The 72089-nt window shown below is 41.7% G+C and overlaps 2 protein-coding genes and 1 long non-coding RNA gene across 11 annotated transcripts; 2 read left to right on the top strand and 1 right to left on the bottom strand.

Moving 5' to 3' along the window:
- Window positions 1–21072: 21072 nt before the first annotated feature.
- On the top strand, window positions 21073–25951 carry LOC119310984. 6 transcript variants are annotated; one of them, XR_005150828.1, is made up of 6 exons: window positions 21073–22137; window positions 22295–22451; window positions 23095–23280; window positions 23857–23958; window positions 24091–24925; window positions 25671–25951. It is a non-coding gene; the product is annotated as an uncharacterized LOC119310984 (long non-coding RNA). The 6 variants fall into 6 exon arrangements; XR_005150830.1 differs by having other exon boundaries at window positions 24091–24354; XR_005150829.1 differs by having other exon boundaries at window positions 24091–24319.
- Window positions 25952–32538: 6587 nt separating this feature from the next.
- LOC119310987 lies at window positions 32539–40121 on the bottom strand. The gene is made up of 4 exons (XM_037586616.1): window positions 39829–40121; window positions 39401–39500; window positions 33189–33399; window positions 32539–33088 (listed from the first exon to the last, which is right to left on the bottom strand). Exons 1-3 carry the CDS (start codon window positions 40093–40095, stop codon window positions 33251–33253), a joined length of 516 nt encoding a protein of 171 aa, XP_037442513.1. The 5' UTR covers window positions 40096–40121; the 3' UTR covers window positions 32539–33088; window positions 33189–33250.
- On the top strand, window positions 33410–40233 carry LOC119310985. Of its 4 annotated transcripts, none has more exons than XR_005150834.1 (7): window positions 33410–34341; window positions 34773–34829; window positions 35506–36037; window positions 36129–36209; window positions 36293–36355; window positions 38594–38733; window positions 39832–40233. XR_005150834.1 is itself a non-coding variant. In XM_037586615.1 (2 exons), the coding sequence occupies exons 1-2, from the start codon at window positions 33869–33871 to the stop codon at window positions 34870–34872; spliced, it is 573 nt and encodes a 190-aa protein (XP_037442512.1). In that variant the 5' UTR covers window positions 33410–33868; the 3' UTR covers window positions 34873–35140. The 4 variants fall into 4 exon arrangements, 1 of the variants encoding a protein (XP_037442512.1); XR_005150833.1 differs by having other exon boundaries at window positions 36129–36199; XR_005150835.1 differs by having other exon boundaries at window positions 36129–36199; window positions 39837–40233.
- Window positions 40234–72089: the final 31856 nt, after the last annotated feature.

The following is a 72089-nucleotide window of genomic DNA, read 5'->3' on the forward strand; positions in this document are numbered from 1 at the left end:
GTGACACACAGCGGTACTACCGCGTGTACTTGCGGTACTACCGCAAGCACAGCAGTAGTTGTCAGATTTCCGCACGACCAAGATAACAAAGGGAAGCTCCAAAAAGAAGGGAAAGGAGGAACAAGTGTACGTGTTGATTCCACCCAAACATTTCCGACGCGGACCCCCTCTTAATAGTACGGCTCTCCTACGACTCAAATCCACCAAAGAGAAACGTAGAACAACGCCGACTTCAATAGTCTCCGAGGGGCACCGAATCGTCTCGTGCCTAGATATGAATAACCTGAGAAACTCAAGGCACACGATTAGTCCGCAAATGCATTGTCATCAATCACCAAAACACCTAAGGGATAAATATGCCCTGACACCTCCGGTGATCAACTTGATGTATGTCTTGATAGATTGAGTCTTTTATGAGAACACTTGATGTATGTCTTGGTGATCAACTTGCGGGTTTCGTGACATTGGGAACCTATGCATAGGGGTTGGCACACGTTCTTGACTCTCCGGTAGTAGCTTTGGGGCACTCTTTGAAGTACTTTTATGTTGGTTGGATGAATCTAAGATTGTGTTATGCATATCGTATAATCATGCCCACGGATACTTGAGGTGACAATGGCGTATCTAGGTGACATTAGGGTTTTGGTTGATTTGTATCTTAAGGTGTTATTCTAGTACGAACTCTTCTATAGATCGATCCGAAAGAATAACTTTGAGGTGGTTTCGTACCCTACCATAATCTCTATGTTTGTTCTCCGCTATTAGTGTCTTTGGAGTGACTCTTTGTTGCATGTTGAGGGCTTGTTATATGATCTATCTATGTTATTATTGTTGAGAGAACTTGCACTAGTGAAAGTATGAACCCTAGGCCTTGTTTCCTATCATTGCAATACCGTTTACGCTCACTTTTACCACTTGTTACCTTGCTGTTTTTATAATTTCAGATTACAAAAACCTTTATCTACCCTCCATATTGCACTTGTATCACCATCTCTTCACCGATCTAGTGCACCTATACAATTTACCATTGTATTGGGTGTGTTGGGGACACAAGAGACTCTTTGTTATTTGGTTGCAGGGTTGTTTGAGAGAGACCATCTTCATCCTACGCCTCCTACGGATTGATAAACCTTAGGTCATCCACTTGAGGGAAATTTGCTACTGTCCTACAAACATGTGCACTTGCAGGCCCAACAACGTCTACAAGAAGAAGGTTGTGTAGTAGACATCACGCCACATTCGCCCAGCCCATGCTGCCGCCAGCGAATTGACCCGATGGACGGCCGCGCTGGCACCCCCTCACCCCTTCCTACACCCACGAGCCCTCCGCCGCCGCTGCCGCCGCCACAAACCCTAGCACGGGAAGCTTTGGCTTCGCCTCCGCTGGTGCTCCTCCTAGCACCGGTATCACGCGTGGCCTTTTCGGGCTGCCACAGACGACCTGGCGGCGGGTGGCGTCGCGTCGGCGCCCGCCGTGAAGCCACGTTCCCCCTCGAAGCTCCCAAATGCGGCATGGGCAAAGAAGGGAAAGGTATCCGCGAAGAAGAACAAGGCGGCGGATGGCTCCTCTAGGCCGTCGAGGAAGAAGCTTGCAGGGCGTGCGACGGATGCGGCGGCTACCGAAGCACCGGCGAGCTCACTTGTTGAGCCGGCTGCCGACATGCACAAGGTGTTCGATGAAATGCCCCCAAGGTAAAATTTCGCCAACTTTTTGTTGTTGTTGTTGTTTGAATGCATACATATGGATAGCTTATTTGCTTTGTTGTACATACTTTGTAGTTTCAATGACAAGGCATATATGTCAACAATTGGTGTTGACTCCAATAATTCTAATTGGTCTCAAACCAATGAGATGCATTTCTATGATCATGAGTTTGAGGTAGCCGAGGATGGTGAGGGCATCGTCGATGCACCGAAAGGAAGAGGGGGCAACTATGCCATGGATGAAGACATCTTGCTATGCAATACTTGGTTGCAAGTGTCGAGGGATCCCTCCGTTGGAGGTGATCAAAGTAGAGATGCATATTGGCTCCGGATGAAGGAACACTTTGATGTACACAACAAAAGTGGAATTGACCGCTCCAAAAGATCTCTTCGCTCCCGGTGGTCGACAATCAACCAAGATTGTCAAAGGTGGGCGGCCGCACTTAAGGCGGTTGACAAGTTGAACCCAAGTTGCACTAATGATATAGATAGGGTAAGTGCCATTTCTTTCGTCATGATTCGTCCATGTTCATCATGCTTCTTCTTGGTGTTTCTAGTGCTAACTTGTTTTTTTGTATGTAGCTCAATATTGCACAAAACTTGTTCAAAGGAGAGGAGAAGAAGACCAAGAAAGGGAAGATCAAGAAAGGGGGGACCATTTACCTCGCCTCATTGCTATGAAGAATTGAAGGATGATGAGAAATGGAAGACACGTGATGCTATTGATGATGATGATGATGTGAGAGCAACAAACGCAAGCGAACTATTGATTTGGATGATGAGGAGGAGGAGGCATCAAGTGATGACGACAAGAGAAGCCCTACACCAAACTAGGCTTCATACTCCAAGCCAAAAAAAATGGATGGATGCAAAAAAGACGCAAAAGAAAAGAAGAGGAAAGGAGATGACGAGTTCAAAAATGATATGGAAGCTATTATGAAGGCAAGAAAGGAAGCGAACAAGGTGAGGAAGATGGCAAGGAACCAAGATGCCGCGGCCGAGGAGAGGAGGTTGGCGGCCGAGGAAAGGAGGGTGGCGGCCGATGTTGTGGGCATGAATTTGAACTTTTATGTCATGAACTTGTTTGGTTGGATGATGTTGTGGGCATGAATTTGAACTTTTATGTCATGAACTTGTTTGGGTGATTTTAAACTATGCCATGTCTTTGTTTTCATGTTTCAAATATCATCATTGTCTCCAAAATGTAACATATGGCGAGCGCCGGCTGCTTGCGCGCGCTACAGTTTAGTGCGTCTGTTGGAGCGGCTCGCGCGCGCTAAACTTTGTAGCAGACACTGGAGCAAGCGCTCTGCACCGCACAAAAACTCACGAGCAGCGCGCTGCAAACGCTTTTTTAGCACGCCGCATGTTGCACGGCTGTTGGAGATGCTCTTAATTCAGCCATCGGTAGTCAGAGCTCCACACCCACCTCGTCTTTACTCCCTCCTCACCGCTCTCTTGCCTTCCCAATCCCCATCACCATCTTCCAACCAGATCTCCACCGCCGCCACCCACCGCGACCTTGCCGCCACAATCGCATGTCCGTCGCCGATACATCTACGCAACCATGTGTACCTCATCGTCTTCATCCCAATCCCTCGCGTTGTTCATCCAGGAGCTCGCACCTCTCCCGCTCTTCACCTGCCCCTACTGCAAGAAGGGAGATGTCGAATGGTGGGTTTCCCGCACCAAAACGAACCCCGATAGGCATTTCTACAAGTGCGAGAATCATTGGGTGAGTACTTCATCTTTCCATATTCATTTTCACATATTCTATGTTTATCCCTGTTCTAAACTTTCCCCGTCTCAAATCTAGAAAGGGAAATGTTCTTTATGGAAGTGGGAAGATGAATACATCGACGTTCTTTGAGCCAAGTGGCCCAAGCTATTCATTCCCCTGGCAATCCAGCCCAATAACAACGACTCTGCTACGATGTTCATCCTCATCGTCGGTATCCTCAACCTGCTTGATGTTCTTCACCTTTGCATCAAGAATCACTAAAGCTAGAGATGCTCCGACGGAGATGCGGTGCCACAAGACTGAATCAATGTTAACTACCTAGTTAATTAACTATCATTATGTGTGCCCTGTCTTAGGTTTCTCTGAAATCAAGTGTAGTCTGAATTTTAGTTCAATGTGTGTTATGAATCATATGTTGATATCTCCTTTAGTTTATCTTCAGTACACCTCCGACAGGGGGTTAGATTTGAAGGAAATATGCCCTAGAGGCAATAATAAAGTTGTTATTTATATTTCCTTATATCATGATAAATGTTTATTATTCATGCTAGAATTGTATTAACCGGAAACTTAGTACATGTGTGAATACATAGACAAATAGAGTGTCACTACTATGCCTCTACTTGACTAGCTCGCTAATCAAAGATGGTTAAGATTCCTAGCCATAGACATGAGTTGTCATTTGATTAACGGGATCACATCATTAGAGAATGATGTGATTGACAAGACCCATCTGTTAGCTTAGCACGATGATCGTTTAGTTTGTTGCTATTGCTTTCTTCATGACTTATACATGTTCCTATGACTATGAGATTATGCAACTCCCGAATATCGGAGGAACACTTAGTGTGCTATCAAACGTCACAACATAACTGGGTGATTATAAAGATGCTCTACAGGTGTCTCTCATGGTATTTGTTGAGTTGGCATAGATCGAGATTAGGATTTGTCACTCCGATTGTCGGAGAGGTATCTTTGGGCCCTCTTGGTAATGCACATCACTATAAGCCTTACAAGCAATGTGACTAATGAGTTAGTTACGGGATGATGCATTACGGAACGAGTAAAGAGACTTGCCGGTAACGAGATTGAACTAGGTATTGAGATACCGACGATTGAATCTCGGGAAAGTAACATACCGATGACAGGAACAACGTATGTTGTTATGCGGTTTGACTGATAAAGATCTTCGTAGAATATGTGGGAGCCAATATGAGAATCCAGTTTCCACTATTGGTTATTGACCAGAGATGAGTCTCGGTCATGTCTACATAGTTCTCGAACTCGTAGGGTCCGCGCGCTGAACGTTCGATGACGATCGGCATTATGAGTTTATGTGTTTTCATGTACTGAAGGTTGTTCGGAGTTCCGGATGTGTAAGTGCATCTAGTGCCCCTTAGTGATTTTGGTGTATTGAAGACTTATAGGTTAAGGGACTAATGCGTTTGTGAGTGTACACAGGTCTATAAGTCTATGAGGAGTTTGATATTTACAGGGAAAGTCGACCCCTAAAAATGAATATCTTCGACTGAAGATTTTGGTATTTCTGAAGACTTTCATGAAGACCTTGAAAGTGAATAAATTGGTGTTACCGTGAAGACTTGATAATCATGCGAGGAATATGAAGCTTGAAGACTTCGTTTTCATAGTTTTGTTTTTCTCGTTCTTGAGTCATAGGAAACACCGTACTGTTAAAGGGGGTCGAGGAAATACTAAGGAAAAATTTCCATGTGATGCTCAACTCAAAATCCTACACCTACCAAACCCTTCGAGTGAAGCCTTTGGAAATCTCATACAGTTCAGTCAATTTCTTCAGTGACAGAGATGAAGTTCTTCTGGTCGCTGAGGAATTTGTTCTGACTGAGGAGTTAGGAATTCGCCAGTGCGGATTGCCTACACAGTGAGGATCATGATAGCCCTGAGGAATTTGATAGTCAAATTTCCGACAGTTGCTGTGCTATGCGCCAGCTGTCCCAAAATATCTTATCCACCTAACGGTCATATCAGACAAGGGCATTTATGTCTTATCATATCGGGCTGCTCTCTAGGCTATAAATAGCCACCCCCTACAACCACTAGCTGGTTGGCTGCTCCGAGAGAAACTGACACTTGTCATTTGAGAGCAACCCATCCTCCGAGGACTTTGAGCGAAAATCATCGAGTGAGGAAAATCCCAAACCCAAACACCTACAAACCCCAAAGTGATTGAGCATCACTAAAGAGATTGATCCTGCGTGGATCCGACGCTTGTTACCTTTGAAGACTGTGCTTCTTCCAGACGGTTAGGCGTCATGGTCTAGAGCATCCAAGAGGAATTGTGGATTGCCGAGTGACCGAGTCTGTGAAGGTTTGGAAGTCGCCTGAAGACTTACCACGAGTGATTGGCTGAGATCTGTGTGATCTTAGTTCAAGGAGAATACGGTGAGGACTTGGTGTCCTGAGCTGCGTGCTCAGCGACTGGGTGTCCGGGACTGCGTGTCCTCGAGTTTAAATACTCAGCCGCTCCAACCAGACGTACAACTGAGACAACAGTTGGAACTGGTCTAACAAATCATTGTCTTCACCAACCTTACTGGTTCTATTTCCTCAACTCTTTCATTTCCTCATTACTGTGTTGAGTGATTGTTCATATCTGTGTTTGAAGACTTTGACTGAAGACTTTCTCAATTTCCTCAGTTCAATTTCTTCAGTCTGTTTGTCTTCATCTTGTGTTATCCTGTGTTTACGCTTTCTTTACTCTGTGCTTGTGTTCAATTCATCATGATGACTATGTCTGTATCCTGTTATGCTTACTTCTGAGTACTTATTCCACTGCTAGTAGTTCTTTGCTAAGGAATTTCCTCACCGGCAAATTCCTCAGTGAAGAATTCATAAAAATCACCTATTCACCCCCCCTCTAGTTGATATAACGCACTTTCAATTGGTATCAGAGCAAGGTACTCCCTTGTTCTGTGTGATTTTGGTTTAACCACCTGGAGTTTTAGTTATGTCGACTGCAGGATTGAGGAACATTTCCTGCCCCGTCTTTGACGGTCATGAGTATCCTCGGTGGAAAGCCATGATGAAGAAGCGACTCATGGCTATGAACAGCGAACTATGGACCGTCACCGAGATCGGCCTTACCGATCTATGCAGGATGGCTGAAGCTGATGACATTCGCAAGTACACTCTCCTCAACCTCACAGCGAAGGATGTCATCTGCACAAGTCTGTCCCCAAATCAATTCAGGAACGTCATGCATCTCAATCACGCGAAGCTAATCTGGGACCATCTCTCTGAGGTCTATGATGGACATCTAAATCGTAATGATCCCTGGCTTGATGATTACAAGGAATCTCTCAAAGATATGACATTGGAACCAGAATCATCATCGTCCAACCCCTGCCTCATGGCAAAAAGTGCTAAGGTAAACGAATGCTACCTATCCGAGTCCAGTGATGATGAATCTGGCGATGAATTTGGACCTAGCTATGATAAACTTGCTTCCCTTGCCACTAAACAACAAAGAGCTTTGGAAAAAGTTCATTACATGCTAAATAAGAGCAATGATATGTTGGGTGAAGAAATGGATCAATCAAAAGCCTTGGCTGAAAGTCTTCAGGGACTCCATTCCAAGTTTGAGGATCTTCAAGGTCATCATAACGCTCTCTTATCTGATCACAAGAAACTTTCTCTTGAACTTCTTCAAAGAAAGCAAGATCTTGAGAAGCTAAGAGTGAGTCATGAAGATCTTCTGAAGGATTGCGATTCATTACTTGCTCAACAAATCAGCGCTACTCAAGAAGAATTTGTTCCTCCATGCTTAAAGTGCATTGAACGTGAATCTGCTAATTCTTCACCTGAATGTTCCAATGCTTCAACTGTTACAAATTCTTCACCTGCCTCTGTTATCACTAATTCCTCATCTGAGGACATTGCTAGTATCACTAATGATGCAGGGCTGAAGGAATTGTACACGACAGGCATGTACAAAAGCCTTAAAGGGCATCAGATTCTTTGTGATGTGCTCAAAAAGCAGATCCTCAACAGAAACCCTAGGAAAGAGGGTATTGCCTTTGAGAGGAAACTCAATGCTGATGGAACATATTGGAAGCCTGAGCAGTACCCCAAAACCTCATGGGTTGTTGCAAAGGGACCTCCAGTTGATCCATCTAACTTATCTGGCTTTACATGTGAATCTTCTCATTCTTCTGATGAGTCATTTGACTCCAACTATAAACTGTTCAAAAATCAGAATGGTGAAGTATTTGCTAGATATGTTGGCACTAACTGCAGGAAAGGTTCCCATATGAAGAAAATCTGGGTTCCCAAAAGGTATGTTGAAAGTCTTCAGGTGAATGTCCTCATGACACCACCTGTGAAGAACAGGAACCCCAGATCCAATTCTTCATATGGATCAAATTCCTTACATGGATCAAATTCCTCACATGGATCAAAGTCCTCATATGATCATCATTGTGCTAACCCCTCTGTTTCGCATGGTAGAGCTAAGGGCTATGAATATGCGCATTATTCTTCAAATCATTATGTTCATAAGTCCTCGAAGAATTTCTCTGCGTATTCATATGCTTACCCTAACCCCTCTTATGTGAAACGAAATGGATTGGCCTCAATGCCACCTTTCTCATATGGTGCTCACAGAGTGATGAACTCTTTGCCACCCCTTCAGATGTGGGTGGTGAAGAAAAAGAACTAATCTTTTATGCAGGGTCAGGTCTCCAGACGTGTTTTAAACGTCTGAAGAATTTGTTGGAGGCCTGACAAAAATGCCTGAAAGGACGCAGGCGAATCATGATGAAATGAACTTTCATTTCACACGTCCTCATACTGAAATATCTGTTTTACTGATTGATGAAATTCATCTGATGAACTTGATATCATATTCTTCACTGATGAAGTATATGAGATCGTAAGTTGCACTAAATCATCTACAGGATGATCAGCCCAAAGCCAACGAGTGGGTTCTAGATAGTGGATGTACAAATCACATGACGGGTGACAAGAGTCTATTGATGGATGCTCCTTTATCACCATCACATCTGAAGCATATCATCTTCGCTGACAAAGGCAAAAGTCAGGTATTGGGTCTAGGTAAGGTTGCGATCTCAAAGGATCGACACATGGACAAAGTCATGCTTGTCGAGTCCTTAGGATACAACCTCATGTCTGTCTCAATGCCTTGTGATCTTGATATGGTTGTTGTGTTTGGAAGATATCGATGTGTTGTGATCATGGAAGCTGACTATTCCAAAGTCTTTGAAAGCTTTAGAAGAGGAGATCTGTATATTGTTGATTTCTCTACAGGACCACAACCAGCAATGTGCTTGCTTGCAAAAGCTTCAGAAGGCTGGCTATGGCATCGACGACTTGGTCATGCTAGCATGAGGAATCTGAACACACTTGCAAAGAAGAAGCATGTAATTGGCATTGAGAATGTCAAATTCCTCAAGGATCACTTATGCGGAGCTTGTGAAGCTGGAAAGATGACAAAGGCCAAGCATCCAGCAAAGACTATCATGACCACTACTCGTCCATTTGAATTGCTTCACATGGATCTTTTTGGTCCTAATCATTATTCTGCTGTTTCAAATGATGCATCTCTATATGGCTTTGTTACTGTTGATGACTATTCTTGTTACACATGGGTACACATTGTCACCTACAAACATGAAGTGCAGGAAATCTTCAAACGATTTTCCTCGAGGGCTTCAACCAACTTTGGTGTGAAGATCAAGCACATCAAAACTGACAATGGAACCGAGTTCAAGAATTCTGGTCTTGATGGCTATCTTGATGAACTTGGTATTACTCATGAGTTATCTACTCCTTATACTCCTCAACAGAATGGCGTCGTGGAGCACAAGAACAGAACCCTCGCTGAAATGGCTCGCACTATGCTTGATGAATACAAAACGCCTCATATTTTTGGATTAATGCAATTGATACTGAGTGCCACATCATCAATCAGGTATATCTTCACAAATTCTTCAAGAAGACTGCCTATGAACTCCTCACTGACAAGAAACCCAATGTGAGTTATTTCAAAGTCTTCGGTGCTAAATGTTGGATTAGAGATCCTCATCACAATGCTAAATTTGCACCGAAAGCACATGAAGGTTTTATGCTTGGTTACGGAAAGGACTCGCACACCTACAGAGTCTTCAACAACGTTCTTCACAAGGTTGTTGAAACTGTAGATGTGCGGTTTGATGAAACTAATGGCTCGCAAAGAGAGCACCTACCTTCTGTGATAGATAAACCAGAACCTGAGGATTCTATCAAGTTCAAGGCTACTGAGGATGTTATTCCCACCGAAGAATCTGCTGAAGAATTCATTCCGAAACGTGAAGAAAACCGAGCTGGTGCACCTGATGAAAATGCCGAAGAAAATGGTGCTGAAGAAAATGCTGACCAAATTCCTCAATGACAACCAGCTCATCCTCGCATTGCAAAAGAAGTGCAAGTGGAAAAGACCATCGATGACATTCGAGCGCCAGGTCCTCTCACGCGCTCAAAAGCTTCACATTTATCTAACTTTTGTGGGCACTATGCTTTTGTCTCTATTACAGAGCCCACTAAGGTAGATGAAGCATTTCTGGAGCCTGAGTGGATTCAGGCCATGCAAGAAGAATTACATCAGTTCGAGCTCAACAATGTATGGGAACTGGTCAAACATCCAGATCCTCGCAAGCATAATATCATCAGCACAAAGTGGATCTACCGCAACAAGCAAGATGAAAATGGCCTTGTGGTGAGGAATAAGGTACAATTTGTAGCTCAAGGCTACACACAGGTTGAAGGAATTGATTTCGATGAAACTTTTGCACCTGTTGCTAGACTTGAGGCTATTCGCATATTACTTTCTTATGCTAACCATCATAATATTATCTTACAACAAATGGATGTGAAAAGTGCATTCCTCAATGGTAAGCTTGAGGAAGAAGTATATGTTGCTCAACCCCCAGGTTTTGAAGATCCAAAGAATCCTGACAAAGTCTTCAGACTCAACAAGGCTCTATATGGCCTCAAACAAGCCCCTCGGGCGTGGTATGACACTTTGAAGGAATTCTTCATGAAGAATGGCTTCACACCCGGTTCACTCGACCCTACTCTCTTTACTAAATCTTATGATGGTGAACTATTTGTGTGCCAAATATACGTTGATGATATTATCTTTGGCTGTACTGACCAACGTTATAGTGATGAATTTGCTTATATGATGAGTGAAGAATATCAAATGTCTATGATGGGAGAGTTGAAATTCTTTTTAGGTCTTCAAATTCGTCAACAGCACAATGGTATATTCATATCTCAGGAGAAATACCTCAAGGAAGTTCTAAGGAAATTCGGCATGCAAGACTGCAAAGACATCAAAATTCCTATGCCCACGAATGGCCATCTATGCACTGATGAAAATGGTATTGACTTCGATCACAAGGTATACCACTCCATGATTGGTTCATTATTGTACTTATGTGCATCTAGGCTGTGAAGCATATTCTTCGATATCTAGCTCACACACCAACACTAGGATTATGGTACCCCAAGGGCTCTACTTTTGATCTCATTGGATATTCTGACTCTGACTATGCTGGTGATCGTGTGGACCGCAAGTCAACATCCGGTACTTGTCATTTCCTCGGACGATCTTTGGTCTGTTGGTCCTCGAAGAAACAGACCAAAGATCGTCCGAGGAAATGACAAGTATCACTGTCTACTGCAGAGGCTGAGTACATTGCTGCTGGTTCGTGCTGTGCTCAACTACTATGGATGAAGCAAACCCTCAAGGACTACGGCATCAACGTGAAGAATCTGCCTCTCCTCTGTGACAATGAGAGTGCAATCAAGATTGCTCACAACCCAGTTCAGCACTCGAAGACAAAGCACATTCAGATTCTTCATCATTTTCTTCGTGATCATGTGTTGAAGGGCGATATCTCCATCGAGCACGTGAAGACTGAAGAACAGCTAGCCGATATCTTCACAAAGCCCTTGGATGAGAAGAGATTTAGCAAGTTGCGGTGTGAGCTAAATATCTTAGAATCTTCGAATGTTCTCTGAAAAGGACACACATCCTGACACTTATGCAAAATTGATGACTTAGATGTGCAACACATGAAGAAACGTTTTTCTTCAATCAATGAAGAATAACACTCTAAGTGTGAAGAAATTAATGAAGAATTTGATTCTCAGAACCCTACGATAATTGTACGCGGTGTCTGAAATCATCATTCTTATACGGTGGGTCACGCCACCACCAAAGTTGAAAATCTTCATTTTTGAAATTCCTCAGTTTTTGAAATTCTTCAGTTTTTCAAATTCTTCAACTTTGCAAAATCTTCATTGTTCCGTCGTTTTTCTTCATTGGCGATATATATATATATATATATGAGTTTAAGTCCTATACATCATTCACTTATGGCTAATTCTTCAAGTTGCATTTTTCTGCTAAGTGAATGTGATCGGACCCTTCCCCCTCTATGCTATACTCAACCAAGTCTATTCACAAATTCTTCATGTGCGTTCTATTTGAAACTCGTTCAAAATCTTCACTGTGTCTTTGACAGCTGAAGAATTTGCGAACGGAACTTTAAAACTAATCTTATCCAAATTTTCGGTTTTTACCGCTCAAACCGTTCCGAATCCCACGATAGACTTATCTATTCACCCACGATCTAACACGATCTCCACTCCTCAGTACGTGGGTGAAACATGTCAAGCGAAGGAGAAGGGTTAGGGGCAGGTTTGTCCTAAATTTTTGGGCGAACAGTTTTTCACTGCGACTATAAATACCCCCTCATCCCTTCCTCACTTCCTTTTCTCCGCTCGACCGCTCTCTCTCTCTCTCGCTCGAGCTCCTCAAACCCTAGCACCGCCGCTACTCCATCGTCGCCAGTGAGGAAGAGCTTCACTGCCTCGACCTCGTCACCGTCGTACTCACGCCGACCGCGAAAATCTTCACTCCGCCGCCGCCGTAGCTGTCTTCCTCCGCCAAGTTAGGGCGTGGAAGATCTACACTGACGAGCTTCACTGTTCTGCTTCTCAGTTCGTCGTGTCCTTCATCCAGGGTAAATTAAAAGTTACTTTTACTACCCTTTTGATTCGAAATTTCACAACAAAATCTTCAAAAGTGTTTTGTTCTTCAAATCCTCACACACAAAACACCTCACTAGTCATCTGTTCTTGACTCGTTTCTCTAAGCATCGTTTTTCTTCAAGATTCCTCAACTGTGCGGATCCGCGATCTATACAACTCTGGAACCTAAGACAAAGAACGCTTAGTGAAATTCTTCAAGGCTAATCTGGTCAAATTCCTCAAACTTGTTCGTTTTGAAAAACCTTCTGAGAACGCATATGACCTCTCCAAATTCCTCGCAACTATACTATGTTCACAGGTACTCATGTCCGCTGTTGAATCACTAGGTTCTCATCAACTTAACTCATTTGCAGTGTTCCTTGAAGAAAAGTTGCATACTTCTTCAGAAAATTGGATTGTTCAAATTCCTCATCTGAAGAATATGGCTGATGGTAAGAAGCCGCAGAAGGGAGGAAAGAAACCTGAGGTCATGACTGCATTTGAAATACCTGAGGAAATTTATGCTGATTACTGCACACCTGATGAGGCTAAGTTTGGAAAAGAAAATAAATATCAGCGCAAGGTGCGCATTCAGAAAATTGAACAGAGATGGGCAAGAGAATGGAGGGAGTACAGATATGTGATTCCAAAGTATATGAAGAAATTCGCACTTAATCCTCCATGCCCAAGAGCTCCGTTTGCACCTGGCCAAGTGGCTGACCCCACCAGCATCAAGCGTGGTGAGGACTTTCCTGAAGAATGGGCCAAACGCCAAGCTAAGTTGGCAAGACAAGCCAAAGAAGCAGTGAGGAAATTCAATGAAGACTCTGCTGCTGCTACTGCCACTGAGGCCTCTGTCAAGCCAAGAAAATCAATGGCAAAGAAGCCTGCTCACAAGCCAAGTGCTTCACCAACTATGCCCTCACGACCAAGTTCCTCAGCAATGCCCTCACGGCCAGAATCTTCAAAGCCCTCACGGCCAGAATCTTCAAAGCCCTCACGGCCAGTACCAACTACTGCTCCTCCTCCAAAGTCCTCAGCTGCTCCGGCAAAGTCCTCAACACCTGTACATCTGGCCACATGCCAAAGGACAATAGGCATCTCTATTGCCTCTGGTGCCTCAACAAGTTCCTCAGCTGCACCAAAAACTTCATCAGGCCCCACTCTGTTGAAGACTAAGGCAACGGCTGGTCGAGGTCCTCGGCCAAGTCCGAAGAAGAAATAGGTTGCCTTCCACATGCCATCTGACGATGAAGCTGATGATGATGAACTTGCAGAAATCATCAGAGACCAACAAAAAAGGGCCGCTAGAGCCAAAAGGCACAAATGTTCCACTGCTTTTGGATCCAAGGGCGATCCTTGATTACATTGATCTCTGGCACAAGGATCCAAATACTCCAATACCTGATTTCAAGTTGACTCCTGGTCAAAGTCACATGCCGACCCATTTCATCACTGAAGAGAAATGGAAGTTTGAGAAGGCCAGGCAGATCAAGAAAACTCAATTCAGAAAAGCGAAGTTCCCGAAGAACAACGTTGTCAATATGACACCTGATGAACTCCTCAAGATTCAAGCTGAAATCAAAGCCCTCAGCGATGATTTCAATGCTTACTATGCTGATTGGCAAGGAGCCAAAGTCAGGTTTGTGAAACTGACTGAGAAATTCACAAATGTTGCAGCCCCATCGCAACAAGAAATTCCTCAAGCTGCAGCATCTGCTCAGCCGACTGAAGAACATGCCAGCACCGCTGATGACATTCAGGCTGCTGAAGAAAATGCTAGTTCCAGGGCTGATGACTCCATTCCAGCCGCTGAAGAAATTGTCAGGGCATCCACTAGTGGTGCACCTGAAGAAACTGAAGGAGTCAGGGCAACTGCATCAGTTGCGCCTAAGGAAATTCAACCAGAAACCTCAGTTCCATCTGTGCCTACCCCAACTCCAATTCTTCCATGTGCATTCGATGTGAAGAAGACCAAGGCTGCAGAGCGAGCTGCAGTGAAGAAAAGGAAAGCATCCAGTGCTTTAGAATCTTCCGCTCCAAAGAAGATGAAGCCTCTGACAAGCTCTATTGAAAATCCAATTGATGTTGTTCCAATTTCCACCCTGTCATCAAAGGACCTTGTTCCTTTTGGTGAGGAATATGTGATCCCAAGCGGATCCGATGAAGAACCTCAATCTGCTGCTTCGTCAGAGCAGGTTGATGAAGAAATTGAAGTGGATGCCATCCCTTCAACACATGTTGCTTCCTCGCCAATGCCTCAGTTCACAGCTGAAGAGGCTGGCATTGAAGAAATTGAAGATGAAGATGTGGACATTGGCTGCACAAAGCTAGTGATGAATGATGACTTTTGGGAAAGTCAGCACCCCAATACTCCACTCTTCACCCCACTTCAACAGATACCTCAGTCCCCTGCACCAACAGTTCAAATGGGCTCTGAAGAAACTCATCCCACCTCGTTTATGCATGAAGACATTCCAGCCACTAGTGCTGAAGAAGCTACTGTTGTTGAACCCTTGAACACGCAGCCTGCTACTGAAGAAGAACCAGAAATTCCTCAGCCTGAAGAACCTGATATTGCGATTCCTGAGGTTGTGATGCAACTCACTGACACTCCTGTGCCCAAGCCAACGGATCCATTCTCAAAGAAGCAAAAGTTCAAGGCTGAAGATTTCTTCAGCGAGCATGTGTTCTTCACTGACTATAACCCCTATGACTCTACTCGCATAAGGAAGAGACGCTTTTGGACTGCTAGTCAAGCAAACTTCTATTCCTCAGTACTGTTCAACAAAGATAAAGTCTTCGATCATGAGCATATTCCTCATGTAGACATGGAGTCTCTACCGTGCTTCGAGCCAGTCCTCAGTGTTCTTCACGATGCTGGACTGTTAAATTTTCTGCACTGACATCTGTGACTGGAATGAAGAACTTATTCTTCAATTCTATGCAACGCTGCACATCACAGGAAACTCTGAAGATGTGAATTCATGGGTGCTGGACTGGATGTCTGAAAATACTCACTACAAGGCACCAGCAATTGAATTGCTTCGTGCCCTTCCACTCAGTCCTCCCCTTGACGGTGCTCGTTGTGTCTACAATGAACCTGAACTTTCAAATCATTTTCATGCAAGTGCTGATGAAGCCTTTGAAGCCAGGGCAGGCTCCTCGAACCAAATTCCTCGTCAAGGAATTACTATATGTGCCCCGGACTGTCTGTCGCATTCTGTGGAAGACCATGAGTCCTATCAAAGGCCACGACTCAAATGATGAAGAGGTCGTTGGCATCATGAAGAACATGCTTTTCAATATCATTCATGGCGTTCCCGTCAACTTCCATGATTTCTTCATGAGGACTCTGGCGAATATTGCTATGTCACCTTTTGAACTGAAGCCTTATGCACCATGGATTATGAGGTTCATCAGGACAAGGGCTTCACTAAATTACAAAGCTGACACTTTGAACCATGGCAACTACTTGCCCCCGATTGAAGTCCTCAAACGGACATATTCCTCAGTTGATGACAAAGGCAAGGCAACTGCTGTGATAGATGAAGGCATTCGTCCATTGGATGGTCAATTTCGCAAAGCTGCATCCTACTCCACCAATGATGACTCTGCCACACATGACTCTGCCGCCAAGCAAAATCCTCAAGCCACAGCTCCCAGGGTGATGACTGATCGTGAGTTACTCCTCAGTCTTCATCAAAAGGTTGATCGCAATCATAAATGGGTCAAGCGTCAGTTTGGTTCAATTCTTCACAACATGACCTCAACACACAATGCAGTGAAGAAAAACCAATACTACCTCCATGAAACCTTCAACCGTACCTGGGCTGTTCTATCTCATGTCTACAGCGCTGCAGATCTGAAGAATATGGGTCTCAAGGAAGAATTTGACTGGTCTGCACCTCCACCGAAGAAATTCAAGAAGGTCAAAGTTCCTTCCTTGGTGGCCAGCTCCTATTCTTAATCACGCGAGACTGATGAAAATGAAGACTTGGGCGACACTGCGGCAAGCCCTACTACAACAACCGACCGCAACAACGCTGGCGCTCCTCCATCAACTTGATATTCTTCAGGGGCGTTAGTCCTCAGTTTTGATCCTTTTGGTCATTCGATGACAAAGGGGGAGAAATTTGAGTTAGTCTTCAAGCGGGTCTATTATATGGGCATTTTTTTGCTAAGTTACAACTCTCGTTCTTCTGAAACTTTATTGGATCGAGTTGTAATCTTAAACCCGATGGTGCCCTGATACTTTTGATGCACTGTGCTTTGATACTCTCGATATGTTATTCTGCATGCTTATTACTCATTAATATTATTGCACGCATGTTGAATTTCATCAGGCACCATATTTCATCATGCATTTCAAATTCTTCATATTCTATGTCAAATGCGTGTATGAATTACAAGATATAGGGGGAGATCTCCATGATTCAACTCTTCAAGTGTGCATTGCTTCAAAAGCAAATTCCTCACTATGCACATCTTCGGGGGGGTTCTTCTATATCTTGCAATCAAATTCCTCAATATCAGTACTTACACTTCATATGTTTATCCCCGTTGAAAACTTAACCTATATTGTCATCAATCACCAAAAAGGGGGAGATTGTAAGTGCATCTAGTGCCCCTTAGTGATTTTGGTGTATTGAAGACTTATAGGTTAAGGGACTAATGCGTTTGTGAGTGTACACAGGTCTATAAGTCTATGAGGAGTTTGATATTTACAGGGAAAGTCGACCCCTAAAAATGAATATCTTCGACTGAAGATTTTGGTATTTCTGAAGACTTTCATGAAGACTTTGAAAGTGAAGAAATTGGTGTTACCGTGAAGACTTGATAATCATGCGAGGAATATGAAGCTTGAAGACTTCATTTTCCTAGTTTTGTTTTTCTCGTTCTTGAGTCATAGGAAACACCGTACTGTTAAAGGGGGTCGAGGAAATACTAAGAAAAAATTTCCATGTGATGCTCAGCTCAAAATCCTACACCTACCAAACCCTTCGAGTGAAGCCTTTGGAAATCTCATACAGTTCAGTCAATTTCTTCAGTGACAGAGATGAAGTTCTTCTGGTCGCTGAGGAATTTGTTCTGACTGAGGAGTTAGGAATTCGCCAGTGCGGATTGCCTACACAGTGAGGATCATGATAGCCCTGAGGAATTTGATAGTCAAATTTCCGACCGTTGCTGTGTTATGCGCCAGCTGTCCCAGAATATCTTATCCACCTAACGGTCATATCAGACAAGGGCATTTATGTCTTATCATGTCGGGCTGCTCCCTAGGCTATAAATAGCCACCCCCTACAACCACTAGCTGGTTGGCTGCTCCGAGAGAAACTGACACTTGTCATTTGAGAGCAACCCATCCTCCGAGGACTTTGAGCAAAAATCATCGAGTGAGGAAAATCCCAAACCCAAACACCTACAAACCCCAAAGTGATTGAGCATCACTGAAGAGATTGATCCTGCATGGATCCGACGCTTGTTACCTTTGAAGATTGTGCCTCTTCCAGACGGTTAGGCGTCATGGTCTAGAGCATCCAAGAGGAATTGTGGATTGCCGAGTGACCGAGTCTGTGAAGGTTTGGAAGTCGCCTGAAGACTTACCACGAGTGATTGGACGAGATCTGTGTGATCTTAGTTCAAGGAGAATACGGTGAGGACATGGTGTCCTGAGTTGTGTGCTCAGCGACTGGGTGTCCGGGACTGCGTGTCCTCGAGTTTAAATACTCAGCCGCTCCAACCAGACGTACAACTGAGACAGCAGTTGGAACTGGTCTAACAAATCATTGTCTTCACCAATCTTACTGGTTCTATTTCCTCAACTCTTTCATTTCCTCATTACTGTGTTGAGTGATTGTTCATATCTGTGTTTGAAGACTTTGACTGAAGACTTTCTCAATTTCCTCAGTTCAATTTCTTCAGTCTGTTTGTCTTCATCTTGTGTTATCCTGTGTTTACGCTTTCTTTACTCTGTGCTTGTCTTCAATTCATCATGATGACTATGTCTGTATCCTGTTATGCTTACTTCTGAGTACTTATTCCGCTGCTAGTAGTTCTTCGCTAAGGAATTTCCTCACCGACAAATTCCTCAGTGAAGAATTCATAAAAATCACCTATTCACCCCCCTCTAGTCGATATAATGCACTTTCAGGATGTGATCACGAACACAACGAGGAGTCTCGAAATGGTCGATACATAAAGATAGATATACTGGAAGGCTATGTTTGGACACCGGAATGATTCTAGATGAGTTCGGGCATTTTCCGGAGTACCGGGAGGTTACGGAACCCCCCCTGGGAGTCAATGGGCCTTATTGGGCCTTAGTGGGAGAGAGGAGGAGGCGGCCAGGTGGAGGGCGTGCCCCCCAAGCCCGATCCGAATTGGGGTGGGGGGCGGCCCCCCCTTTCCTTCTCTCCTTCTCCCTCTTCCTTCTTCTCCTACTCCAACTAGGGAAAGGGGGAAACCTACTCCTACTGGGAGTAGGACTCCCCCTTGGGTGCGCCATAGAGAGGGCCGGCCCTCCCCTCCTCCCCTCCTTTATATACGGGGGAGGGGGCACCCCATAGACACACAAGTTGACAGTTGTCTTAGCCGTGTGTGGTGCCCCCCTCCACATATTTCCACCTCGGTCATATCGTTGTAGTCCTTAGGCGAAGTCCTGCGTTGGTAACTTCATCATCACCGTCATCACACCGTCGTGCTGACGAAACTTTCCCTCGGCCTCAGCTGGATCAAGAGTACGAGGGACTTCGCCGAGCTGAACGTGTGCAAATCGCGGAGGTGTCGTGCGTTCGGTACTTGATCGGTTGGATCGCGAAGACGTTCAACTATATCAACCGCGTTACTTAACGCTTCCGCTTTCGGCCTACGAGGGTACATGGACACACTCTCCCGCTCGTTGCTATGCATCACCTAGATGGATCTTGCGTGTGCGTAGATTTTTTTTTGAAATTACTGCGTTCTCCAACAAGATTTTCAGGTAACACTAAAGTACTGATATGTGTTGTAAGCCTGTAACCCCAATATATATATAAGTGTTCCCCTGTTGTGATTTGTGAGATATTGTTTTTTAACACATGAATGTTATCTTATCTCCAAGCATTATCGCCTACTGTCATCTGTGTTACCTTATTTTTTATTGGTTCATGAATGCTTACTGTGCTAAAGATTTGTCTTATGTTCCTTTTCTGGTTCTGCATTTTCAGTTAAATTTAATAGTGAGCACATGGTGCCCAATTCCAGGGAGGCCACTCCCCGGTGCATCTGCCATCTGCACGCCGCACTCACTGTTATTTACTACACCGTGCTCCTCCTCCTCATTTCAGTTCACCCCATCTCCTTCATCTTACCATATGCAAGCAGCTCTAGACGAAAGAGATCTCCTTGCAACTACAACAACATTTTAACAAATGTAAGTTTCTTTCTACAAGCTACAATCTTCATTTGATTTGCACCCCTTGCCTTCATTTGAATGTCCTGTTCGAGCAAGAAATTCAGCCTTCACTTTCGGGGGAAGAAAAAGAACTCTGTGGGCACCCAAAGGCATACAAGGAGTGGTCTACAAAAGAAATTCAGCCAGGTGAACTAAATGCCATGTTCGAGCAATTACTGAAAGTACATCCATCATTAAATAACGGACCCCTCTCCACGCGTATAGAAGGTTTGTATTCAGCTCGTATATGAGAATAGAAATGCTTCATTTCTATTAATGTCTTGATCTGATGAGAGTAACGCATGACGATAATTTCAGGGGGGACATCACCTCAGAACCACAAATCCTCGTCCATTGATCTTGGTGGGAACCTTGAGCGGTCCCCGTTAAGTTCGAGAAGGATGAGGAGATAAGGCTAGTAGGTAGGTGGGCCCGCAACAAGACGTGTGGCGTTCGCAGCGCGCGGTTGACACGACCAGAAAATCACCTGGTTAAAGTAGATCGTTTTCCTATCTTGAGATGCTGTAAAGAGCAAGTACGACAAGGTGACATAAGCAGGCTATAAGAAGTAGAATGTTATATCTTTGCTTAGTTGAAGAAGAGAGAAGAGAAGAGAGAGGACAAGCGGGCTCTTAGTAGCCAGCTCTAGCACGAGACCCAATACGCTTTGTGAGGTTGTAAGGTGGGTCAACTAATAAAAAATAATACACATATACGTATAATACTACATGTCAGCTACAAGGTTGGCTATAAATGACGTGACAACTCCTTATAGCCCATTGTTGACTGTATTACGATATTTTTTTTGAACATCAGTACAGACACAAGTGCTCATATACACGCGCATACACTCACCCCTATAAACGCACACACGCACACCCTACCCCTATGAGCACCTCCGAAAGACTGCGCCGGCATATCCTCTTGAGATTTACGAAGTCACCGTAAGCGCCTCGTCGTCGACGGGAACGTCTCCTCCCACTGAATGCGAGCACCAGAATTTGAACCCTGGTGGGCTGGGGATACCACAGTTCCTCTAACCATCCAATCACAGGTTGGTTTGCCTCTGTATTACAGTATTAACCATGCTCTAAACGCTCTAAACGCTGCAGCCCCCAGCTGCCTTTCCGCCGCCCGCGTCATCACCCAGCAGCCACTCTCTTCCTCGCTCGCTCGCTCTCCCGACGCCTCCTCCTCTCCCCTCAAATCGCCGCCGCCTTGCTCTCCCCCACGCCATCGCTGCCTTGCTCCCCTCGCGCCTCCATTCCCGGTGCCTTCCTTCCTCTGTTATACTTCCGGCGCCGCCGCCTCAGCTGGTTACACCCGCCGCTACAAGCGCAGCGTGGACTTCTTCGGTTCAAGGTCTGATTTTTCTGGCCAAGAAACCAGCGGTGCTAGCCTGGACGCCAAGATCTGCGAGCTTAGGTGCTGGATCTGCTCAAGAGAGGCCTGCTGTTCGAGTGTGCGACGCGGGAGGAGAAATGGTGATCTCCGCGAGCCAAACCCAACCGGAGTCCGTCGACGCGGGCAGTGAGGTGCGGCACTGGAGCGCGGAGGTCAACGACGTCTCCCTCCACGTCGCGGGGCAGGGCTCCGCCGCCGGCCTGGTGGTCCTCCTCCTCCACGGCTTCTCGGAGATGTGGCTCTCATGGAGCCACCAGATGGCCGCCCTCGCCCCCGACCTCCGCGGCCGTCGTGCTCCTCGACCACCTCTGCCTCCCCAAAATGCAGCCCCTTTTCTCTACTGTCTATGCTTCTTGCCATGATTGCCTACTCTGTCTTGTGATTTACTCCATCATCTGTGATCCAGTGTCTGTGATTGCCTCCCCAAGGAGTGCAGTAGTTTCAACTCCAATCTTCTGTTGAAAATTACAGTGTATGGGTTGTGTGAAATGGAAATTGTAGACTTTGGTTACATAGAAATTGAAGAAAATGTGCTTGTAAATTGCATTTTTTACAATAGGGTGTGGCCACATCCAGGTGTATATTCTGAAAGCTATTTTCCTACAAATCGTTCATTAAAATTTGACTTGTTGCACTGACTCGAATCATAACATGCAGATTATGGATACAAATCCCCAATTATACTTCCATCTGCAGCAGCAGAAACTAATAGAGTTGATTCGTGTGGGAAGAATAAATGAAGCTTTGGAATTTGCTCAAGAAAAACTTGCACCAAGAGGTAAAGAAAATGCGAGTTCTTGTGAAATTATCTCTTTCACTTCAGTTGGGACTAAGGGTTCAAACCTTTATCAATCAAAAATCCCATTATATCTCTTGGTAATACCACTGATTTTTAAGACCATGCCGCGCTATGTGAAATATTGGCAATTTTGCAGTAAGCCTTTCTCGAGGAAATAGAGAAAACTGTAGCCCTTCTGGTTTTTTAAGATGTAAAAAACTGTCCATATGATGAACTGTTGGATGTTTCTCAACGCTTAAAGGCGGCAAGTGAAGTTAATGCTGTCATTCTTACAAGCCAAAGTCACAAGAAAGGTGAGTAGCCGAGGAGTATCTGTTTATCTATTTTGTAATTTAGTGTCACTGAGGCATACCTGCATCCATTTGACATATGTACTGAACTTACATCAAACATCTTATTTTATTTTGGAATAATCTACCTTTTGGTAAAAGAATTTGAAACTGACAAGTGGACACCCAATCAAGAACAATGCATAAACTGACAAGTGGAGTATGTATTTATTCTCATTTTATACCTCACAGCAAATTAAGACTGAATGTTATCAAAAGGTTACATAACTACACATAAATATAATAATGTATGGCCATGCTGAAAACAGCAAACACTTGAGCTGATCATGCATGACTGGCGATGAAAGTAGGAAAACGTGTTTCTGACGTGCCATTGGAATTTTGTCAATTACAGTGCATGGGTAGCTAGCTGAACACTTGAGTTGATTTAGTTTCAGCATCCAATCTTCTATTTAAAATTACAGTGCATGGGTAGCTAGCTCAACTTGCCTGTTACTCTTGCTCATGTCTTGCCTGAAGTAAAATTACAGTGCATGAGTAGGAGGTCTATCTGTTCACAGGCTAAATATGTGAACACCTCTATGTTTTGTTTGGTTTGATTTTCTTAAATACTCCAAACTGAACTGTCTGAGATTATCATTTGCAGTGTGTTGAGCATGTGGTTGATTTCACAACAGGAACAAATGATAAAGATTTCACAGGCATGTCAATGGTTGACAATCATGAAATCGATGGTCGTGATTGTTTTTGTTCCCACTCAATGTTTTAAGAGATTCTTTCCGGGTGTTTCTTCGTGGCAACAAGAAGCTGTGGCATCATGTCGCCAAAAAGGGTGAGCATGGTTTTCAGTAGAATTTCTGCTCATAGTATTATGATACATGTCCTCTTTGTTGATGCTAGTTCAGAATTGTTCATTAGGTCAATAAAAATAATATTACTTGAAACATGTCTATTAAGCAACTTACAAGGGAAATTAAGAATGGTCCATGATAAGTCCGGTTGATGTCTTAGATATAACTTCAAAGGTTCCTGCGAAGTCATCTGATCCTGCACGTTCTTATGTGAAACCCTTTCCATACATATATTGCACCACACTGTTTTGTATGACTACACAAGGCACTGTAATGGGCTCAACATGCCACCAGAATGATCTGGCTTTCTTTACCATCTTATTAGCAATTCAAGTTACTCCATTAGATTGGTCCATTCAATTACTCAACTTGTGTATGCATGCTTCTAAGCATATGTTGCTGTCAATTTTACTAACATGCCTACAGGGTTGTTACTCCCCTTTTTTCTCAATTAGTTGTGCACGATAAATACAAACTACCTTTTGTTCATACCAGTTGTTGTTTAGGTCAATATTTCATCTCAGCTCTTATTCAACTTGAACTCTTACTTACTCCAGGTGAGCTTATCAATCCTTAGACGGACAAAATTGTACCTGCAGCAACACCGCCTGCATCTTGACCGATGCTCCCATCATGATGGTCAAAATGGCCTCCTACAGGTATGTTTCCGTCCTCTTCTTCGGGTGGAGTACAGTTGAGGTCCGGGAGTACCATACTGATGATTGAGATGAGATAGACCCCGAATTCTTTGCAGATGCGGAGCTGATGCGGTGGGTCACCAATTGTTGCAGGGCCGGAGGAGAAGAGCGGGATCACAGCGAGGCGCAGGTTCTTGGCAGGAGATCATGGAGAGGTGATTGGCCAGAGGAGATCACGGCGAGGTGCCGGCTAGGTGCTTGGCCGGAGTACATCAGGGCAACTGATTGGCCAGAGGAGATCGGGGCGGAGGTGCTGTCTGGGAGTGGAGGTGCTGGCTGGGGGCGGAGGTGCTGGTTGGGGAAGGAGGAACTGGCTGGGAAGGTGGAGCTGCATGAACTTTTTATCCTATATGAATGGTATTCTAATGGTGGTGTCCATCGCTTTGGCTGTCTTGATCTGTTTGGTAGCCACTTTCTTCTTATCTTCTACCTCCGATCCATAATAAGTACTCCCTCCATTCCCTTATACAAGGCCACTATGAAAAATACATTTTACATCTATAAAAGGCCACTAACTGTAATCGAGGCAACATTTATTGATGTTTTCTCGTAGTAGCAACTTGTTTAAACTTGCATGCATGTAGTCATAATGACATTGTGCTACTCTCTTCTCATTTCTCCCTTGCATGCATGCGGGCATATTAATAATCCCGGTCAACGAGAAGAAAAGTTGACTTACAAAGTAGTCATTAAATTTTGCCTTGGTACCTGTATTTTGAGTTTGTGGCCTTGTATAAGGGAATGGAGGGAGTATCACAGTTTTGAACAGTTGCCTGATCGCTTATTTTGGATCGGAGGGAGTTCATATTTGCAGATATACTACTGCTTTGTGGTTACTTTCTGCTCACTTTCTTCTTACGGTGCATAAATATTTAGTGGACCTTGACTACATATAGTACTATGGTGCCCATGTTTTCCTGGTGTCTTGGTAAGTTGAGCAACTTGGTCACTGCTGGCTGTCATCTCCCTTTCCCTAATCAAGTCGGGATTAGTTTTATACTAACACACTAAAATGAGTATATACATCCGATTCAGAAAACAGTTGGAACATCTTATAATAGTGAACGGAGGGAGTATTTGCCATGTGTGATAGTTGAGCAATAAAAGATATATTTATTATTATGAACCTATCATCGAAGACGGGATCTGAATTAACAGTGTCATAAGTAATTTGGAAGTGATAGTTTAGTACTTTTCAGTTCTTTGTCCTCATTACAAAATAAATAGTTGAGCGGTCTTATGTTTCCTATGGGGTAACTATTTTAGCACCAATTATAGCCATTGTTGAGATAGCATCCATATTTTTACACTGTTGTTTTTACTTCTGTTTATTGTATATATAGACGCGTTTTAGTGTGTTTGTTCGCTAATTCCAGGCCTTATATAGTCCATATTGAAATATCCAAAACTTCTTATAATTCGGAACAGAGGTGATACCTACCTATATAGTAGGTTAATAAGGCAATTGGCTATTTATATTACCATTCTTACAAGATGCATGCTAATTTAATATTCATGTTTGTCACGTATTAATTGCCAAAATTCAGTCCCACTTGATATTGTGTATACTTTTGTTAGGTGCATAATTCACTTGTGGCCAGATGATCGATTGTGTTCAGTGGCAACATCTTAACTAACCCTCAACTAACAATTTGATGTATATCTTTTTACAGGAGAACATTGTTACCATGCTGACAAGGAGAAAGAATGATGCTGCGCTTTGGCTCAATCCACTATCAGCCACAAGATCAACTGGTTTCCGTTTGGTCATTATGTTGTCTATTTGGCGAACCTTGCAATGACAAGATATTGCTATGTGTTAGAACCGCGATGAATTTGCGTATATCACCTGATTAGCAGATGATGTAGTACTACTTATCTTATGATGTATTACTTGCTGCTATGTCTTTGAGAAATCCAAATTCTGGATCAATAATTTCTATGTTTACTTTTATCTCTCTGTTGCCTTTATACCTTTTGTATCATGTGGACCTGTCTAATTACTACCGGGTGGGGACGTATTACTACCCATACGTAGTAGACATAATTTCTACTGGATCAGAGATAACACTAAACGCTGAACCTTCGCCGGAAGATATCGGTACATATCGGTCGGGTGCCGAGTAGGGATATATAGGCAATTTTTTCAGTTAATTGGCTATTTGGTGACCCATCGAGTAGAGATTAACTGATCGAGATGCTGATTAACTGGCTGATCTTTGGAACAATGTTATTTTCCTAGCACAAGCATCAGCCAAGGCACGAGTGAAGTCCAGGTGAAACATCCCCTCAGCCAGGCAAGGACGGAGACGGCGAGGTGGCTGCTTTTCTCCACTACTATTAAACAATTAAACAAGAACTTTCTTATGTGTACCCCATAAAATGTACACGGATTCATTATGACCGCATGATTAAGCCCACTAAACTTAATCTAGCGGCTAGCCTTAACCTAATCCATTCTCTGTGTGCACTTAACAATTTACATTGACTGACCGTGCTTCACCATATGAAACTCCACGTCCGATCAATTAGGAAACTATAATCATGATCGCGTCTTCTTAGGAAACTAATCACGATCACATCTTTTTAAGAAACTAATCACGATCATGTTTTATTAGGAAACTAATCATGATCGTGTTTTATTAGGAAGCTGATCACGATCGCATTTTATTAGGAAACTAATCGGGTATTCGCACACATTGACACGCCCATCACCTCGACCTCCTAGATCACGATCCTATCTCTCCCAAGAAAAAACACCACAACCGGCCTCCACTTGGCATGGCGACAAGGAGCCGAGGACCAACAACTCCTTCTCAGGGGACGCCGCCGGAGTGCCGGTAATTCATGAACCGCCGAGGGTGCCGCACCGGTCGCCCCTTCTTAGGGGATGCCGCTGGAGTGCCGGTAATTTATGTTGCTTGTAAGACAACTGTCCAGCCATCATTTATGGTTTCTTGCGAACTTACACGGCGTGCCTGTCCTGACTTGTATACTTCAAAATAAGGTTTCTATGCATTACTAACCAGAGTGTGCTATCTTTATATCTTCGGTGTTTCTTAGCAGATATCGTTTACATGTGTCATCAACACATTATTTGTTTTTTCTTAATTTGTAACACTTGTACTGCTGGAGTTGGTTTATTTTAAGTTGTTACATTTGGAACTCCTTTCACTTCATAAAGGGGCTGGATGGTCTAAATTGCAAGATGTGATTTTTTTTCTCACATGAACCATCTATAAATAAATATATATTTTTACTATTCTTCTACGTATAAATACTTTGAGGTCCTTTCGCTGTTCATTCGGTTAGTGGTTAGGAACTAATGACCATCAAATTATTTTTTATTGTTTGATAGTATTACACACAAGTGGGTGTAAACAAAAACTATCAAAAATGGTCATGACTTGCATTTTTTTTCTTATTTTCTACAACTGGTGCTTCTCCGTATGTCTCCATTGTGTTCCGGGATGTTATTTTGTACTATTGTTTTCCTATGTCTACCCTTGTATTTATTCAGTGCATTGTTCTTTTCGCATTTTGGCATGAAAGCTTGCTGGCTTGGAGCAGGATGAATACATATGAAAGAGGGGAAACATTGTAGAATTGTGTATGTTGCTTGCCAAGTTTAGCTTTGGATTTTTAGTGCTTTGACACTTCGTGCAGAATGAACTAAACATTTACATGTCAAGAGCATCTTGATGCATATAAAGAGTAAACGGAGGCATGAAATAACGAGTTGTATGGGTTGATTTATACTCTCCAGTTTTATGTATGTTTGTGACTGTGTGTACCAGACATGAACATTCATCGTTTCATGCGTTGTCAAGCTTTCCTATACGCCATGAGACGCAAAGCAACCTTTTATCTATCACATGTTGGCATCTACTTGAAATGCAACCAATAATTATACGTGCGTTGCATGTGCACACTTACTAGTCTATACTACTATTAAATAATCAAACAAAAACTTTTTTAAGCACACCCCACAAAGCGTACACAGATCCAATACCACCGCACGATTAGACCCACTAAAATCAATCTATCGGTTAGCCTTAACCTAAATCATTTTCTGTGTGCACTTAGCAATTTACATTGACTGACTGTACTCCACCGTGGACGAAAATATGAAACTCCACGCCTGCGCAATTAGGAAACTAATAATCACGGGTGCGTCCTATTCTAGGAAACTAAATCAGAGTGCATCCATCCTATAAGGAAACTAATCTCAGACAAATCCATCCTATTAAAAAACTTATCTCGGACGCATCCATCCTATTAGGAAGCTAATCGCGAGCCGCCTGCCGCCATCATGCACGCTAGCCACGATGGGGGAAGCGCGAGGAGCTTCGTCTTTCTCCGGGAACACACGTGCTATCGCCGCCATCGTCTTCTGTTTGGAGGCCAGGCACTCTTCTGCCGCTACTGCGACGACTCCATCCACGTCCAGGGCATGCTCTCCGGCAACCATCGACATCCGCGTTGACTTCAGCTCCGTTCACAGCACCCATGCCGACAAAGTGTCTGTTCAGTGGGTGCACGTGCATTACATATTAAATAAGAATCGTGGGCCTTCAAGCAATCTAGAATTATAGATTTGGGATTATCTTAGGTTGCCGATTGCTGTACTGAAAATGTGTAATTATATATGACACGTACATAAGAATGCAGCAATCTTGTCTTACAAAGTAGGATCAAGAGGGATACTGAAGAAGTCAAGATGCAGAGTCTATTTCCCATGATTACTTCTCATGTTCATGTCGGCTTCCTTGGGCTTTATTTCGTACCACCATATGCATTAAACTGGACTGTATCAAGAGGTAACACCATCCCCTTGATTATAATTGCCTTATTTGTGCTATTTGATCAGTGTGTGTTTTACGTATGACGTTGCTTTACCTGGAATTAAGGTGGGTTGCACTTGGCTAGGCACTATCTCTAGGGATAGGTTGGAAATCAGAATATATGATTCATTCTTAGAGAAAACTTTACACGCGTCACTTTAACATAATTGCACAGCAATCCAGTAAATTATGTAAGATTCAGTAGGAGGCAAGATATTGAAGATGTACTACTATTTCAGTTACATGATTCTATACATCTAAAACGGGTCACATGACTCCGTAACTATTATTAGAGAATATCTCTTGCTGTTCTGTAAAGGTATGCAATCTCTACTGCGTTTCAATAAAGAGAATTTTACCATACAGAAGGATCCAATGAAGAAACTAATCCGGCTGAGTTCCAATAAATAGATCCTTCAAAGGATCTGTCCTAATACAGCTGTCGTATATTGGTACAGAGAAATCATATAAACTGTACTCAGTCAGATTTTTTGTTTCATGACAAAGAAACCAAATAACTTTCGCTATTTTGGCATATATATTTATTCTTATATATTTGTGCAGTTTCGAATGATTCAACATATCTGCAGTCATCAAACTTGAAGACATGATGTTTAAGGCCTTATTTGCACCGCCTCTCTTTCTTTGTCTGTGCGCCTCTTTCCTCCAATAATAATAATGAACAACTTTTTTCAGATCAGGTATTACACTGTTACAAATGTATGCTGAAGCTACTCCTTACGACAAGAAAAAAGAGGATGAATGCTTTCTATCTTCACCAGTTTTGTAGCATGTTCCAAATTGTTGGCTCTTTCTTATTTGAGGATTCATCATTTTTTTGTAATTTAGAAGCTGACCTGAAAGCTTGATAAGGTTAAGCTTGACAAATACTCTAGAATACTTTTCCTTCCATCTTTATTTTTCTTCATAACTCATTTCAGTTTCTATACGTACAAAGCATCTTACATCATTGTAAGTTAGTATGGTTGCCAACACATAAACACATACAAAATCGGATAAATATTTTCTATCATGATAATTATTGGATTTCTTCTAGCCCTTTTACATTTCAATTAGTTCTTGTAAATCATCTTTATTTCATATAGAAGTCGTTGTAGTCACATATCATCTTCTATTTCCTATTATCCATAGTAGGTAGCTATATAATTTTGGCAGTCCACACAACCAAAAAATATATATAATTTGATCCAAATTAGTACAAATATATATTTTGCTATGCAGATTAGTAGAATAAAATAAGATTCAAGAATTAAGCATCTTAAACAATATAATTGCACCGTAAGGCAGTTTATACTTTTTTTCCTGGCTACACTCAAAGAGAAGACTATACTACATGCATATATTACTGCATTAATAAATAATTACTGATTTTATTTAAATGAGAATATTTTCCTGCTATTACTCTATGCAGCAACATAACCACTATTGTGTCTCGCTTTTCAAAATACAATTTGAGCGACATCAAACATTGTGTATCCATTTAATTTATATTTTTTAAAATGTTTATTTTTTATATTATGTGAATTCACCTGTTTTACGTTTGAGACGTGCGTTGCACGTGCATGCTTAGAGGGTGCTTGGATACGTTTTAGTCCCATGACTAAAAGTAGTGGGACTAAAACTTGCTAGCCTCACCCATGCTTGGATACGTTTGCGTCGCTTGATTTGCGCTGTTCTTCCCTCTGTTCCTGATTCGCGAGCCTATCATGCTTGTTTTGATTTCCATGAGCCCTAATTTTATCTAAGTTTCATTTTGCTTTCTGCAAGATTTGTCTATGGATGGTGGTATTTTAGACAAATCATTGTTTGATGTCTATGTGAATCATGGTTATCAGTTATTTTTCTCTTCAATGCTCACTCATGTTTTTGTTTCATTTCGTGTGAGTTCTTGCGTGTTTCTCCTTTTTGGTCTGCAGAAAGTTAAATGTTTGAAACAGAAGCTAACTTTTGCTGGAGAGTGTATGTGGCTATGGCAGTCTACTCTTTGTGAATAGCAAGCCCAAAGAGCAGGAGCACTTTAGTTTGCCTTTTCAATGGAAACCAAACTGCTGTGGTTTACAGTTTTCTTTGTGTAGAATTTACTGTACATTTAACCTTTTGGCTCAACTTTATCCTAGTTTTGCCGAAGGAGCAACCCCTTTTTTCACTTTAAATTGGTCCAAATACGCAGAATTTCTGACTTTTCGCGGAGGACTTTTGTAATTTCAGTTGCCTGCCACTGTATGTTTAGTGTAAACCCAAGTGCTGCAGTTTATAGTTTGCTTTGTATAGGATTTACTGCATAACTAGCTTGTAGTTTCTGTTGTTAGTTAATGCAACTTTAGTTTAAACCTAATTGTTGTAATACTTCTACTCTTGTTTTTATACAGGTTTCAGTGTCAAGTAAACCTGGTTTTTTCTGTTTTTTGTCACTAGTGAATGCTACTGCAAGGGTGCATTCTAGTTCATCCTTTCTAGAGTTGTTTATGATATACTGATCTATGATGTACAGGTCCTATGATTTACAGATTGTGTCCACATCACTTCTCTACCTCCGCCTTTTAGTTTATTCTTGATTTTAAGGTGTAGTGCTCTGTAATTTTTTTTACTGAAACCCAACGTTGTAGTGTTTATTAAGGTTTGTAACTTGTATTTTCGGTTATTTTTTCTTTAGTGCCTATGCTAGTTCTTTCGATAAACTGATCTATGATTTACAAAGTGACTGTATATCATTTTCGTCATAGTTTCTCTGTAATTTATGTTTTTTAGTTCTGTATTGTTCGTGTGATTACACTGTAACTTACAGTGGAACCTTGACTTGTAGATGGAGCAGATAGAAATTGATCAGTGTCTATAAAACATGACGGAAGACGTAGATGGTTATGAAAATTTAGATGGAAAAGAAAGAATCGTTTACAGTCATTTATTACTCTAGATTAGCCTTTTCGATAATCACATAGAGGCCTTTGTTGGCTCAGTGTATGCGTTCTTCAGTCAAGGTCTTCAGCCATTTTTTTGTTTTTGTTTTCTCATGTCCAGTCAAACTCTTTTCATGGTGATATTGGTCCAGGCCAGTGCAACCCGTTATGATACTTTATGGCCGGTGGACACTGGTCTGCACCAAACTCTTTTCATGGTAAATTTGTTACTGAATTTTGACACTGGTCTGCACCAAACTCTGGTAGATACTGGTCTGGAGTCGCCGAACGTTTTTGTTATTGAATTTTGACATCGGTCTGACAGATACTGTAATCTGTTAATCTAGTATTAATCTGAATTTTGTTACTGATGATGACAGTAAATTTTTGCCCTGTAATTTGTTATTCTGGACAGCTCAGTAGTTAATGGATTCAGTTAACCAAAGTTTAGTTCTTGTTGGTGCAAGTGCAAAAATTACTGTCAAGAAGCAAGCATTTTTCTTATTGGTGCAAAAATTACTGCGAAGATGCATATCCTGTTGCTCCTCAAAATAAGCTGCTCTGTTCTTAACTCAGTCCATTTTCACAAGCATGCAGAAAAGATATACATAGACGGGAAAAGACTAGCTTGTACTTTGGCTTTCTAGTTTGTATAAATAGAAGTCTTGAGTCCAACTTCTACTGTTTATGATCCAACTTCTACTGAATTTTCCTCACAATTATTCAAAACTCATAGTAAGCTACTGTACTCCATATAAATCAGTATCTTCTTTGCCAAATAATTGAATTTTCCTCACAATTATTCAAAACTCATAGTAAGCTACTGTACTCCATATAAATCAGTATCTTCTTTGCCAAATAATTACATGCAGAGAAGATAGTACTTTGCCAAAAAATTATAATCGCAGTTTCTACTGTACTCCAGAATAATTCTGTATCTTCATACGCTAGCAGATTTACAACCATGGATCAAGTGTTCAGTATGAAGGCTGTGAACTTGATCAACAATGGATCAAGTGTTCAGTATGGAGTACAAATGCTTTCTGCCTTTCCAGATCAATTTTAAACACACTATTGCTGATCCACACTATTGTTAATCAACTGCTCGATTTCACAGGAGGAGTAAAGAACTGAATGATTTCACTGATCCACACTATTACTTTCTCCCTTTTGCCTTTCACTGCTGATCCACACTATTGTTTCTGCCTTCCTCTGTTTCTTCCTCAACTGAAAGTAATTTCACAGGAGGAGTACCAGCAGAGGCAGCAGCGGAGGTGGGAGTCGGCGCTGGTCTTGCGAGCTACGCAGGTGGGCGGGGGCGCTGGTAGCCTGCAACCAAAATTCCACCAAAATTAGGCACGGAGAACAGCTCAAGCAAAGAGCATTGGCGGCGCTGGGGAATCGATAGAGGAGATTGAGGGATCATGACCAGAGGAAGCGCAGCGGTGGTGGTATGCCAATGTGGCGGGGAGCTCCGGGCGCGCCGTCTCTTCAACGTGTGCCACCACCTGTGCCGCACGGAGGAGAGATGGGGGCCGGCGCCGGCGAAGGATATGGAGGCCGGCGGTGCTGGTCTTGCGAGCTGGGCCTGGAAGCGCGCGGGGAAGGTTGAGGCCTGACGGCGGCTGCGCTTGGGAAAGCTGCCGACGGGGGAGGAAGGTGGAGATGGGGTGATTAGTATGAGAAGTAAATCTATGAGTTTCTTTTTGTTGCAAAAAGTAGATTAAACAACCTATAATTTGTTAACGTACAACATCTTGGAACAGGATACGCTGCAAGATACATAGCAGCTTGTGCCGCTTTTGTCTGCGACCCAGTCCATTCAAAAATAAAATAAAATGGATATGATAAATGTCACACATGTGGCACGAACACATGACGACTTTGAACTTTTTCGTGACAAGTTTACTGACATGATTTGACAACTTCTTTTCGGATGACAAGTTTCAGTTTTTTTGGCTTTATTTTTTCTTTTCGAATACAACTTTAGTTTTAGAAAATATCAGGACCGGAGTGCTAAAAACACACATGTAACCCTTATCTACTACCACTATAAAAGAAAAAGAGGGGTAGATCCAAACAATCCCACCCATCCATCATCAAGATCTAATGGCCCTTAATCATTTTGTGTTTAACTCTACCAAGCACGCATTAAGCCACTACAATCAATCTATCGCTAATCTGCCCCGCACTAACAAAACCGGTCGCCCGCACGACCTCCACCTTCTCCTCCCGCACGACCTCCTCCTCCCGCGCCGTTCGCCTCCCACAGCCTCGCGCCGAGCCACGGGAAGCCGCGCCCCTCACCGCCGCCTCGCGCCGCCGGAGCCACGGGAAGCCCCGCAGGTCGCCAGCCCGCCCCCGCCGCGGGTCGCCGCCTCCCCAGCCACGGGAGCACGCCCCCGCCGCGGGAGCTGTCCCGCCGCGGGTCGTCGCCTCCCCAGCCACCGGAGCCGCCCCGCCGCGCCCGTGGAACTGCAGAACTTCTTCCCCGTCTTCCACTTGGGCTCTAACTACGGCCTCCGCTTTGTGCACTCGGACGCAATCGCAGCCCCACCATTGCTAGCCTCGCCTCCCACCAGGTAAACGGCCCTGCTTCATCAAGCTCTGACCCTGCTTCTTCTCCTAACTCCGGTCTCTTTCTTCTCCATATTCCAATCTGTTCTAATAGTACATCAATCCAAGCAACTATTTTCAGATCAATTAAGGAATCAATCTTACGATGGCTGACGCTCAATGCAGCGGGGCATTACAGGTGTATTGTCGGTAGTTTCAATTTAATCGGGTGGTCGTCATCACCGTGAGGCCGCCGATGTTTTTGTAACCCCCTAATTTTGATGTTTTAAAGTCAGAGTTAGTGAAGTTTGGTTGCTTATAGCTAGACGAGTGAGCTTAAAAGTAGACTTATTGTTGTGGTTGTACAAAAGTTTTTGTTTCTGTTCTTGTTGTCTATGCCCTTTACACATTGACTGATGTTTGTTTCTGCCATCTGAAAAAGCCTTTTCTACCACAGTGTTATCCCTCGGCGTCATTCTCAACAAGCACCAGGACATGGCTTTTTTTCTGCCAAGTATGTATATATAGAAAATATTTATTCTACAGAAATTTGCTAATTATTACTATAGCTTTGATGCCTACTAGACCAAATCAAAGGCAGGTGCTTTGTTTATCAAGTGAAGTAAGTCAAACTGTTATAGTAGGAGGATTATCCTAACATAACAGTCTTTATTTGTTTCATAGAAATCATGTACAGTTGGTTCAGACAACGCTTAGCATAGATCAAGTTCAGTTGCTCTTGCATTCTTAGATCGATGTTAAAAGGCACATTGTGATCTCATAACGAGCGTTCTAACTGTCATTTTTAAAAACAGAGTCTGCTATTTTCCGAAACGAAATATGAGAAATCAAACCGTATGGTTCTCTAATTTTATGGTACTAAATTTAGATATATTATAGGCACTATTATGATAGCTTCATTTAGTTTACATGAGCATGCCAAGCTAGATGATATTATAGGCCTTTAGGTGTTGCTATTCTCTATTGTCGGCCACATCTTAAGTTGTAGTTATTGGTGTTGTTCTTAAGCACAACCCAAAATGATGTGCATCAATTGCATATTTTTCTAAACCTACCAAATTTGACCTGTGCTAATTTTTTCCTTTTAATAAAATAGGTTCACCTTCAAATTTGTATTTTTTGGTTTTTCCTTCTATACTAAATGTGTTTCTGAAAGAGGATGTCAACAGAGCATACAGAAGGAGGAGAGAGCAGCAGCGAGAGAGGAGAAGTTAAGAACAAGACACATGCTTTTGATGATTAACTCCTATTTCTGAACCAATATGCTTTTGATGATTGAATTAGATTAAAAAGGTATACATTTCTTCAGATTAACAGATTCAAATAGTATGATTTCGGAATGCAAATAATTCTTCCATATGTTTGACTACAATGTGTTGTCGTGCAAATATGCAGAAGGATGACCTTGGTTTTGGGGACTTGGTTTTGTGAATCGGTGTGTTATAGTATTTGTACAATGCGGCAATATGGATAGACTTGTCGCTGCTTTTACTGGATTGATATATCATATTGTATGTATAATTATTCAATACATATATACTTGCAACAACTTCTAATCGTAATTTCTTCTCCACCTACAAAGATATATAGAATCATCTTACATATTTTCATGTTGATACCTAATTTTCATGTCCATACTGTTGGGGCGAGCTAAAACTACAAGGCCTCACAGTGCATAGGGGCATACAATAAAGTTTTCAGGTTTGTCCCTAGAACTATCATATCCAGACAAGATATTTGCTTGCAGAACCACCAGAGCTGAACCTTGTAGGTAATTTTACATGGTGTACAGGTTGACCTTTCCAACAAGTATTAACATAATCAGTGGCAGGGCGCCCACGCTCATCCGTGATTTGCATTCAAGTGAGATAAGGTTTACTCATGTTTTCATATTTTGTTTCTCATTTCTGATTTGCTTGGTTGATTTTCAATTCATGTTGTTCGTTTGACAAAAAGAATCGGGAGAGGAAGGAAAGAGAGGAGGAAGCATAATCTTGGGAGTAAGGAAGATGCTGACAGGTACTTACCATCTTCCATTCATTTCATCTTGCGTTTGGATATGAAGCGGTGGCATAGGTGTGACGATAGTCATGTTTTTGCCATCAACGAGAAGATGTGAAGAGTGATACAAAGTATGTTTTGTTATATGGAAGAGTTACATCTGGATGGAGCATCAAACAACGGAATCAAGTCGCGCATGGAACTATAATCCAATCATATAGGCATAGACCATATAGGCATAGCCGTGTTTTCAGTTTTTTAATGTATAGTGGAAGTTATGTAAGTCATTTGAAATATTAATATAAAGAGTTCGTTAGGGATGTTTGATGTGAACCATGTGAACATATTCCCGTAACAAAATAATCTGTGTGAACATATTTGAATGGTGTCATCTTCAAACAAGACCTCTATAGTAGTAGGATTTCCTTATTTATTGTAAGTCTAGAAATTATAGAATTATATTTATAAATTATAATATTGTATATGCAAGGAGCACTTCAATGATTTTTCTTAGCCCTCATAAAATTGTGTATACAAAAAGTTTCCTGTGCTTGAAGTATGTTTTTGCGCTATTTGCATTGATCAATATGTGGCTTGCATGTAAATGATCATTAGAATATTGCTTGCTTTGCATTTCTGAGGTGAGGCAACAATTTTGAATAAAAGATACTCCCTCTGTAAACTAATATAAGAGCTTTTAGATCACTAAAGTAAGTAATCTAAACGCGCTTATATTAGTTTATGGAGGGAGTATATATTATTTAGTGATTTTCTTGTTCAGATTTATACCACGTAAAAACTGAATAAGGATCAATTTTATTTAGATACGTGCATTTGCACGTGAACGTTTACTATAACAGGAAAAGGTAGACAACATCCAGGAAAAGGTAGACTCGGCTCCTCATCTCATGCTTCTATGAATTTCTACTTGCTAAATCTAGCAGATGCTTCTCTGAATTTCTACAACCTAAGTTTAGTACATGCTTCTCTGAATGTTGGCCTGCCAATTGCTATTGTATTGCAGTCTTGAGAGTACAGTATGCAATCCATTTGTGCCAATGAATTACCACATTTTTATGTTAGTTTTAGGCCATTTGAATGAAGGACTATACAAAATCTCTATGACAATTGTCAATCTACAACAATTCATTTTGTGCAAATGAAATTCAGTACATGCCTCTCTAAATATCTGCAATACAATTAAGACAAATTTCTTCTTATATGTTGGCCTGCCAATTGGTATTGGGTAGGGTACCATGCATGCATGTTTTTCAAAGCAATGGAATGAGTTTAAGCTGACTCTGGCAACTAAGGGTCATGTTTTTTGGCACTAAATATATTATCTGGGGGTTTCCTTTTTAATCCTACGCTTGCAATACAACCATCCCGAGTTACCTGTGAGGCTATGACTCTACAAAGCTTAAGCTGGACTGCAACTACCTCTGAAACATGGTTTTTGAGTCGCGACTCATGCGAGTCGCTCTGGGGCAGCGACTCGGAAGAAGTCGAGCCTGCGTTGTGACTAGTCGCGACTCAGGGTCGCGAGTCGACACTAAGCTAAGTCGACCATATTTTTGCGACTCATAGACTAGTCGTCGACTAGTCGCGACTAGTCGAGCGACTCAAAATCCATGCTCTGAAACGACAGCAAGTAATATATCTAAAAAATTGGTTTTACTACAACAATGTGGAATATATAGCAAAAAGCAACAACCAGCAGAATATACTACTCTAAATGCTTAATATTGCTTTTCTATAGTAGGCTTCCTTGGTTTGTAGTGGCCAGACTAAAATATCACTGTCCATGTGAACTTTACTCTGTTTCTAAGTCAAGTTTTGAACAACTTAGTGGATAGTTCAGAGGTTATATTCTTGATAGTTGACATCTGAAACAAAAGAAAATAATTCTAGAATGATATTTGATTTTGTAGACATCCAACTAGAAAGCCACTTTACAACGATTACCACTAAAATAAGCAGAACCCAGCCGTGTGCATTTTCGTACCTATGATTTAATAAAGTAAGCAAAACCCAGCCTTGCCAGAAGTAACCTATGATTTAAAATAAGTAGAACCCCGCCTTTTCTGGCCTTGACTGTGCGCTTTCGTGGTTGTGATTACTTGAAAGGGGTAATCCATGTGTCTGTAACATTGTTGTCTAAATCATAGTGCTCTTAATATTGATTTTGTTAGATTTCAGCACATTATAGAATTTCGTCTGCCGTTCTGTGATTAACGTTAAATGCTATTCATGCAGCTTCTGCATCCACAAAGTCCATGTTCAGAAAAGGCAAAAACTAATCCTTGAGCAAGCTTACTCCTGCAAATGTTGACCATCAAACAATCCTCTTCATGCCCTGTTGAAAATAATTTCTCCACCCAATGGCATCTATCGAGGTATCTCTAAAGCCAATGCATTTAACTTTGTGTGTAATAGCGTTGGAAGCACCCAAGTTTGGGTCCTCTGAATATCATCGTGTTACAGACACAACTCAATTTAAAACAAAAATTATGTTTTTTTACTACTTCTGTAAAATGTAAATTCTAGAACCTTTAGCCAGTAATTCGGGATTGGTTGATACAATGAGCCGCCGAACCTTTGCTTATGATTATTTTGTTTAACATGTTCAATTATTTGTATGTCTTAAATTAACAGACCTCAAATTTTAACTGGGGTTGCCAGTTCACTAGAAGCACGACAAATTATCTTCTAAAAAGTAGTAATACTGTTAAATGGTATATGGTCCTGATGAAGTAGTAATAACCTAAATTTAGACCTCTCTCTCATTATATCATTCTGAAGTAATGACCTAAATTTATAATAGCCGTAAGGTATGAGTTCTCCAGAAGTTTTTCATTGTTACACTGGAATCAACTTAATCGAACGTCAGTGCCAAATTAATCTACAGATTGGCTGTATGTGTGGAATTAGATTTATTGTGAAACTTGTACTGCCTGAATGTGCCAGCAGGAACTAATTTAGATAACAGGTGCATCTGAACAATAATTCTGTGATATTTCAAATATCAGACCGACAAGATGAGATATGAAAAAGAACATCAACCTGTTGACCTTTTAAAATGAGACTTTGAAGCATCCTGTGTTAGACCTTTGGTTCCTCTGTCATCATCTAGACCTTTGAGTCTTGTATCATATGGAACCCCCTGTTGGTGTCCAGTGGAGAAGGGACAAACATTGAGTACATCCCAATTGACAAACATTGAGTAATGTATGAAAAATGCTTCAGTTAAAATGCAATTCACTCAGTATTTAGCTTGTAATAAGTACTCTTGAGTTTTGTTTCATCCAAATCAGATACAGAATTCCATCATAACAGTATAGCAGATTAGCAGGCTTCTAGAATGAAAAGCTTGGCTACAAAGCACATGAGGACTGAACAAACAAAACCTAGCTTTCTTTTCTTCATATAAACTTAGTACTTCAGATAAATCGTTCTGCTATATGGAAGTGAGACCTAAGCCCAAGACTTACCAGAGCAGGTTGGGCGGCAGCTTGGCAGCCGGAGCAGGCTTCTATACCTCGGCGTTCTAGGCCGCCGCGGCCAGGAGCTGCGTCGGGCAGGCTGGCGTCGTCGCTGAGGTTGGACACCGGCGGCAGTGTCGATACAGGGGAGACCGGAAGCGTTGGTGGCAGCGCAAGGTCGTATCGGAGGTGGAGGCTGCGGGGCGAGCCGTGGTGGGGAGAGGATGCCGAGGGCGAGCCGTGGTGAGGAGAGGAAGCAGCAGGGAGAAGCGACATGTGCGAGGCTGTGAGGTGGGCAGAGTGGATGCTGTGCGGTGAGAGGACTGGATTTTTTCTGATAACTAATGCTTCTTTATTTTTTTTCTTGAGAAACACATCTTTATTATTTCTATAAGTGTGGCTACTGTGCGTGCCGGCGAGAGAAGTGTCAAACAGGCCCAACAAGCGAATGCCCGTACGAGCCTAGCTAGGTCTGGAAGCGGCTCACTCCTCTCAAGAAATACAGGAGCTGATCTAGAAGACGAGTGAATCCTCTTCGCACAAAACGGGTGCGTCCTTGCATCCAGCAGTCTGCCAAAAAAATTATACATATTTCACATGATTATATATAATTTTTGTTTGAAATATATGTCTCATTTTCACAAAATAGACTTAAAAAAGGAATTATGTTCATTGCTATGAAAATGACGACCTCAGTAAGCATGGACACAAACATGACGGGTCGGAGGTGCATATAAGTAAGAGAAATATATTTTTCTATGCATGTTAATAATTACTTTATCGAAATACAATTCAAGTGAAGTGGTTTTTAATTGTTTTTCTAATGTTAGTGGTTATCTTTTATATAGACGTAAAATTTGACATATATATTATGTCAATTATGATTTTTGTACTCATTTGATTTGTATATTTTTCAGTAATTAATTTAATTTTATATCATGTCAACTCAGTTGATCAATGTTTGAGACGTGCACTCAGTTGATTCCTTTATATTATTCCAAAGGCTTGGCAATGAATTTGAATTAAAGTTATGAACATGATTCACCGGAAATTGGAAGAAGAAATTGGAAGAAGGACGTCATGAATTTGTAATTATAGTAAATTGTACTTTCTAGGTTTTTTTATGGTGTTGCTTCTAAATTCGATTTTATCTTGGGTGGATTTTCAAAGCAGGCATGGGTATTGTCCTTTTTGCTTAGCATGCCTTCTTTACTGGTAAAGAAACACATTAGATATATCTGGATTTTTGTTGAGTAAATGAGCATGAGTGCAAATAAATTCAGACACGAAGCAAAAACTTCGACGTTTCATTGATTAAGCAGAAGATTGTCCAGTTAATCACGGAAAACCAAAACAAAAGGGCCAAACCCACTCTAGAACACCGTAATGCCATAAGAAACGCCAACCACGCAAACACACACTAGCTTGATCTCGCTCCACCGAACAAGTCACTCTTCCATGTCCGAAAGAAATCATGAGGCACTCTCCCGCGGCAATGAAGAGATAAGCATTCCACATGCATGTAGTAGTTGCAACCCACACGGCATGAGGTCCATGCCGTCGAAGTTGCAAAGCTCTCGGGGCTGCCGCCCCGACGTCCACTGGTTCAACATGCCTTGCACCCTCAACAGGTAGGGCCATCGCCCCCACATGCCACTGCAGAGACGTGCGTTGCACGTGCACGCTTACTAGTTTTCTAGAAAAAGAGGACCACGATCTACCTCCCCGCGACCTGGCCTGCTCGGCTCCTGCATATGGCGGTACTCTGGGGTCGATTGGAGACGGAACGACGGCGAGTGGAGGCTGGCTTGAGCTGTGCGCGTGGCCGGCGGTGGGCTCCGAAGCAGATCCATCCCAGGAACGGCTTGCATCCTCGGTCGGCGGCTTCTTATCCCCTCCTTTGTGATTAGATGAGATTGCTAACTTTTGAAGATTGATAGACTTTGGGGTTTTAATTTAGAGGTTAAAGCGTGTGCAATTGGTCATTCTGGCTATAAACTATTACTTCTTCACTGTCAAAATAGATTTGTGGCTATATGTTGTGTATTAGAATCAAGGTATTTTCACTGGCCAACCAAATTTTGGAAACCGATCGGTTACCGGACATTTTGTTGGACCCCAAATTTTTTTGCTAGACGTTTGGTTAGTGTCAAATAGAACACGGATGCATATTTTAAAACAACATCGCACCTAGACTCTGGAAGTGTTTTCGAGGTTAAATACAATATATTCTGCTGATAAATGAATATGAATTCAAATTTCGTCTAAATACTTGGGGGAAGCCAAATTTGTTTTTTTGAAAACCGGTTCTATTGGACTCTATCGGAAAGAGACCGGTATCAAGAAAAAAAGAGTGGTTCAAACTCCCGATTTTAATTTTTAGATTATATACTTAGGCTTAAACTTGCCCAGGCTCCACAAAATTTCTGGCTCCGGAACAGCAGAGGCACCGTGGCACAGGCTGTTGGAGCTACTCAAAAATCACCTGCAGAAGTTTATCACGAGTTCAATGTCTAGAGGCACATTAACATTAGAGTTTGTTTCGCTGGTTTGCTTGGCTCATAAGTTTTGCTGCCCTAAGGTTTCTCAGCTCATTGCCAGGTACAAAAATAAAAAATAGAGATGTATCTTTGTTTGTATCATCACTCGTGTTGTAAGCATGTACACCTTCACAGGTAGGCTTTGCTTGTGTACTTTTGGTACTGTCTTCTATTAAGAAGAATAATCTGGATTTTTGGGCTGATCATTGGTATATTTTCTTTGCTATATTACTAATTCGCAAATTCGATGAGTGCTTCTGTTAGCACTTGTTTTGTGCAATACTAGAGGAATAAAAGGCTTTAGGATCTCACGAGCAATAGCTTATTTTATGATATAACTTATTTTGTTAATTAGTAGAGATCAAGTGTTGACAGAAAGAAATTGTGTCCAAGGTAGAGATTTCTACCTTATATTAACAAGGCCAACAGGCAAAAGCCACAAACAATTCACTTTATATTGCAACAAATGTGTTTCACATTTTTTCCTCTTACATCAAACCTCTATTGTTCTCGCTTGAGTGCATTTATTTAGTTCTCTTTCGTTTACTTTATAAAAGAAACTGAAAAGAAGCGACACTCTGAAATTTTCTACTAGAAGGAATACTAGAGATGTCAGGCCTGAATGCTGGTATATATGGGATCTGCTCGTGGTGATCTATTGGATGCAGGATTTGCAAAGCTTGAAGGGAAAGACTTTAATTACATCATGCAATCTTATGAAATCACTGTGGGATGTAGTACCAACAAAGAAAAGGTAGACTTAGATCTCAGCGTCATTATCTGAGACAAGGATGTTTCCGGCGCCATGCGTGAATCTTCTATGATTTTCAACACCACTCGTTTGCCCTTGAGGCTCTAGGCGAACGTGGATGCTATGTTCGGAGGGTCCTTCACTGCCTAGGTGATTGTCCCATTAAACTGAAGTCTGAGGATGCCATTCAGATTTTCATGGCCAATCCATTCATATTGGTTCCGCCACAGCTTATTCTCAACACACTCCTATTCAATCACAACCCATGTGTTCATCCGGCAAGCGCTCTGCCTATTCTGTTTTTTCTGCTTCTCATGACAATGGTCATGGCAGGGCCAATTGTGGCAATGGAATTATTGTTGGCACCAAAACTCTGGGATTGTTTACGGTGCCAATCAACATGTCTTATGCTGAACCGAGCACCTATAGTGGTTCTTCTCCTGGTTTTGGTCAATATATTTAAGGGCATAAAAATTCTAGTTGGTAACACTAATAATCATCTAATCAAAGTGAGGAAACTATAGACACATGTCTCTGTAGATACAAAGACTGTATACTTATTGGTTGATGCTTTAGGATGAAAATTAATAAAATTGATAGATTAATATCTGATAGAGGCAACACCTAGTCATCTAAAAAACGGAAACAACAGACATGGATATATACAATAAAGGGCAGTAATGATAAAATCTGACTTGTTCTATGCTCCATCTCTGAAAATGCTAGTAGTTTCAGAAACATATATGGTCCAACCAAAACTGAATTACGAGCTTCTGTATTAATTTCCTTCTCTATGATTGACCAGAAACCCTCAGTGTTAGCACTACACTCCATCAAACACCTTTTTCTTGTTGGGTCGAGAAGAAGCACCACAATTTCAGATATTGGCCATGTGGCCATGTCTGGAGAAACTTTGCTCACATCGAGTCCTCAAGCAATCTCACAAGCCTGTATTGTTGCTCTGTTAAGCTCACATGCTTCTTAGATTTGTTTTGCCGCTCGTGGTAGTGCATGAGTATATCTTCTCCAATAAAAAGTGAAGCACACACAAGAAACAATTTGGCATCAGTGAACGCAAGGTACAAAAACATCTTCCGGTGGTAGAATTATAGCCGTGTGAATCTGCAAAAGCACAAGCTGGCGTGCCGACTTAGAAGCTAATCAGTTTTATGCTATATATATGTAAAGAGGAACAATGTCTTAGGTGCATTTAAGATAAAATGTAATAAAACAATGGAATATAAACAAACAAAATGTGACAAGCATTTCATGAATATGACAGGAAACTAGACTAATACAATTACAATGTTAAATTAACACGGGAGAATGTAAGCATGACCTAGCAAAGGTTGCAATCCACCAAATCAAGCCAGTTCACTATCTATTAAGCCCATCACCTTGATTTCTTGCCCATCAAACAAAAAACACCCCGCCTCTCTTAGCTTATTCCTCCAATCTCCATAGAGGAAGCCACCCTCTCAACTCTCCTGCGGCAGAACAGTTAGAGAGAGATCACAAGGATGATTCCTAGGTACGTCCGCTACCAACAACGATCCACTAACTATGAGCTAGCATTTCTGTATGCGTACCGGTACCACTCTGATCCACGCCCTTCTCCTGGTTCTTATCAGTATATTTAATGACATAAAAATTCAGGTTGGTAACACTATTAATCATCTAATCCAAGCAAGGAAACTATAGACACAAAAACTGCATGCTTATCTCTTTACGCTCTAGGATGAAAATTAATAAAACTGACTATTTATATCTGATAGCGGCAACACCTTGTCATCTAAAAAAGGGAAACATCAGACATGGATATATACAATTAGGGCACTAATGATAAAATCAGACCTGTTCTACCCCCCCCCCCCATCGGCACACCACACACACCATTCCCAAGCGGAAGCGAAAACCCACCGGGCGGCCTAGCTATATGCATGCAATGGGGTCGTCTCACCTGCTGCGCAGCTGCACTCTGCATCTGGGGCGCCATGTAGTGCCGCTCCAGGCCCTACAGCAGCACGGGCTTCACCATGTGCTCCACGAGCAGCTTCACCGCCTCCTCCATCTGCTCCACCCATCCTTGTCTATCGGGGCACATACCACTACCAGATATTTATCATTGGAACCATTCTCTTTATATTGCAATAAATGTGCTTCACATGTTTTTTTCCAGTTATATCATACCTTATTTTTGTTCTCGCTTGAGTGCATTTTTAAGTTCTCCCACATTTTTCCAGCTGTAAAGAAATAAGAGCGTTTAGATCAGTAAAGTAGTGATCTAAATGTATGTATATTTCTTTACAGAGGGAATACTTCATAGAAGAAACTGAAAACCAGTGACACTTTGAATTTTTCTACTACCAGGAATACTAGAGATGTTAGTCCTGAATGCTATGGGATCTGCTAGTGGTGATGTATTGGATGCCGGATTTGCAAAGCTTCAAGGCAAAGACTTCAATTAGATCATGCAATCTTATAAAATCACTATGGGACGAAGTACCAAGAAAGAAAAAGTAGACTTAGATCTCAGCGCCCTTGCTAGAGACACAGACGTTTCTGGCCGCCATGCGTGCATCTTCTATGATTTTCAACACCGCTCGTTTGCCCTTGAGGTTTTGGGCCAGCGGAAGGTCCTTCACCGCCTAGGTGATGGTCCCATTAAACTGAAGTCCCAGGATGCCATTCAGATTGGATACACACAATTCCACTTTCTCCTACCACGTTGCTCCATCTTTGCAACTTTTTCTATTGAGGGCACTCCATCACAGCCCATGTCTTCATCCGGCAAGCTCCCTGCCCATTCAGATTTTTCCGCTTCTCGTGACAATGGTCATGTCGGGGCCAATTGTGGCAATGAAATTATTGTTGGCACTGGAACTCAATGATTGTTTACGGTGCCAATCAACATGTCTTCTGTTGAACTGAACACCAAACCTATCGAAGTTCAACCACTTGGAATACATAATGAACATGGTACGTTACCATTGCTATGTACTTATGCCATACCCATTTCTTTCCTGTATTGTATCCTTTGTGATATATTAGCATAAAATAGACAACATATCAACTGTACTAATACTATCACTACTTTCTCCTAGATTGATTTGTGAGTTACAACTATTTGGCTAATGAAGTAGAGATAGTTCCAATCATGAACTAATAATATACCTCCTATCGTAAATGTGGAATTCACACTCTTTGCAATATATATTATTGCATCAGGAGTATACTAACATATGTGGAATGTATTTATGGAAATTGTGGCTTTATTGAGACAAGTTCCTAAACTTATTATATACAACGTCAGTTGTTTTTCCTCTATCATTTGTTGTCAGCAACAATATTACGCCAGTAAGAAGCCTAGAACTCAGTATTACTATACAGCTAGATACCCTAACTAGCGTACTTATTTTTGCGGCCAAAAAATTAGAAATTTGAATGGCGAACAAGAATGAAGACAATCTGCGGGTCCTTCCAAAAGAAGAGAATGATCTTATGTCATGTGTTGCAATGATGGTATCAAACCACTGTAATGCCAGTGGTAGACAATGGATTCCCGTGGAACAACTCCATGCAGAGGTTTGTTATGCAAGATTATTCATTTTATACAGTTTTTAGATTTCTAAAAATTAACTCTAACCGCCTTGATTTACACTAGCTAGTGCCGGAAAGCATAGTTGTTGGGCTGTACAATTGGCATTAATTTTAGATTTCAAATAGTATACTTGTATGTTAAATTACTTTAAAAGAGCATTTAATTTATAGAGTAATTCATTAATTAGCATCCTTGAATAAGAAAAGAACAATGTTTCCATCATAAGATGTGATTTGTTCATATCAACAAGGCTAACTTAGCATGTTATACCATGGAAAGACTAAAACAGTGTCTTGTTACATTTGTGTTAGTTTGCATCCATATTTCGATTCACTAAGGAACTGTGTTTGTCAAGGCGACTTTAGTTGTAAAATGAATATGTGATGTTGTTACAAATCACATGACCCTTCAATATCCTTTTTTTTCTTTAGAGATAAGTATATTTTCGTCCCTCAACTTTTGGCAGAGTCTAGATTTAGTCCTTGAAATCCGAAACCAGACACCTTGCATCCTCAACTACTAAAATCAGACAAGAATCATCCCTAATCATTGATTTGACCGGTTTTGGTGTTGTCACACCCTAGCTTTGACCGTGCCAACCCAAATCCGCGTTCTTTTTTCAGCTTGCACGTGAACTACTAAAACCATACATTTTTTTGAAGCGACTTCATGAATTTGAAAATTTACGCGAACTTGGAAAAAGTACATGGATTTGAAAAAAATATGTGCAAATTTGAAAAGAATATGCTGATGTGAAAATTATTATGTGAACTTGAAACAAACACATGAGTTTGAAAAATTACGTTGTCAGGACCCCGATCCTAAGTCACACCGACCTAGTATGTAACACATCATATTACTTTGCAGCCTCACGCACGGTATTCCCGCAGGTGCCACCTTACCTGGCCCAGGACCGTTTGCGCCTTTTGGCTCACGTATGATAAAGAAGCTGGGCCGACATGACTAGTCGTAAACCCAAGGTGGCGCTTACTTATAGGGACATGCATACATGACCCAGCAACGAACGTGTCGATCAGCAACGTATGGACCAAAGTCGTAGCAAGCTATAAGGATTTAAAGGAACAACGTGTGACATTTCCGCGAAGGGACAGACACAGGAATGAAGAAGGACACATGACGGCTAGCTTAGGTGTTTCGGAGCAATAGCAAGCTACCATGGCTCAATGAAAGCACTAGGAGACATTTCCCGATAAGAGAGGCTACCAAGAATAAACAACTAGGTTGTCGAATCCCACACATACCAAGCATTTCAATAACATACACACAATATGCTTGATATGTGCAAATACAACATGGCATCACAACAAAACTCTACGACTCAAAGAATTTATTCAGTAGGCTCTAAGGAGCCAAGTATTATAAACATGTGTCTCATGACCCAATATTCAGAACATACAAACAACGGAAGCTTAACATGTCTGAGTACAGACAACCACAAATGAAAAGGGCTGAGAAGCCTAATTATCTGCAAGATCCTGTCGAGGCACAAGATCGTAGCTGAGGTAACAAGCTAAACGGCGAAGTCCACGCAGAACTACTAGTGAGACTGAAGTCTCTCTGCAAAAACATAAATTAAGCAAACATGTGTACAAATGTACCCAGCAAGACTTACATCAGAACTAGCTACATATGCATCATTATCAAGAAAGGGATGGTGGAGTTTAACTGCAGCAAGCCAACTTTGACTCGGTGGCTATCCTGAATTACGACTGCAAGTAATTCTATTGAGGTGGCGCACACGAGTCCACATATTCACCATATAAATACACCACTATGGATCCTCTCCCGTCTCCCTACGAGAACGGCAACCATAACACTCATGCTTATCTTGCGCATTTTAGAGTATCAACTTTCACTTGTCTATGAACTGTATAGGCAACCCAGAGGTCCTTTACCACGGACACGGCTATTCGAATAGATGATGTTAACCCTGCAGGGGTGTACTTCTTCACACACGCTCTCGCCACTTACCGTCGTTTACACGACATGTACTCAGCAACCTTCAAGCGGAAGCCCAGCGAGGGTGTCGGCCACGACCTGACTAACCATACAAGTCCCTATTCCAGGTTTATCACCTATTCAGGTTCCATCCACAGGGAGTCCGGCCGAGGTTTCCACATACGACCCCGAACAATGTGTGCAGGATTCTCGAGTCACCAAAGGGGCGACTCGGTACACCGGGCCACGAGCCTACTGCATCACAGCCCACCCCTCAGGTCAGCGCTATGTACAGCCTCCAGCATACTACAAACACCAGAAACTATTTGCAACTCCCAGACAGAGGATAAGGGCGGTTAATAAGTCGAGAGGGTCCATTGGTTTCGGGCCCAACATGTGGTAGTAGCTGTTCATGGATCACAAACACAGAACTCAGTTCCTTAGGACGGTTTCAATGAGACAACCCACCATGTACTCCTACATGGCCTCTCACCGCTACCTTTACCAAATCATGTTCACACACTTAGCTCACACACAACAGGACATGTTCATCACCATTCCAATTCATCCCCGATGAATCAGACCCGACACAACTCTAAGCATAGCAGGCATGCCAAACAAGCATGAATGAGTAGGCACATCAGGGCTCGAATGAATCCTACTCATACTAGTGGGTTTCATCTATTACTGTGGCGACAGGTCATGTAGAGGAAAAGGGTTCAACTACCGCAACAAGTAACAGATGAATCATTGTTGTCCTAATGCATTAAGAGAGAGCAGGAGCGAGAGAGTGGGATTGTATCGGAATGAACAAGGTTTTTTTGCTTGCCTGGCACTTCTGAAGCTGATATAGCTCTTCATTGGTGTCATCGAACTAATCATTGGAACACGTCTACTGAGGGGGACAAATACCGACAACAGAGAAGGAAACATAATCAATGTAATGCACAATATGATGCATGATCATGACATGGCAAAATGCTGTGATTTCAGCTAATGCAACAAGCAACAGGTTAAATGAAGTTTGTTTGAATCCAAGATTCAAATTCAACCTCCATATGTAGATATTCTAATGCCATTTATATGATTTGTCCTAAACAGGAGCTATAAGTTGTTCTAACAAGCATGAAATTGCTATAGATGAATAGATTGGATTTTTCTGATCATTTTTCATATATAAATTATTTCATTCTAAGATACGGTTGAATTACTATGAATTTTTGAAGTTTAAACCATTTTCTAGAATTTTCTGAATTATAAGAATTAAACTAATTCCAGTAAAGGAATTACTGCGTTAGCACTGCACCAGCATGACGTCAGCGAGTCAACTATGCTGACCCAGGTCCAACCTGACCTGTTGGTCATGCATGTCAGTGTAAGAGCGTCAGCAGCATAGGCTGACCGGTGGGGCCAGGTCAAAACTGAGGTGGCATGGTCAGACTGAGGGGTGGGCCCACAGTCATTAGCTTAATTTAAACAAGGAATAACCATGTGGTTGATTAAGGGGTGGGGCCCATATGTCATCGACACGGGACACTAACTAAGCGCGATTAGCACCTAAACTAATGGTGCCATGTCAGCCACCGGAGTTTCGCCGGTGACAACCACGACCGACGGCGAGGTGCAACGTTCGCTCGCTACGGAGCACCATTTGATGTGCGGTTTGCTCCTACGGGTTCCAGGGAGTGAGGCGCATCCAAAGCAACAAGCAGCAGAACCTGGGGTGGCCGGAGCTGATGGCGGCGAGCTCTTTTGCGGCCGCCAGAGTTTGGACATGCGCGAGAACGGGGATGTGGTGCATCGTAGGACAAATAGGTGGGGGTTTTCGGCTCCTTGGAGGATGCGGAGCATGGTGCCGCGCTCGGTTTCGAGCCTTAGTGGCTGTAGTGATGGCAGCGACATTGCCGGCAGCGTGGAGTTCGCGGGCACGGTGGGGGTTAGAGCTGGAGCATGCACACGAGTGTGGGGATAGGGGAAGGTGCAAGAGGGGCTCACGGCGGTTCATAGGAAGGTGACGGCGATCTTGGGGGCACTCTGGTCGCTGCGAATCCGGTGACGACATCCGGCGGCAGATGCGGTGGTGCCGAGCTCGGAGGCGTCTCTTCAGGCTGTCCGGGCTCATGGGATTCATCGTAGAGGTGCGCAGCAGCGAGGCTGAGCTCGTGGCTAGCTGGCCGGGTGTGGGGAGGTTGGTGGACGCGGCGAACAGCGACGGTGGCTGTCGTGGAATTAACACGTCAGATGTCCTCGTGAAAGGACTTAGTCGTGGAGCCATCGCGACGGGTTAGCTTAAAGGGGTTAAACCGGACAAAGGCCACGAGAGTTTTATACTAGTTCGACCCCTTACAATGAAGGTAAAAGCCTACGTCTAGTTGTGATGGAATTGATTGGGTTTCGATGACTAGGGAGCGGATACGCTTTGCCTGAGTCTCGAGTTGTTTTTTCTTCTCCCTCAACCGCCGCCTGGTCGTCCCTTTATATACATAGGTTGACGCCCGGCCGGTTTATAGAGTCCCGAGGCCGGCTCATACAAGTGTTCGGCTCGGTCTCTGCCTCCCTAACTTACAATACAAGTTATACGGCTATGGCGGTGTACGACTTATGGGCCCTAATCTGCCTTTGGGCTCTAGGCCTCTAGCTTCATCAGCAAAGCGCCATCTTCTTGGTCTTCATGGGTTTCAATATAGTTGATGGTGAAACGGCCCCTCCCGGGCGTGGAGAGGTTGATGGGTGTGTTAGGGTCTGCTCGGGAGAGGGCTAGAGGCCGAGGGAGAGAGCAGAGAGCAAGGTGAGAGGCAGAAGAGGCTGCGGCCGTATCCTGGGCGTCTCGAGAAGGGTCGGTGGAAAGAGGAAGCATGCAGGGACGTGGCCACGGTGATCGCGCGCGGGTCGACACGCCTCTGCCTACTGGCAGAGGTTGAAGACGGTGGGGAGTTGGGCTGGGCCCCAGCCACAGTGTTGGGCCTGGTGGGTGGCCTGACCTCTCTGGTGGGCTTCACAGGTGAAGCCAGGTAGGTCTTCTGCTCTTTTTTGTTTTCTTCTATTTTTTTTAATTACTTCCTTTTGCCACCGTTTCCAAATTAAACAAATTAAAAAACAGTGACAAAATTCCCTTGAACATTTTATATAGCACAATGGAATTATCCCAAGGAACATAAAATTGTTTCAATTATTTGAACATATATTCAGTATATATTTGAATTTAAGGTCAAATTCAAATATAGTATTGATTGAAATTCAATGCCCAAAATAAGTCCTTAAAAATGTTCCTAAATTTTGGTTTGATATATAGCTCTTGCCAAAATTCTCAAACATTGCCAAAGGACATCTTGGAAACAAGGAATGAAATTTCCAGGGTTCTTGCCCTTCTTTTATTTCCGTTTTTGAGGCTTTCAAATTTCCTCAGTTCAACTTTTAGTATTTTAGACATGATGCAGCAAACAAGCTAGTCCAAGTGCCCAGTAATGCTAGGGATGTGACAACTCACCCCCAATAAACAAGAATCTCATCCCGAGATTCAAGACGTGAGGTAAGAAGACAAAGGGGACACAAAGCTAGCACAAACTTCACGACCCAATTGCCCTTCTCGAAGATGTTGAATCAATGCTTAAAATCGATCTTGACGTCCTTGCTTTCGAGAACTTCATCCAACAAGATATCGACAGAAGGAAACTATGTAGGAATCGATCTCCTCGAAGATCGAGCAACACTCAAGATCGACTCATGGAGTGAGATGTAGGAACATCTCTTGAGTTGAGATGCTAAAACATACATCTAGAGGGATGGAGTGAAACAGACGATGAAGGCTCAATTTGGTAAGCAACAATTCCACGCTTAAGTAAGATGGTGCAAGGTTTCATAGTAGCGAGGAGTTGATTGCCCTTTGATACGTATCCAACGTATCTATAATTTATGAAGCATTCATGCTATTTTATTATCTGTTTTGAATGATTACGGGCTTTATTACACACTTTTATATTAGTTTTGGGACTAACCAATTAACCAGAGGCCCAACCCATATTGCTGTTTTATTGCCTGTTTCAGTATTTCGAAGAAAAGGAATATCAAACGGAGTCCAAACGGAATGAAACCTTCGGGAGCGTGATTTTTTGGAAAGGATATGATCCGGGAGACTTGGAGTTCAAGCCAGGGAAGGTTCGAGGAAGCCAGGAGATAGGAGGGCGCGCCCACCCCTGTCTCCTGGGCCCCTCGAGGCTCCCCCGATCGACTTCTTTCACCTATATAAGTCCGCGTACCCTAAAAACATCGAATACGAAGATAAATCGGGAGTTCCGCCGCCGCAAAGCCTCTGTAGCCACCAAAAACCTCTCGGGAGCCCGTTCCGACACCATGCCAGAGGGGGGATCCCTCACCGGTGGCCATCTTCATCATCCCGGTGCTCTCCATGACGAGGAGGGAGTAGTTCACCCTCGAGGCTGAGGGTATGTACGAGTAGCTATGTGTTTGATCTCTCTCTCTCTCTCTCTCTCTCTCTCTCTCTCTCGTGTTCTCTCTATGGCACGATCTTGATGTATCGCAAGCTTTGCTATTATAGTTGGATCTTATGATATTTCTCCCCCTCTACTCTCTTGTGATGAATTGAGTTTTCCTCTTGAAGTTATCTTATCGGATTGAGTCTTTAAGGATTTGAGAACACTTGATGTATGTCTTGCCGTGCTTATCTATGGTGACAATGGGATATTCACGTGATCCACTTGATGTATGTTTTGGTGATCAACTTGCGGATTCCGCCCATGAACCTATGCATAGGGGTTGGCACACATTTTCGTCTTGACTCTCCGGTAGAAACTTTGGGGCACTCTTTGAAGTACTTTGTGTTGGTTGAATAGATGAATCTGAGATTTTGTGATGCATATCGTATAATCATGCCCACGGATACTTGAGGTGACAATGGAGTATCTAGGTGACATTAGGGTTTTGGTTGATTTGTGTCTTAAGGTGTTATTCTAGTACGAACTCTTGAATAGATCAATCCGAAAGAATAACTTTGAGGTGGTTTCATACCCTACCATAATCTCTTTGTTTGTTCTCCGCTATTAGTGGCTTTGGAGTGACTCTTTGTTGCATATTGAGGGATTGTTATATGATCTATCTATGTTATTATTGTTGAGAGAACTTGCACCAGTGAAAGTATGAGCCCTATGCCTTGTTTCCTACCATTGCAATACCGTTTACGCTCACTTTTACCACTTGTTACCTTGCTGTTTTTATATTTTCAGATTACAAAAACCTTTATCTACCATCCATATTGCACTTGTATCACCATCTCTTCGCCGAACTAGTGCGCCTATACAATCTACCATTGTATTGGGTGTGTTGGGGACACAAGAGACTCTTTGTTATTTGGTTGCAGGGTTATTTGAGAGAGACCATCTTCATCCTATGCCTCCCACGGATTGATAAACCTTAGGTCATCCACTTGAGGGAAATTTTCTACTGTCCTACAAACATGTGCACTTGCAGGCCCAACAACGTCTACAAGAATAAGGCTGTGTAGTAGACATCAAGCTCTTTTCTGGCGCCGTTGCCGGGGAGGCTAGGTAAGCGGCACTCACGCCCCGTCAACCAAGCTCTTTTCTGGCGCCGTTGTCGGGGAGGTTAGTGCTTGAAGGTATATCTTTAGATCTTGCAATCGAATCTTTTTGTTTCTTATTTTATCACTAGTTTAGTTTATAAAAGAAATCTACAAAAAAAGGATTTGAGTTTGTCTCATACACTTCATCTTATTAATATCTTTCGTGAGTATGATGAAAAGGAAAATTGTGCTCAAGTGCTAGAATAAGAAGTCTATAAAATGTTTGACACTAAATCTTTGAATGATGAGCGTGCTTGCAACGTTATTAGTGTGAATGCTTTGAATATCCATAGTACTAATGATGATTGCACTAGTTATGATGAAAATATCTCTTATAAGCATGTAGATTTTTGTGGAGTAGATTGGGTTTGCAAGTACACACCAATTAGGGAAAATAGATATTGCAAGAGGCATAAGTATTTAGAAACTAAAAGGTTGCAAGAAAGTCTTGATGTTTGTGCTAAAGAATTCAATATTTTTCGCGCTCCTTGTGAACTTTGCAATGAACGTGGTCATTTAAATCTCCAATGCAAATTGTTTCATGACCAAATCGTATCCAAAAATTGTGATAATTTGATTACCCTTGAGCATCATAAAGAGCTTACTCTTCTTTTGGGGTATAAAGAATGAAACATATAACTGAGGGTATTCCAAAATTTAATCTTGATAGATTTCTTGATTTTTATCTAGAGAAGATTCATTTGTATTGTGCGGTGAATTGCATTGAAAATCCTTATATTGCCAATTACATAAAGAAAAGAAAGCAAATAGAAGATGATGAGAATACTAATGAAAGGGAAGAGACTTCCCAATCTCCTCCTATTATTGCTTATGATGAATCAGGTAACGAGGAGGAGCTTTCTATTCAACCAATCCCATCAATAAAGAAGGTTGAACCCACACATAATGTGAAGAAGAAAAAGAAAATAAGGAGCAACAAAGGTAAAAAGGTATCCCTCCCAAATGATGTTGCTCCTACTACTCATTGTGATGATGGTAATTGCTATACTATTGGTGCTATCCATACTATTAATGATGAGAGTGATTATGCTTATGATATGAAAGGGCCCAAACTTGGGGAAGCTATGTTTGATGAGGATGACATATTTGAGAATATATTTGCTGAAGTTAATGTTTGTCCCAAGCTTGGGGATGCTACGTTTAATGAAGATGATATTTTTAGCATCCCATGTTTTGATATGCAAAGTTGTTATGATGATAGCATGCCTCTTACCTATGATGATTATATTGATGACAGTGGGTTTGGAAGAGTGTCAACTTTAGGAAGTAGTGATCCCACTATTTTGGAGGATGTTGAAACTTATAATATTTATGAAAGTGGATTTGGAAGAGTGTCAACTTTATTTAGTGATGATTCCACTATCTTGGAAGAGGTTTCAATTTATTATGATGAGAACAAAGTTGCTACTTATGATGATTATTGTGATGAAACTTATGCTATAAAAAGTAGTGATGATTATATTTATAAAATTTGTCATGATAATGATTACCCTTTTTCTGAACATTACTCTTTTAATGTGGAAACAATTTATAGTATTCAAGTCTCTTATGATTCCTCCACCATTCCGAATGAGAAGAAATTTGCTTATGTAGAGAGTAGTAATTTTTTTATGCTTGTAGATCACGAAAAGAATGCTTTAGGTTCTGGTTATATTGTTGAATTCATTCATGATGCTACTTAAAACTATTATGAGGGAGGAACATATGCTTGTAGGAATTGCAATAATATCAAGTTTCCTCTCTTTGCGCTTAAAATTTTGAAGTTATGCTTGTTTTGCCCTCCTATGCTAGTTGATTATTGTTCCCATAAGTTGTTTGCTCATAAAATCCCTATGCATAGGAAGTGGGTTAGACTTAAATGTGCTAGTCATATTCTTCATTATGCTCTCCTTATGTTTCAATTCTTATCTTTTATGTGAGCATCATTGAAATCATCATGCCTAGCTAGAGCGTTAAAGATAGCGCTTGTTGGGAGGCAACCCAATGTTATTTTTGTTTCTTACTTTTTGTTCATGTTTAGTAATAAATAATTCATCTAGCCTCTGGTTAGATGTGGTTTTATGTTTAAATTAGTGTTTGTGCCAAGTAAAACCTTTGGGAAGACTTGGGTGAAGTCTTATGATCTTGCTGTAAAAAACAGAAACTTTAGCGCTCACGAGATTAGCTGCCATTTTTTACAGAAGAGTGATTTTAGGTTGATTTGTTTTGCAGATGATTAATAGACAAATGCCTCAGGTCCACCAATTTATTTCAGAATTTTTTGAGTTCCATAAGTATTCGAATGATACATATTACTACAGACTGTTCTGTTTTTGACAGATTCTGTTTCCTATGTGTTGTTTGCTTATTTTGATGAATCTATGAGTAGTATTGGAGGGTATGAATCATATAAGTTGTAATACAGTAGATACTACACCAATATGAATTTAGAATGAGTTCACAACAGTACCTAAGTGGTTATTTATTCTCTTATACTAACGGAGCTTACGAGTTTTGTGTTGTGAAGTTTTCAAGTTTTGAGTAAATATTCGATGGACTATGGAATAACGAGTGGCAAGAGCCTAAGCTTGGGGATTTCCATGGCACCCCAAGGTAATATTCAAGCACAACCAAGAGCCTAAGCTTGGGGATGCCCCGGATGGCATCCCCTCTTTCGTCTTCGTTCATCGGTAACTTTACTTGGAGCTATATTTTTATTCACCACATGATATGTGTTTTGCTTGGAGAATCATTTTATTTTGTTAGTATTTGCTTGATGTTATTTAGAATAATGTCTTGCATCTTCATTTTCAATAAAAATGTCAAGGATAGCCTTTACCATGCTTATTTTGCCAGTATACATGTTGCTGTTTGAAAACAGAAAGTTTAGCGCTGTTGCAAAAATTCCCTAGAAAAGTCAGAGAATGATCTAATGTTGAAACTTTTTGCATATTGAGATCTGATAAATCTTCTATAGCTTAGTATTTTTCTCATAATTTTTGGAGTTAGGTAAGTATGATTAATCTTGCATTCTTTACAGACTGTACTGTTTTGGCAGATCTCTGTTATGTTTGCATATGTTTGCTTGTTTAATGATTCTATTTGAGGATAGGAGTATTAAATATGCAGAGAAATTTAGTATGCAATGTTGAATAATAATTTTAGTAATTTGTTAGAGTAGAAAATGATAAGGTTTTGCATTGGTTTATACTAACCTATCTCACGAGTTCTTCTTGAGTTTGGTGTGGATGAAGCTTTTGATAAAAAGAGAAACCATGATATGAGAGGAATTAAGGAGACACAAAAGTTCAAGCTTGGGGATGCCCAAGGCACCCCAAGATAATATTCAAGAAGTCTCAAGCATCTAAGCTTGGGGATGCCCCGTTAGGCATCCCACCTTTCTTCTTCAGCAACTATCGGTTAGTATCGAATGAGCCTAAGTTTTTGCTTTTTCACATGAGTCGTGCTGTCCTTGCAATGCCATTTTATTTTGTTTTGCTTGCTGTTTGAATAAAATATCAAGATATGAAATTCTTTAATGAGAGAGAGTCTTCACATAGTTACATAATTATTTAACTACTCATTGATCTTCACTTATATCTTTTTGGAGTAGTTTGTCATTTACTCGTGTACTTCACTTATATCCTATGAGTAAATGGTTAAATGAGTTGAATGTCATAAATCTGAAATTATATATGTTTCATATGCTTACCCTGTTGGGAGTAATAACTTCACATCTAAGAAGTAGAGGTAGTAAGTTTATTGAAGGTTAGCAAGCATTGTATTGGTCATTTGAACAATTCATGAAAGAATATTGAAGGAAGAGAGATTTCACATATAAATATACTGTCTTAGACATCTTTTATAATTGTGAGCACTCATTAAGTATGACATGCTAAAGAGTTGATGTTGGACAAGCAAGACAACGTAATGGGTTATGTTTTCTCACATCTCAGTTAAAGTATATTGTCATGGATCATTCAAACATGTTGAGCTTGCCTTTCCCCCTCATGCTAGCCAAAATTCCTTGCACCAAGTAGAGATACTACTTGTGCTTCCAATTATCCTTAAACCCAGTTTTGCCATGAGAGTCCACTATACCTACCTATGGATTGAGTAAGATCCTTCAAGTAAGTTGTCATCGGTGCAAGCAAAAAACATTGCTCTCTAAATATGTATGATCTATTAGTGTGAAGAAAATAAGCTTTATACGATCTTGTTATGGAAGCAATAAAAGCGACGGACTGCATAATAAAGGTCCATATACAAGTGGCAATATAAAGTGACGTTCTTTTGCATTAAAATTTTGTGCATCCAACCATAAAAGCGCATGACAACCTCTGCTTCCCTCTGCGAAGGGCCTATCTTTTACTTTATGTCTTTTACTTTATGCAAGAGTCAAGGTGATCTTCACCTTTCCCTTTTTCATTTTATCCTTTGGCAAGCACCTCGCGTTGGAGATATCCTGATATATATATCCAATTGGATGTAAGTTAGCATCAACTATTATTGTTGACATCACCCAAAGGTGAATACGTTGGGAGGCAACACTATAAGCCCTATCTTTCTCATTGTTCGATTAAAACTCCATAACCATAAGTATTGCGTGAGTGTTAGCAATTGTAGAAGACTATATGATAGTTGAGTATGTGAAGTTTGCTAAATCAAAGCTTTGACATAGACCCTTCCTGAAAATAAGATGAATTGCAATTGTTTGATGACTAAGAATGAAGTTTGCTAGTTTTCAAGAAAGTTTATGGTCTATGCTTTAACATGTGAATTGCTTGTTACTGGTTTGTGAGAAGTTTTATGAGTTGGACTACTGTTATGACATATAATCATGCTAGAAAAGGTGATTGAAATTATCATTGATCAAACTTGTGCACCTTCTAGCATTCACACTTCATAAATTCTCTCTTTTATCATTTACCTACTCGAGGACGAGCAGGAATTAAGCTTGGGGATGCTGATACGTCTCCAACATATCTATAATTTATGAAGCATTCATGCTATTTTATTATCTGTTTTGAATGATTACGGGCTTTATTATATACTTTATATTACTTTTGGGACTAACCTATTAACCGGAGGCGCATGCCATATTGCTATTTTATTGCCTGTTTCAGTATTTCAAAGAAAAGGAATATCAAACAGAGTCCAAACGGAATGAAACCTTTGGGAGCGTTATTTTTGGAAAGGATATGATCCGGGAGACTTGGAGTTCAAGCCAGGGAAGGTTCGAGGAAGCCAAGAGATAGGAGGGCGCGCCCACCCCCTGGGCACGCCCCTGTCTCCTGGGCCCCTCGAGGCTCCCCCAACCGACTTCTTTCGCCTATATAAGTCCACATACCCTAAAAACATCGAATACGAATATAGATCGGGAGTTCCGCCACCGCAAGCCTCTGTAGCCACCAAAAACCTCTCGGGAGCCCGTTCCGGCACCCTGCCAGAGGGGGACCCCTCACCGGTGGCCATCTTCATCATCCCGGCGCTCTCCATGACGAGGAGGGAGTAGTTCACCCTCGGGGCTGAGGGTATGTACCAGTAGCTATGTGTTTGATCTCTCTCTCTCTCTCTCTCTCTCGTGTTCTCTCTATGGCACGATCTTGATGTATCACGATCTTTGCTATTATAGTTGGATCTTATGATGTTTCTCCCCCTCTACTCTCTTGTGATGAATTGAGTTTTCCTCTTGAAGTTATCTTATCGGATTGAGTCTTTAAGGATTTGAGAACACTTGATGTATGTCTTGTCGTGCTTATCTGTGGTGACAATGGGATATTCACGTGATCCACTTGATGTATGTTTTAGTGATCAACTTGCGGGTTCCTCCCATGAACCTATGCATAGGGGTTGGCACAAGTTTTCGTCTTGACTCTCCGGTAGAAACTTTGGGGCACTCTTTGAAGTACTTTGTGTTGGTTGAATAGATGAATCCGAGATTGTGTGATGCATATCGTATAATCATGACCACGGATACTTGAGGTGACAATGGAGTATCTAGGTGACATTAGGGTTTTGGTTGATTTGTGTCTTAAGGTGTTATTCTAGTATGAACTCTTGAATAGATCGATCCGAAAGAATAACTTTGAGGTGGTTTCGTACCCTACCATAATCTCTTCGTTTGTTCTCCGCTATTAGTGGCTTTGGAGTGTCTCTTTATTGCATATTGAGGGATTGTTATATGATCTATCTATGTTATTATTGTTGAGAGAACTTGCACTAGTGAAAGTATGAACCCTATGCCTTGTTTCCTACCATTGCAATACCGTCTATGCTCACTTTTACCACTTGTTACCTTGCTGTTTTTATATTTTCAAATTACAAAAACCTTTATATACCATCCATATTTCACTTGTATCACCATCTCTTCGCCGAACTAGTGCACCTATACAATTTACCATTGTATTGGGTGTGTTGGGGACACAAGAGACTCTTTGTTATTTGGTTGCAGGGTTGCTTGAGAGAGACCATCTTCATCCTATGCCTCCCACGGATTGATAAACCTTAGGTCATCCATTTGAGGGAAATTTGCTACTGTCCTACAAACCTGTGCACTTGCAGGCCCAACAACGTCTACAAGAAGAAGGTTGTGTAGTAGACATCACCCTTCATATAAGACGGGGCACCTTGGAGAAGGTGACTCGTAGAGTTATTCCCTTAAGTGGCAAAAAGAATTACTTTTGATACAGAGATCATTGGAACTTTCTATACCAGCCTAAGGCAGAACACAATCGATCATTTGAAGGAGTTCAATAGAATGGCATACTCAGACTAGGATGGATGATGTGAACTACCTTGCTGAAGACAATGCAATGGATGATTTTTCTTATCATCGGAAATGGATGGAACCCATGGTAGGACTACTCTGAAGATGATCCTGTTCAGTAATTACTGAGAAGGGTAGTCCATAGTAGGATGGCACAATGGCGGTACAAGCTGGGAGCAAGATGCAAATGCCGGGAATGATTCTAGTAACTGGGGAGAAACCCAACAGTAGAGAGTGAGTCCACTGTTTGAAAGGTTATAGCATAACCGAGGAAACTGAGAGCACTATGCAATCAATGCCGACGATAAAACCTAGTGCTTGCACGTGCTCTCAAGAACTTGAGCATTTCCATATTCATCAAGGTTTTACCAACATCCATGTCAAGGATGCTGGCAACACAACATACTATCATGATGGATATTGGTGGAGGATGCAGATGCAAAGGAAGATAACACATTCTCAGAACTCACCTTAGCGAGGCCAAGGAAACAAAATCTGGATGGTCGACCAAGATACATTTAGCACTTCGCTTCTAATGTTCTCCTTGATGTGCTAGCGTAACCCATTTATAGATATGGTTTGGTGTCTAGAACATCAAGTAAAAGGTCGGACTTCGGGAGCACAAGAATCCATAAGGAATAATTATTGGAGTAAACCCTATGAGATCCTTATGGGGAGGTGGCCAACTTCCTCAATCAAGATACTGCAATAATCGGTTGTCCGGCTGGGTGTGTTGGCCACGACATCCACTTTATCGGGTTACAGAGAGACCAATATTATAGCTCTTGGGAGACGTTCCAACCATCATATCTGCCTGAGATTCAAATCTGGTTAGTTTCAGGATATCTCAGACTCATCAACTCTAGAAAGAAAAATAAAAATTTGCAACACAAATCGACGAGATGGCGTTGCGAGGTTCTCGGGAATAAACTATGATAGCAAGCTCCAAAACATGAGCTGGTTCTGCTACATACATGTGAACACGCTGTCCAAGACAAGCATGACCACATAGTAGTCTTATAATAAAACACTAGCGAGTTCTGATTAGAAACCATCATTAAAAAAACGAAGTCTTGTGCATGTCCGTCTGGTTTCCATATAAGTAGAATTCCACAATTATGTGAACACCAGAAACTACTTGCAACTCCTGGACAGAGGACACGGGCAGTTAATAAGTCGAGAGGGTCCATTGGTTTTGGGCCCAACGCGTGGTAGTAACTGTTCATGGATCACAAACACAGAACTCAGTTCCTTTGGACGGTTTCAATGAGACAACCCACCATGTACTCCTACATGGCCTCTCACCACTACCTTTACCAAATCATGTTCACACACTTAGCTCACACACAGTAGGACATGTTCATCACCATTCCAATTCATCCCCGATGAATCAGACCTGACACAATTCTAAGCATAACAGGCATGACAAAAAAGCATGAATGAGTAAGCACATTAGGGCTCAAACAAATCCTACTCATACTAGTGGGTTTCATCTATTTACTGTGGCAATGACAGGTCATGCAGAGGAAAAGGGTTCAACTACCACAACAGGTAACAGATGAATCATTGTTATCCTAATGCATCAAAAGAGAGCAGGAGCAAGATAGTGGGATTGTATCGGAATGAACAAGGGTTTTTTTGCTTGCCTAGCACTTCTGAAGATGATATATCTCTTCATCGGTGTCATCGAACTCATCGCCGGAGCACGTCTACTGAGGGGGGACAAATACCGGCAACAGAGAAGGAAACACAATCAATGCAATGCACAATATGATGCATGATCATGACATGGAAAAATGCTGTGATTTGAGCTAATGCAACAAGCAACAGGTTAAATGAAGTTGGTTTGAATCCAAGATTCAAATTCAACCTCCACATGTAGATATTCAAATGCCATTGATATGATTTGTCCTAAACAGCAGTTATAAGTTGTTCTAACATGCATGAAAATGGTACAGATGGATAGATTGGATTTTTCGGATCATTTTTCATATATAAATTATTTCATTCTGAGATACGGTTGAATTACTATGAATTTTTGAAGTTTAAACCATTTTCTGGAATTTTCTGAATTATAAGAATTAAACTAATTCCAGAAAAGGAATTACTGCGTTAGCACTGCGCCAACATGACGTCAGCAAGTCAACTGCGTTGACGCAGGTCAAACCTGACCTGTGGGTCACACATGTTAGTGTAACAGCGTCAGCAGCAGAGGCTGGCCGGTGGGGCTAGGTCAAAACTGAGGTGGCATGGTTAAACTGATGGGTGGGCCCACGGTCATTAGCTTAGTTTAAACAGGGAACAACCTTGTGGTTAGTTAAGGGGTGGGGCGCGTATGTCATCTAAACGGGACACCAACTAAACGTGATTAGCACCTAAACTAATGGTGCCACGTCAGCCACCGGAGTTTCACCGGCGACGACCATGGCTGACGGCAGAGGTGCACCGTGCACTCGCTACGGAGCACCATTCGATGTGCGGTTTGCTCCTACGGGTTCCTGGGAGTGAGGCGCATCCAAAGAAACAAGTGGCAGCAGCTGGGGTGGCCGGAGTTGATGGCGGCGAGCTCTTTTGTGGCCGCCGGAGTTCGGGCATGCGCGAGAACAACGATTTAGGGCACTGTAGGACAAGTAGGTGGGGGGTTTTCTGCTCCTGGGAGGATGCGGAGCACGGTGCCACGCTCGTTTTCAAGCCTCAGTGGCTGCAGTGACGGCAGCGACATCGCCGGTAGCGTGGAGTTCGTGGGCACGGTGGGGGTCGGAGTTGGAGCACGCACGCGAGTGTGGGGATAGGGGGAGGAGCAAGAGGGGCTCACGGTGGTTCGTAGGAAGGAGACGGAGAGCTCAGGGGCGCTCTGGTCGCTGTGAATCCGGCGATGACGTCCGTCGGCAGATGCGGCTGGCGAGCTCGGAGGCGTCTCTTCAGGCCGTCCGGGCTCATGGGATTCATCGTAGAGGTGCGCGGCAATGAGGCGGAGCTCGTGGTTAGCTGGCCGGGCGTAGAGAGGTTGGTGGATGCGGCGAACGGCGACGGTGGCGACGAGCGCGTCAGGGTCTGCTCGGGAGAGGGGGCTAGAGGCCGAGGGAGAGAGCAGAGAGTGAGAGGAGAGGTAGAGGAGGCTGCGGCCGTATCCTGGGCGTCTCGAGAAGGTCCGTCGGAAGGAGGAAGAAGGCAGGAAGGTGGCCACGGCGATCGCGCGCGCGTCGACACGCCTCTGCCTACTGGCAGAGGTTGAAGACGGTGGGGAGCTGGGCTGGGCCTTAGCCACAATGCTGGGCCAGGTGGGTGGCCTGACCTCTCTGGTGGGCTTCACAGGTGAAGCCATGTAGGTCTTATGCTTTTTTTTGTTTTTCTTGTGTTTTTTTAATTACTTCCTTTTGCCACTGTTTCCAAATAAAACAAATTCAAAAACAGTGACAAAATTCCCCTGAACATTTTATATAGCACAATGGAATTATCCCAAGGCACATAAAATTGTTTCAGTTATTTGAACATATATTCAGTATATATTTGAATATAAGTTCAAATTGAAATATAGTATTGATTTAAATTCAATGCCCAAAATAAATCCTTAAAAATGTTCCTAAATTTTGGTTTGATATATAGGTTTTGCCAAAATTCTCAAACATTGCCAAGTGACATCTTGGAAACAAGGAACGAAATTTCCAGGGTTCTTGCCCTTCTTTTATTTCAGTTTTTGAGGCTTTCAAATTTCCTCAGTTCAACTTTCAGTATTTTAGACATGATGCAGCAAACAAGCTATTCCAAGTGCCCAGTAAAGCTAGGGATGTAACATACGTGAACTTGAAAAAAGTACGCGGACATGAAACTACTATGTGAATTTGAAAAAAAAACCGCGGATTGGAAAAAGTAAACGGATTTGACAAAAAATACATTAACATGTAAATAGTATGCAAATTTGAAACTAGTACACGCATTTCAAAAACAACTCATTGATTTGGAAAAAGTACTCAGATTTGATAAAATTAAACGAACTTGAAGGAAAATATGCAGATTAGAAAAAAGTATGTTAATTTTAAAAATTACGTGAACTTGAAAAAACTAAGAGGATTTGAAAAGAGTATGTGAATTCCAAATAATTCATGGATTTGAAAATTTTACACAAATTTGAGCCGGCACTGGTCCAAACCGGGGTAAGTTAGCACCAAGACCGGCCAAAACCGAGACCAGGGACGAAACATGTTCGGTTTCAGAAGTTGGGGAGTGCAAGTTGTCCGGATTCAGAGTTGTGGGGCCAAATCTAGACTCCGTCGGGAGTTGAGGGGCGAAAAAAAATACTTTTCTCTTTTCTTTATTAGAGGAAAAGATCCGTCAATAAACATTGAGCTTGTAGTTATTTTAAAATGTGCTAAATCATTAGCCTTATTCTCTCATGCGCATAGAATTGTGGACAATCTGCTCCAGGTTTCTCTTTTATGGTAGTGTGCATTAATTTGTAAGATTTAACTCGCAACCTTTTGGGATGTTTTTGGACCGAAGTCTACAACCTTCCACTTGCTATTATTGAATATCAATACTTCTCCATAAATTAATTAAGTACATTCAAGACTTGCATGTGTTGTAGGATCCCTTCAACATGGTACAAGTTGCATGATACCTCATGGCCTCATTGTTTGTCGGTTATTTTCCTATTAATTAGTTTGATACCTTAGCTACAGCTCGACCTTAACAGTATGCTGCTACAGCCTACATCATTTTGATAATCTATTTGTTCAACATAGTACAGTTACACTCTGAATTATGGGCTTGTTGTGAATTTGTAAGGCACGCGAAGTAATCATTTATTGTTTTTCAGCTTATTGAAGGCTTCAGTACCATATGGACCCATAACAATGTCCAAAGGTACCTGGCACCAGAGGATGGCTCATCAACCGGAACAGCAGAGGCGTCGTGGCACAGGCTGTTGGAGCTACTCAAGAATTACCTGGAGAAGTTTATCATGAGTTCAATGTCTAGAGGCTTGGCTCATAAGTTTTGCTGCCCTGAGGTTTCTCAGCTCATTGCCAGGTCCAAAAATAAAAAATAGAGATGTATCTTTGTTTGTATCATCAGCTCGTGTTGTAAGCATGTACACCTTCACGGGCAGGCTTTGCTTGTGTACTTTTGGTACTATCTTCTATTAAGAAGAATAATCCGGATTTTTGGGCTGATCGTTGGTACATTTTCTTTGCTATATTGCTAATTTGCAAATTGGATGAGTGCTTCTGTTAGCACTTGTGTTGTGCAATATTAGAGGAATAAAAGGCTTTAGGATCTCAGGAGGAATAGCTTCTTTTATGATATCACTTATTTTGTCAATTAGTAGAGATCAAGTGTTGACAGAAAGAAATTGTGTCCAAGGTAGAGATTTCTACCTTATATTAACAAGGCCAACAGGCCAAAGCCACAAATCATTCACTTTATATTGCAACAAATGTGTTTCACATTTTTTCCTCTTACATCAAACCTCTATTGTTCTCGCTTGAGTGCATTTATTTAGTTCTCTTTCGTTTACTTTATAAAAGAAACTGAAAGGAAGCGACACTCTGAATTTTTCTACTAGAAGGAATACTAGAGATGTCAGGCCTGAATGCTGGTATATATGGGATCTGCTCGTGGTGATCTATTGGATGCAGGATTTGCAGCGACACTCTGATTTTTTTCTACTAGAAGGAATACTAGAGATGTCAGGCCTGAATGCTGGTATATATGGGATCTGCTCATGGTGATCTATTGGATGCAGGATTTGCAAAGCTTCAAGGCAAAGACTTTAATTACGTCATGCAATCTTATGAAATCACCGTGGGATGTAGTACCAACAAAGAAAAGGTAGACTTAGATCTCAGTGTCGTTATCCGAGACAAGGATGTTTCCGGCGCCATGCGTGAATCTTCTATGATTTTCAACACCACTCGTTTGCCCTTGAGGCTCTAGGCGAATGTGGATGCTATGTTAGGAGGGTCCTTCACCGCCCAGGTGATTGTCCCACTAAACTGAAGTCCAAGGATGCCATTCAGATTTTCATGGCCAATCCATTCATATTGGTTCAGCCACAGCTTATCCTCAGCACACTCGTATTCAATCACAACCCATGTGTTCATCCGGCAAGTGCTCTGCCTATTCTGTTTTTTCTGCTTCTCATGACAATGGTCATGGCAGGGCCAATTGTGGCATTGGAATTATTGTTGGCACCGAAACTCAGGGAATGTTTACGGTGATCAACATGTCTTATGCTGAACCGAGCACCTATAGTGGTTTCTTCTCCTGGTTTTGGTCAGTATATTTAAGGGCACAAAAATTATAGGTTGTAACACTAATAATCATCTAATCAAAGTGAGGAAACTATAGACACATGTCTCTGTAGACAAAGACTATATACTTATCAGTTGATGCTTTAGGATGAAAATTAATAAAACTGACAGATTAATATCCGATAGAGGCAACACCTTGTCATCTGAAAAACGGAAACTACAGACATGGATATATACAATAAAGGGCAGTAATGATAAAATCTGAGTTGTTCTATGCTCCATCTCAGAAAATGCTAGTAGTTTCAGAAACATATCTGGTCCAAGCAAAACTGAATTACCAGCTTCTGTATCAATTTCCTTCTCTATGATTGACCAAGCACCCATAGTGTTAGCACTACATTCCATCAACCACCTTTTTCTTGTTGGGTCGATAAGAAGCACCACAATTTCAGATATTGTCCACAATGCCATGCCTAGAGAAACTTTGCTCACATCGAGTCCTCGAGCAATCTCACAGGCCTGTATTGTCGCTCTGTCAAAAATAGATGAGCTCACATGCTTCCCAGACTTGTTTTGCCGCTCATACTAGTGCGTGAGCATATCTTCTCCAATAAAAAGTGAAGCACACACAAGAAACAATTTGGCATCAGCGAACGCAAGGTATAGAAACATCTTCCTGTGGTAGTAATTGTACAGAATGATAGCCGTGTGAATCTGCAAAAGCACAAGCTGGCGTGCCGACTTAGTAGCTAATCAGTTTTATGCTATATATATGTAAAGAGGAACAATGTCTTGGGTGCATTTAAGAAGAAATGTAATAAAATAATGGAATATAAACAAACAAAATGTGACAAGCATTTCATGAATACGACAGGAAACTAGACTAATACAATTACAATGTTAAATTAATAGGGGGAATGTAAGCATGACCTAGCAAAGGTTGCAATCCACCAAAGCAAGTTAGCCTCAGGTCGTACTGGAGGCGATGATGCTAAGATGCATCACAGCGCTGTCACTATGCCTCCAGCCATCTTCCAATGTGGCACACTATCGCCACCGCCGAACGCCAAGGAAGACCACGCCACCGCCGCCGCCGTCATCCCCATCGCATAGAGCGGAATACTCAATAGTGCATGCCTGGTTGTGTGCTCCGTTACACTTGCCGATTGGGCCTCTAATATGTGCATCTAGGAGGCCGCTCCAACTCAACGAGTTCACTATCTATTAAGCCCATCACCTTGATTTCTTCCCATCAAACAAAAAAACCCGCCTCTCTTAGCTTATTCCTCCTAGTTCCATAGAGGAAGCCACCCTCTCAACTCTCCTGCGGCAGCACAGTGGTAGAGAGAGATCACAAGGATGATTCCTACGTACGCCCGCTACCAACAACGATCCACTAACTATGAGCTTGCATTTCTGCATGCGTACCGGTACCACTCTGATCCACGCCCTTCTCTTGGTTCTTATAAGTATATTTAAGGACATAAAAATTCTGGTTGGTAACACTATTAATCATCTAATCCAACGAAGGAAACTATAGACACAAAGACCGTATGCTTATCTCTTTACCCTCTAGGATGAAAATTAATAAAACTGACAATTTATATCTGATAGCTGCAACACCTTGTCTTCTAAAAAAAGGGAAATATCAAACATGGATATATCAAATTACGGGCAGTAATGGTAAAATCTGACCTGTTCTATCCCCCCCATCGGCACACCACACACCATTCCTAAGCGGAAGCGAAAACCCACCGGGCGGCCTAGCTATATGTATGTAATGGGGTCGTCTCACCTGCTGCGCAGCGGCACCCTGCATCTCGGGTGCCCTGTAGCGCTACTCCAGGCCCTACGACAGCACATGCTTCACCATGTGCTCCACGAGCAGCTTCACCGCCTCCTCCATCTGCTCCACCCCTCCTCGTCTATCGGGGCAGATACCACTACCAGATATTTATCATTGGAACCATTGTCTTTATATTGCAATAAATGTGCTTCACATTTTTTTTCCAGTTATATCATACCTTATTTTTGTTCTCGCTTGAGTGCATTTTTTAAGTTCTCCCACATTTTCTCCAGCTATACAAAAGAAAATATAAGAGCGTTTAGATCACGAAAGTAGTGATCTAAATGTACTTATATTTCTTTACAGAGGGAGTTCTTCATAGAAGAAACTGAAAACCAGTGACACTGTGAATTTTTCTATTACCAGGAATACTAGAGATGTCAGGCCCGAATGCTAGTATGGGATCTGCTAGTGGTGATTTATTGGATGCCGGATTTGCAAAGCTTCAAGGCAAAGACTTCAATTACATCATGCAATCTTATGAAATCACTGTGGGATGAAGTACCAAGAAAGAAAAATTAGACTTAGATTTCTACGCCCTTGCCAGAGACATGGATGTTTCTGGCCGCCATGCGCGCATCTTCTATGATTTTCAACACCACTTGTTTGCCCTTGAGGTTCTAGGCCAGCGGAAGGTCCTTCACCGCCCAGGTGATGGTCCCATTAAACCAAACTCCCAGGATGCCATTCAGATTGGATACACACAATTCTACTTTCTCCTACCACCTTGCTCCATCTTTGCAACTTTTTCTATTAAGGGCACTCCATCACAGCCCATGTCTTCATCCGGCAAGCTCCCTGCCCGTTCAGATTTTTCTGCTTCTCTTGACAATGGTCATGTTGGGGCCAATTGTGGCAATGAAATTATTGTTGGCACTGGAACTCAAGGATTGTTTACGGTGCCAATCAACATGAACACCAAACCTATCAAAGTTCAACCACTTGGAATACCTAATGAACATGGTATGTTATCATTGCTATGTACTTATGCTATATCCATTTCTTTCATGTATTGTATCCTTTGTGATATATTAACATAAAATAGACAACATATTACATGTACTAATACTATCACTACTTTGTCCTAGATTGATTTGTGAGTTACAACTATTTGGCTAATGAAGTAGAGATAGTTCCAATCATGAACTAATAATATACCTGCTATCATAAATGTGGAATTCACACTTTTTGCAATATATATTATTGCGTCAGGAGTATACTAACATATGTGGAATGTATTTATGGAAATTGTGGCTTTATTGAGACAAGTTCCTAAACTTATTAACGTCAGTTGTTTTTCCTCTATCATTTGTTGTCAGCAACAATATTACGCCAGTAAGAAGCCTAGAACTCAGTATTACTATACAGCTAGATACCCTAACTAGCTTACTGTATTTTTGCAGCCAAAAGAACTAGAAATTAGAATGGTGAACAAGGATGAAGATAATCTGCGGCTCCTTCTAAAAGAAGAGAATGATCTTATCTCATGTGTTGCAACCATGGTATCAAACCACTGTAATGCCAGTGGTAGACAATGGATGCCTGTGAAACAACTCCATGCAGAGGTTTGTTATGCAAGATTATTCATTTTATACAGTTTCTGGATTTCTTAAAATTAACTCTAACCGCCTTGATTAACACTAGCTAGTGCCGGAAAGCATAGTTGTTCGGATGTACAATTGGCATTAATTTTAGATTTCAGTTAGTATACTTGTATGTTAAATTATGTTAAAAAATACATGCATTTAATTTATAAAGTAATTCCTTAATTAGCATGCTTGAATAACAAAATAAGAATGTTTCCATCATAAGATGTGATTTGTTCATATCAAGAAGGCTAACTTAACATGTTATACCATGGAAACACTAAAAAAGTGTCTTGTTACATTTGTGTTAGTTTGCATCCATATTTCGATTCACTAAGGAATTGTGTTTGTCGAGGCGACTTTGGTGGTAAAATGAATATGTGATGTTGTGAAGAATCACATGACCCTACGGTATCCTTTTTTTCTTTAGAGATAAGTATATTTTCATCGCTCAACTCTTGGCAAAGTCTATATTTGGTTCTTGAAATCCGAAACCAGACAACTTGCACCCTCAACTGCAAAAACCGGACAAGATTCGTCCTTAACCATTGTTTTGACCGTGCCAACTCAAATTCTCGTTCGTTTTTATACTTGCACCCTCAACTACTAAAACCACACATTTTTTTAAAAGGCTTCACGAATTTGAAAATTTATGCGAACTTGAAAAAAGTACATGGATTTGCAAAAAATATATGCAAATTTGAAAAGAATATGTTGATGTGAAAAATATTATGTGAACTTGAAACAAACACATAAGTTTGAAAAATTACGTGAACTTGAAAAAAGTACGTGGACTTGAAACTAGTATGTGAATTTGAAATCAAAGTTCACGGATTGGGAAAAAATACACGAACTTGTAAATAGTATGCAAATTTGAAACTAGTACGCGCATTTCAAAACAACTCATTGATTTGGAAAAAGAACTCGGATTTGATAAAATTAAATGAACTTGAAGGAAAATAAAAAGATTAGAAAAAAGTATATTAATTTTAAAAAGGGCCAATTCCAGTTATGCCCCTAACTCAAACCCACTACTCAGTTTTGCCCCTAATTTTTAGGTATGCTCAGTTTTGCCACTCTGCCGTTAGTGTCACTTATAGAAATGCCCTTTTGTGCCGTTACCGTCTGGTCAAAGGACTTTGACCATCCAGAAAAAAATAGCAAAAAAAATCAAAAAAATCTGAAATTTTATGGGATCATTAATAGTCATGTCCGGAAGGCGCGTGTAAATTTTGCGTTGGTTGGACACTCCGGGAGCTCGTGGCAAAGGAAAACAAAAATAATTTATGCCTATGAAAAGTAAATTCGGAAAAAAGCAACAAAATTCGAAACATTGATTTTTTTTGGCTTCAAAGGGGCTTGAGTGCACAA

Source organism: Triticum dicoccoides, chromosome 5B, assembly GCF_002162155.2.
Source record: "Triticum dicoccoides isolate Atlit2015 ecotype Zavitan chromosome 5B, WEW_v2.0, whole genome shotgun sequence".
NCBI classification, from domain to species: Eukaryota; Viridiplantae; Streptophyta; class Magnoliopsida; order Poales; family Poaceae; genus Triticum; species Triticum dicoccoides.

What these genes read in the sequence shown, in the direction of transcription:
- LOC119310985 (XM_037586615.1), top strand. Translation starts at nt 33,869, where the DNA reads ATGGCCCTTAATCATTTTGTGTTTAACTCTACCAAGCACGCATTAAGC. An exon ending in CTAGCCTCGCCTCCCACCAG is followed by an intron (nt 34,342 to 34,772) that starts GTAAACGGCCCT and finishes TTTCTACCACAG; the next exon opens with TGTTATCCCTCGGCGTCATT.
- LOC119310987 (XM_037586616.1), bottom strand. Translation starts at nt 40,095, where the DNA reads ATGTCGCTTCTCCCTGCTGCTTCCTCTCCTCACCACGGCTCGCCCTCG. An exon ending in CTGCCGCCCAACCTGCTCTG is followed by an intron (nt 39,501 to 39,828) that starts GTAAGTCTTGGG and finishes GGACACCAACAG; the next exon opens with GGGGTTCCATATGATACAAG. An exon ending in TCATTTTAAAAGGTCAACAG is followed by an intron (nt 33,400 to 39,400) that starts GTTGATGTTCTT and finishes CCCCGTCGGCAG; the next exon opens with CTTTCCCAAGCGCAGCCGCC.